We start from the raw sequence: 72,089 nt of genomic DNA on the forward strand, positions 1-72,089 counted from the left end.
GTTCCGCGGAGGACGACATCAAACTCCATCGGCATACATTTTCACAACTCTAACCAACCAGATGAAATTCGTGCAAACACGGACTGATTTCATATAAGCATGAAGGATTTCGTATAAAAAAGCCGGATCTTCATATAAACATGATGGATTTCATTACATTTACATGAACTAAGCGGTGCTAATCCGGCTCACTTGGTATAATTAATACTCCCTCCGTCCGGAAATACTTGTCCTAGAAATGGATGTATCTAGACTTATTTTAGTTATAGATACGTACAATTTATCCATTCTTAGAACAAATATTTCCCACCAGCTAGAGAGGGAGTACATAATCTAAATGGCCGCCCGCGGATCCCTTTGTCTTCCTCATGTCCGGCAGAAACTTGCAGGGTCGACGAAGGTTCTTGGAAGAGACAAAGCAACAAAGAAACCACCTGAATGCATAGTCGTCACCTCGGCGATGGCCTTCAGGGACCCAAGTGGTGGCGGCCTCCCGTGTTCTACTTCTCCTTGATGATGGTGGCGGACATGGAGAAGCTGGCCACTGACTCGTCGCTCTCCACGCACCCGGCTTCTGTCTCTGCCTGCATGGCGCTGCCACATGCACGGGAGGCATGACCGCAGTCACGGGAGGCGCGCCCACAGACACAGGAGGCGCAGCCACCGCAGACACTGGTGGCGTGGTACGACACGACAGTGACGACGCTCGTACCGGCGTGCTCGCGACCATGCCAGCGTGAAGCAACTCGCCACTCCTCATCGAGCTGAACTGGAGCGGCGAGTTGCTGAACCACGCGCCTGCTTGGGGAGGCAATTGGCTCCATCGGGCCAAGCGAGGTTGGTGAAGCACCGAGCCGCCCCGCCCGCATCCGGAGGTCTCGGCGGGCCACCTAGTCGGGTAGTATGTCGGAGAACGGCTCCTCAGAAGCCATCGGAGAGTGGAGAAAATGGTGAAGGAGGAGATGGCGGAGCAGCGGAGGGGTGCGATTCTTGCCCGCTGTCTGGCTGGCCTCGTTTAAATAGAGAGCGGACAGTAGTAGGAGCTTGGCCGGCGTCTGGCCTCGTTTAAACTGAGGGCGGACGGGAGGAGCTCGGTCGGTGTTGCGTTTAATTCCGGTCCGCTCATGAACGGACGTGTGGCCGAAGTAGGTTTCTCGGTTTGCATGCGGGTTTAACAGAGGGGTTTGATGGAGGTGAGGAGGCGTGTTCAGCCGGGCGTGCAGCAGGTGATGCAGTACTATTCGATTTGACAGCAGGCGGCGCGGTTCCCGATACGGCTTTAATGCAGACGAGGGAGGGAGTAGCGGTTCCCAAAATGTTGAACGACCAATGCGTCCTCCTTCAATTAATCTATGAGGGAAGTAATGGGAGGAGGACCGCTAAAAGAGGCTGCATGATGTGAATGCAATGCAGTTTGCCCTCATATAAAGGTGCCCCTCCATTCCAATGCATCTACCACATCGTACGCACCGAAGCATTTGCCTAAGCACCTACACTAAGCGCAAAAATGCTCACTCCAGACCCATGGCGGCGATGCACGCGAGCGACTAACGGCTATGCCAGATGGTCCACGATGTCGGCCTACGGCATGGCGCTGAGGACGTCTCCAGACGGTGTTGGAGACCAGCTGGTGGATGGCGGCCGTTGATGCCAACTACGACTCTCAATTGGACCAGATGATCATTGCCACCACCAACAAGTTCACCGTCCTCAAGAAGCTCGCGGACGACATCACCATTCTCCTCCAGCCCACATGCCTGGGCTTCTCATTGCCTACCACCCTAATCGGCCTCCATGGCCGGAACCTCTTTCAAGCACTGATGGCTCTGCGACTACCCGCCGATGCCACGAAGAATGTCCACCTGGAGGTCGCGCTCACCGCGAGGCGCCTCGCCCTACAAGAATTTGTCGACCTACACATCCATGTGTGAGAGCAAATGGTGTACATAGGTATCTACAAGGCCAGTGAGGACGCTACGACGTTGGCCTTCCTCAACCGGCTGGAAGCCTTGGATGACTTTGCTGAGAAGCACCTTGACCTCACCACAAAAGCCGTCGCTCCTTAGCCACCGGTCGGTGGCTCGACGCACTAAGTTGAGTAGGAGGAGGTCATACGTTGATGGATGCATCTTTCTTCTTGCCTCCTGTAACCACCACTACGATCGCATCATCGTTGCCTTAATTCTTATTGTGCTGTTGCATTCTCGTTCCAGTCAATACCGACATGTGCGATCACTTTGCTTAATTATATGCATCACTGTAAATAGTACTCCATCCATCAATTTATAAGTTGTGCTTACCTTTTCCATCAACTTCGTGCAACGTGCGGACATCTTGCTAGAAACACTAGAACATGTCGGACCGCATGTGACCAAACCGTTGATGCACCAACCTAGCTACTACGTACCCTGCTTATCTGGCGGAAATAGCCCCGCCCTAGCGTTTCCAATCGTCATTTCTATCTATAGATTATGCCAAGGAGCAGAACCAAATGTTACAATTTATACATGTTTCTCTACTACTTCTCCTATAAAAGACTCAGTTGGTGATGGTGGTGTGTCTGCCATCCATCGTTTCTGAACATTAGATCTGCATCTAACGGCTATGAGGTAAGTTGTGGAATTTTTGCAACGGTAGCCCACTTCTCTGCTCCAATTTGCAGAAAACCCCTTATTATCTTGAAAGCAACCACATCCCTCCCTCACCTCATCAAAACAGCCTGAGAAATATATTTTGAGTGAAAAGTAATATATTAGGAGAATATCAAAACAAGAGTGATTTCTTTCAGGTTTGTGAACAAGTACTACTATTCTACTATTTTGGATCCATCGCAATGCACGGGCACATTGCTAGTAAAAGGAAAAGGCCAGCCGCGTTCGCATTGCACCCCCACACGCCCGGTAATCGGGAGTACTCCACGGCCCGTCCGGCACGACACATAGCTTAGGGAAGGCGTGTTGCCTACCATTTTCACTTTCATGTGTTGAGCAAACTGACTATTGGCAAACCGCACCCCGCCTGCCGCCAAGTTGGAAAACAGAAACGAGGGGAAGATCTAGCTGTAGCACGGAAGCCAAGAAATTTGGTATCAGATGGGGCTCGTTGATAGAGTAGGAGCATTCCGTACTACTACTCCTACTAGTACCAAGTTTGTACTATACAACTAGTACTACCACTATACAACTAGGTATGTGCACGGCACAACATCGTAGGAACAAATAATGGGAAGATCTTGTTTTGGGTGATTTATCTTTTTTTCAGTCAACGTAGTATGAATAATATGATGTGGGGGCACCCATGAAGCTTATGTGGCTTGGTTGCATGGCTATGAAAGGTTAGAGAAAAATAAATAGATAATATGTTTAGAGTGTACTCCACTAAATAGATATACTTTGGATCCATTGCAACGCACGGGCCGGCACATCTATATCTATAGCCCCTATATAGTGTGTGAATAACTTTGAAAAGTGGTCGTTGGATGAAGCCAATCCGACGGTACAAAGATGGCAAATCCGAGCACTACTGGCCGTTGGATATCATCTACATTCCACCAGATACTGCCACATGTAGAATCCAGAAGACTCCATGGTTGAACTTAGGGTTTGTTTGGTTCATGACTAACTTTGCCACAACTAAGCTTAGGCAAAGTGTGTCTGCCACAAAAAATGTGGCTAACAAAATGGCCACCACAAGTGTGGCAAGATTTGGCAAGAAGTTGAGTCTATGACATGTGGACCATGTAGCTAGAAAAGTGTGGCAAGCCACAAGTGTAGCAATGAACCAAACACATGCCTAAGATACTGTGGCACGCCTAAGCTTAGGCGTGGCAACCTTAGGTTGCAAACCAAACATCTATACCCCTATATAGTGTGTGAATAACTTTGAAAGTTGGTGATTGGATGAAGCCAATCCGACGGTACAAAGATGTCAAATCCGAGCACTACTGGCCGTTGGATATCATCTACATTCCACCAGATTCTGCAACATGTAGAATCGAGAAGACTCCATGGTTGAACTTAGGGTCTGTTTGGTTCATGACTAACTTTGCCACAACTAAGCTTAGGCAAAGTGTGTCTGCCACAAAAAGTGTAGCTAACAAAATGGTCGGGGCTGTTTGTTTTGAGACTAGGGGTTGTTTGGTTCCTAGCCACACCTTGCCACACTTTGCCACACCTAACGTTAGGCAAGTTTGACAAAGCTAGGTAGGTGTTTGGTTCTAGCCGCACCTAAGGCAAGTATTTTTTTATGAGCAGTGAGCCCCACATGTCATAGACACAAAAAGTGTGGCAAGATTCCCTTAGGCAAGCCAATGTGTGGCTAACAATTTGAGCAACTCAACTAAGGCAAGTGTGGCAGGTGTGACAAAAATCATGTGGCAATATATGGCAAAGATAGTCACAATCCAAACAGTCCCTAAGTTTGCCAAAGCTTGCCACACCTATGGTTAGGCAAATTTGACCAACTTAGGTGTGTGTTTGGTTCAAGCCTCATCTTAGACAAGCCACACTATGGTCCCACATCACATACACACAACAAGTGTGGCAAGATTCCCTTAGGCTTGCCAACTTGTGGCTCTCATTTTGAAGAACTAACCTTAGGCAAGTTTGGCAACATTGTATGGCAAAGTGTGGCACTCCTAGGCCTAGAAAGGCTGTTTGCTTTGTGACTAAGGGACTGTTTGGTTTGCAGCCTAAGGTTGCCACGCCTAAGCTTAGGCGTGCCACAAAGTCTTAGGCCAGTGTTTGGTTCATTGCCACACTTGTGGCTTGCCACACTTTTCTAGCTACATGGTCCACATGTCATAGACTCAACTTCTTGCCAAATCTTGCCACACATGGGGGCTGTTTGGTTCTAGGCGTAGCATTGCCACACTTTGCCACACATTTTTGCCAAGCTTGCCTAAGGTTAGTTCATCAAAATGAAAGCCACAAGTTGGCAAGCCTAAGGGAATCTTGCCACATTTTTTGTGTGTATGCCATGTGGGGTCCAAGTGCGGCTTGCCTAAGGTGTGGCTTGAACCAAACACTCACTAACTTTGCCAAATGTTGCCACACCTAAAGTTAGGCAAGTTTGACTAACTTAAAGCATAATGCACAAACCACCAGAATCTCATCCGTGCAATGCATGTGTACCTTACTAGTTGGTAGTAGTAAGAAACAAATTCCGGGTTTGGCATGAGCTCGTACTGCGGGAGCACCACAAGGCTTGCCGTAGGAGTTACATTTCCCTCTCAGGGCCCATGGGACCGAGCTTCAGTGGCTTAGTGCACTGGCCTATGAGTCAATGACATGCGAACCTTAAATGCGGCTGGCCCACATGTCATTCTCATGGGGGTGGCGTGGTTCGCGACTCACTCGTTTGAGATGAACCGACCGGTGGTGGCGTGGCCGTGGCGAGGGTGCCACAACTGGGCGTCGGGGCGTTACGAGGCGTAGATGGCCACACCGGCCGGTACTACCTGTAGTACAGAAGTACTCCAGCTGAGGATTGATGCCCGGGAAGAAATGTGTCACAGTCGCTGGATGAAAATTCGATAGTGCGGGAGTACGGATTGGATCACAAAAGATGTCCAAGATAGTATATTTATATGTGAAAACCTCTCTTTGTTTTCCTATTAATTGCAACGACGACCAAAACTTTGTGTGTCAACTCTCAACAACTTTTATTCATGATACTCTTTATATGTGAAGTCCTTACTCTCCATAAGATCAAAATATGATCCTTTTATTTCTTTTTATTCTTTCTTTAATTCCCTCAAGATCATAGCAAGATAGCAAAGCCCTCGACTCAAAACTACTCTTTATTATATATAACTCACGAACTCGATTACATAGATAGAGATCAAAACAAAACTCAAAGCTAGATCATACTCAAACTTTATTCTACTAGATCAAGATATAACCACAAGGATCGAACTAAGAAAAAACGATAAAGATAGAAGTGTGATGGTGATACGATACTAGGATACCTCCCCCAAGCTTGGCAATTGCCAAGGGGAGTGCCCATACCCATGTATTTAGGTCTCTTTCTTCAGAGGTGGTGATGTGATATTCTTGGCAATGATGCCCCTTAGGATATGATTCTCGTCCTCGAGCTTATTAACTTGCTGCTTAAGATCCATTATTTCCTTACGGAGTTCACCCGTGACGGTTGAAGCTCCATTCACCCACGGATGTTTCATAGCTGTGGGAGAAAAGGCAACACTCCTTTTCATATTTTCATAAGAAAGAAATCTAGCATTGGGAGGGATGACCGAATTGGGAATTGCTGAGCTCTGAAGTTCCTCCAAGATGAATCTGGTTTGAAGACAAGAAGTAACTTCTTGATCCTCCTCCATGGCATCCACCCTTTTCAAGTCGGCCTCCATCTCCTCCTCCGTTGATGGCCCAAAGTGGTTAGCTTCGCTGTTTGCTCTTAGCCCCGTTGTTGGGTGAGATACCCAACTCTCCCCGACCGACTGTTGAGAAGACATCTTGCTCTAAATTTGCTCCAGAAACAGCTCAAAACAAACACAGAGGATTATTTCATGGTACGTTGGTCAAAACCTTCGGGAGATTATATAATGAATTTTTACCGACCAAAATAAGTATCGTGCAAGAAAATGGAGTACGGAGGGCACACGAGGTGGCCACCAGGTAGGGGGGTGCGCCCAGGGGGTAGGGCGCGCCCTCCACCCTCGTGGCTGCCTCGTGTCTCTTTTGGACTACTTTTAATTTTCCAAAATTTTCAAATATTCCAAAACAGAGAGAAATTGCTATTAGAATAGTTTTGGAGTTGGTTTACTTACCGTACCTCATACCTATTCCTTTTCAGAGTTTGAAACATTCTAGAAAGTGTCCCTTATGTACTCCTCCGGTGTTACGGTGTCAATTATATTTGTTTCAACATTTATGGGATTACCTAAGATATAATGTTTGATTCTTTTACCGTTTACCACCACTACTAGGGAAAAGCCTAGCAGCAGCGCAGGTTCTAGGTATATCAGTAGCACGTGACACGATGCTACTAATAAGGCACTACAGCTAACCGGTAGCAGCAGCGCGTGCGCGCCCGCGCTATTGATATATAAGTGTAGCAGCAGCATTCTTCCCGGGAGCTCGCTACTGCTAATAGCTATAGAGCGCTTCTCCTATGCGCGCTACTGCTACTGTCGTGCTGCTGCTAACTTTTCTCCACTCGCTACTGCTAATTTTAGTAGTTTTTGTTTTTTTTCTTGCATATTTGTTTTCTATTTGAACAAGCTTTATAGAAGAATCCTTAGCACATACAAATGTTATGATACACATACAAATGCCTGTGAGACCACAAATGTAATCATAGCATATACATACAAATAGTCTCATCATAATCATCATCCAACACAAAGTGGTATCTTGTCATCATCTCGAAAATAGCAATACATGCAAGTCTCGAATACTTGCAACTACAATGTAATCCATCTAAACAAAGGTATACGCGAGAAGAGCTATCACTATGAGTGAGAGCGGAACAATGCATTACATGAGGTGGCGGTTACGAGTCCTCTCTCACGCTAGCATGAACCTCAACTAACTAGCTTCTCCTTCTTGTCTGCTTTTGAAGCCTTTATGGCTGGTGCCCGAGAACCCATTCACTTGCGCCTGACACTCAGGCCACTTGTTGTACACCCACGAAACCTTCCCTTTGTACACGACATAGCACTGCCATCTCGCCATCAAGAAACTAGGTACCTGTTCGAGATGCATCTTAATGAAGAGGATGTACAATCATATGCAACAAAACATACTAGAGCAACACAAAAAAGAAAGGATTAGCAACTAGATGCAACATACAGTATGCAAACTAATTAACTAGAGGTACGCAGGTCATCGTACACAAACTAACAAAGTAGCGTTACGCAAGTTTGGCAGGGACCGTGGACATCACAAAGTTTAATCGCTACAAGAAGTATACAAGTTCAACCGACACATATCATCATCATCGGCATCGTAAATCACTAGAAGTTCCATCCTTCCATATCATCGAGGATTGACCCTAGCTTCTTGAACGGCGTGAGGTCTAGACGTTGCATGCCTATGCGAGTTCGGACGTCGGCTCGCGATATAGGGCCGTGGTGGAACATCCCCTTCTCATCGACGACTTCTTTCCTGATGATCGTTGCAATGTCCCTTTGGATGTGAAAGAAGTCATCTCTAAGTTTATAATCCGCTTCTCCATGAGATTCTAGCCACTTGTGGATATGATCATCATTTCTGCTTGTCATGCGAAGCTTTTGGTGATCCGTGTTGAACTCAATCATGAGACGGACGATGTAGAATCCATCCTTCTTGCTTGGTTTTGGGACTTGGATGCAGGAGAAGTTAGTTTTATGCGTGAAACCCATCTTCTTGTTCCTTTGTTTCCTGGTCTGCATGTGGCCACTTCTAATGCTGAAGCCTTGGAGAGCATCATCTAGAATATTCATTATGTGGGTGTAGTCCTTTTTCTTGTAGTCTCTAGAAGGGTAAAAATACACGGCGTGGGAGACTCGCGGGTAAAGAACAATAAGGACGGTGTGCCCATTGCTACGGGGAAAAGACACCTCAAATTATTGTCCATATGAGCGAGAAGGAATGATTGAAATGTACGAAAGGGTTGTCCGGGACTGACTTACTTTGGATGATAAGGCACGAGGACAATTTCCTGGTCCTTATTCTGTACCATGAAGTTTTGGAGGTAGACCCTAGCAGTTTCACGCTCAAAGTCGACGAGACTCAAGAAAAACTCGTGCATGTAGTACAGATCCGCCACACAGATTTGCGAGACTTCTTCACTCTTCATGACGGAGCTCATATGTAGTGCAAAAAGGCGGACGATTGTAAAATCGAGCCGCCTTGTCAGAAACATCTCAAAGATATGGTCAAACCGCAGGAAGAACACCTCCGTGAGCCGTGTGTCGACGTAGCACTTCCCCTCTGGCACACGAGCCACGTATGTCGGATATCCTGGATCCTTTGAGGCTAGTAGGCTTTTCTTAGTGGACAACACATGGTCGTGCAGTCTCCTGAGATCCCCTGATAGTGCCTCTAGAGGTTTCGGCGGTAGCATCGGCTCGCCCGTGGGATGGAACATGGCCGCACCTTTCACGGGTACACGCTCTTCAGAATCCATCATCTGGCTGCTATATGCTCTGGCTTGTTTGGAGGCAGTTATGTTCCCCAATCTCTTCCTCTCCTTTTTCTTGGGCACACCTTCGAGACCCTTCCTTAACCCCTTCCCCAGGGTTCCCGGGCTAAGCACTGTACGACCCCCGGCTAGTTGAGCCTGTGTTGAGGCGGCATCTTCAGGCGTGTCCTGTGAGGAATTCATGAAGAGAGACTTTTTGCAATCCTTCCAACGACCTTCCTGCCCGGGCATATCATCCATATCCTCATTAGCATGTTGATAGCCTGATTCGTCATATGGTTGACTCATCATATCTATGTCACAGTCATACGCGTTTGTACCGAGGAAACCCATAGGGTCGACCTCCGTCTCATCATCCATTCTCTGTTCTACAGGACAGATTACATCAGCCAGTACTATTGCACCCCCTTCATCACGTCGTCCGGCGCTCTCACCCGGCACTACAGGAGCTGGTAATTGCGTAGGTGGGGTGGTGGTCTCCGCACATGCTTGTTGCTGTGTGGTTATTGGTGTGCTCTTCGTCGGCTCCAGATGAATAAGATTCTTCGGCCATAGCAGCACCCAACCCTTGCAGCTTCCAATCCGCGGCGGGGTATCGTCGTCCTGCAAACCTTGCTTTGCAGTCAAATAGTCGAGGTACTCTTGTCCACCCTCATAATCCATCTCATCTGCATCTTGGTCAGAAGGCCCAGTTTCTTCGTTGTTCGACATGTTTCCTATGATTAAGTCTCCTCGTTTATTTCTAAAAGTATGAAAAAAATGAGAAATGACATAAAAAAGAAATATATGTGCCAGCACTCGGTATGCCTACTATCTAGCACAAATCATGCAAAAATTCACGGAAAATTTTGGCATGACCTTTACTAAAAAATGGACATATCGAGCGCCTGAATTTCACTGGAACGGAAATGAATCAACATTTCGGCGTAACATAGGCCACTCAGATCATTTACCAAAATTGAACCAAAACATCACATGTCCAAATGACATGTCCAAATTCCAAACATGACATGTCCACATATCACATGTCTAGTTCAAATTTGCATATAAATTCAGCCTACCTAAATTCAGCCTACCTAAATTTGCTTTAACAAGGGATGTTGATTTGGACAATTGCTTAAATGCTTCCTTTTCTTTTAACTACAATTTCTTAACCCTAAATTTCTGTCCTATTTTAAAACCTAGCTAAACTCATAACTAAATAGATAACCTTATTAACCTACTGCCCTAACTAAAACCTAAGTAAATTAACCGAAGAACCCTAGCTAGCAGAGAGAGTGGGGGTGGTTTACAGAGGGTGTAGGGGCGAGGAGGCAGGCCCGACGACGGCCGAGGTTGGGAGGGGAGGAAGCAGAGGAAGGAGGCGTGGCACGTCGTGGTCGGGGGCGAGCACCGGGGCGGGGGCTACCGCCGGGGTCGGGGGCGAGCGCCGGGGCGCGGCGGTGCAACGGGGGAAGAGAAAGTGGGGATTTGGGGGGAAAAAGGCGGGATTAAGCAGAGAGAGTGAGGATTTTGGGTTAAGTGGACGTAGCAGTAGCGCGTTTAGACCAAACGCGCTACTACTATTACAGGCAGCTATATCGGTTTTATACGGAAACTGCTACTGCTACCTTGACTAGCTATAGCTCTTTTTCAGTAAACCGCTACTACTATAACCAGTTTTCCTTTTTCTTTTCCTTTATTTTCTCTCACTTTTCCTTTTTTTCGAGAGCAGTGAACGAAGGGAAGGCGATATATATTGCATCATTTGACGGTTAAATATGTATACAAAATAGGAACATATATATATTACATCATTGGACCCACGCATTATAATGGCTAAGTATGTATACAAAATAGGAACATATATATATATATATATATATATATATATATATATATATATATATATATATATATATATATATATATATATTACATCATTTGACCGATAACATACGGTTCCTCAGCGTTGACGTTTTCGTTTTTGAGTCAGCTTCTTTCCCTTCTTGTTTATTGAAGAATAATTGAGCCCCTCATTGTGACTTTGCCTTTTCCATGGAGTACGATTTTTCTTAGGTAATGTAGTATTGATTCTTCTTTTGACGTATACTTCATCATCATCGTCATCTTCCATCATTGGGTTGTCGTACTGACCGTAGTCTTCCTTGTTGGCGACTCCATCCATTCCAATGATGTTCCTTTTGCCTCTCCTCACAACAACACGGCTGGGATTGCATGGGTCGGTTATGAAGAAGCATTGTGTCATGTGCTTAGCGTGTACCCATGGCTCGTTTTTGCGATAGCGTTCATGGTAGCGCTCTTGGCGTCGGGTATAGTCATGGTAGTGAAAATCTTGTTTTCTCTTTCGACATTCTTAGCCCATCTGACACACAACATCGTCGTGTTGTGCAGTCCAAAGTAGTCAAGCTCCGAGATCTCCTCGACCCTTCCATAAAATCGTTCAGTTGCGCCGTTGTCGCTGCCGGTCATGCATTCCATCGTCACCCCTGAGTTCTGATCATCACTGTCCATATCTTTGGCCTCCGTGTAGAACGTGTATCCGTTGATATCATATGCCTGATAGGTTACGAGGTTAGGCGAGGGGCCATGTGCTAAGGCGTATATGAGCAATCCGTCCTTAGAGCCCTCCTCTGGGGGATTAGCAATAATATGCTCTTTGAACCAATGCAGGAAAGTGGAGTTGTGCTCTCTAGTAACTTCGGCGTCCGTCCTGCATACCCCCCGCTCACGATACTTCTTTGCGATAATTTCTTTGTGCAGTGCCACGAAAGGATCTACCTCGTCTAGGTGTTGTAGCACTACCAAGTTTGCTCTGTCAAAGTCACTGCATCGATCTGAGTATGCCACGTGCAGTTCCCTGCAACCGTTGTAGTGACCTTCTCCTTCGAGCCTCCCATCATGCTTGTTAATGGGCAAACCAACACTAACACCAGGCGGCCGGTCTGCGCCATATAGAAAATTCTCGCAGAAAGAGATGCACTCTTGTGTCAGATAGCCCTGGACGATGCTCCCATCCGGACGGGACATGTTACAAATGAATCCTTTGATGATCCCATTCATCCTCTAAAATGGCATCATGTTGTGCAGGAATGACAGCCCCAAGTCTATTATGTCATCCACAATATGGACACACAGATGCACCATCACGTCAAAGAACGCGGGCAGGAAGTACATATTAAGCTCATTCAGTAGCACAACGATCTCTTCCTGTAGCCTTCGGAGCTGCTTCACACTGATCGACTTTTGAGAGATGACATCGAAAAAGTTGCAGAGACCAATAAGCGTGTCACGGACGTGCTTGTCCATTATCCCTCTAAGGGCAACAGGTATTATCTGCGTCATCATCACATGACAGTCATGGGACTTCATCCTGCTGAACCTTTTCTTGTCCGTTTCTAGATATCTGCTTATCTTGCCACAGTAACCGGAACTAACTTTGACTCCGGTAAGGCACTGATACGTCTCCAATGTATCTATAATTTTTGATTGCTCCATGCTACTTTATCTACTGTTTTGTACTATATTGGGCTTTATTTTCCACTTTTATATTACTTTTGGGACTAACCTATTAACCGGAGGCCTAGCCCAGAATTGCTGTTTTTTTGCCTATTTCAGTGTTTCGAAGAAATGGAATATCAAACGGAGTCCAAACGGAATGAAACCTTCGGGAACGTGATTTTCCAACCGAACGTGATCTAGGAGACTTGGACCCTACTCCAACAAGTGCCACAGGCGGTCACGAGGGTGGAGGGAGCGCCCCCCTGGGCGCGCCCCCTACCTCGTGGGCCCCCTGACGCTCCACCGACGTACTCCTTCCTCCTATATATACCTACGTATCCCCATACGATCAGAACAGGAGCCAAAAACCTAATTCCACCGCGCTACCTTCTGTACCCACGAGATCCCATCTTGGGGTTTGTTCCGGAGCTCCGCCGGAGGGGGCATCCACCACGGAGGGCTTCTACATCAACACCATAGCCCCTCCGATGAAGTGTGAGTAGTTTACTTCAGACCTTCGGGTCCATAGCTAGTAGCTAGATGGCTTCTTCTCTCTTTTTGGATCTCAACACAAAGTTCTCCCCCTCTCTCGTGGAGATTTATTTGATGTACTCTTCTTTTTGCGGTGTGTTTGTTGAGACCAATGAATTGTGGGTTTATGATCCAGTATTATCTATGGAAAATATTTGATTCTTCTCTGAATTATTTTATGTATGATTGAGTTATCTTTGCAAGTCTCTTCGAATTATCCTTTTTGGTTTGGCCAACTAGATTGGTAGTTCTTGCAATGGGAGAAGTGCTTAGATTTGGGTTCAATCTTGCGGTGTCCTTACCCAGTGACAGAAAGGGTTGCAAGGCACGTATTGTATTGTTGCCATCGAGGATAACAATATGGGGTTTTCATCAGATTGCATGAATTTATCCCTCTACATCATGTCATCTTGCTTAAGGCGTTACTCTGTTTTTTTACTTAATACTCTAGATGCATGCTGGATAGCGGTCGATGCATGGAGTAATAGTAGTAGATGCAGAATCATTTCGATCTACTTGTTTTGGATGTGATGCCTATATACATGATCATTGCCTAGATATACTCATAACTATGCTCAAGTCTGTCAATTACTCAACAGTAATTTGTTCACCCGCCGTAAAATACTTATCCTCTTGAGAGAAGCCACTAGTGAAACCTATGGCCCCCGGGTCTATTCTCATCATATCAATCTCTATCACTTTATTTACTTGCTTTGTTTTACTTTGCCTTTTACTTTTTATTTTGCATCTATCTATCAAAAATACCAAAAATATTATCTCTATCAGATCTCACTCTCGTAAGTGACTGTGAAGGGATTGACAACCCCTAAGCGTTGGTTGCGAGTTTCTATCATTTTGTGTAGGTACGAGGGACTTGTGCGTGGTCTCCTACTGGATTGATACCTTGGTTCTCAAAAACTGAGGGAAATACTTATGCTACTTTGCTGCATCATCCTCTCCTCTTCGAGGAAATCCAACACAGTGCTCAAGAGGTAGCAAGAAGAATTTCTGGCGCCGTTGCCGGGGAGGCTCACGCAAGCAAGTCAACTATACCAAGTACCCATCGCAATCCCTATCTCTCGCATTACATTATTTGCCATTTGCCTCTCGTTTTCCTCTCCCCCACTTCACCCTTGCCGTTTTATTCGCCCTCTCTTTCCCAATCTCCTCTCTTTTCCGTTCACCTTCTTCCCGTATGTATCCTTGTGCCTTCTATATGCTTGCATCTTCGCTTGCTAAAAATCTATTGATATGGATCCACCTAAAGTGTTCTACTTGGATCATCTTCGATCCTTATGTGCTCGTGCTGAAACCCCAACTAGCCTACTTGATGGGAAATCTTTAGATGAGCATGCTCATTTTGTGCGTCATCGTTTTTCTAAAAAGGGAAGACTCTTACGGTATCATATAAATAGTTTGCCATGCTATGCTTGGAATCTTTGTGAAATGTCTGATTTTACTTGTTGCTCTAAGAACCCTAAAAAACACCTTCCCTACCTATGTGAGTTCAATGATAATGAAATCTTATCTTCTTATGCAAGGGGTGTTTATAGTTACTATGATATCAAACAAATTGAAGAATTTGTCGTTTTTAAGGGTGCTCATGAAGTTGCTTCTTTAATTGAAAAGTTTGATTTTACTCTCAACAAATCTGAAAATTCCGTCATACTTAAATATTGCAATGAAAACCTTGCTCATAATGCCTATGTCCAAGAGTTTATTGAAAGAATGACCATTGATTTGGAAGAAAATAATGATATGCATGAATCTATAGATAATGATGATTCCGATGATTTGGTTGAAATGTCCCTTGATGAACGTGATGCTTGCTATTCTTGTGGCCATGATGCCAATATTTACGAAGATTAATTTGCTATAGTTCCTTATGTTAAACATGAGATCGTTGCTATTTCACCCATACTTGATAGTTCCTTTGATGAAAAGCATGATTGCAATGATTTTATTATAAATTCTCTTGATGTCAATTGTGCTAAAAATATGCAAAATCCTAAGCTGGGGGATGCTAGTTTTGCTATGTCTACTATTTGTTGTAATGATCACGATTGGGGTGATTTTTCTTATGATCTTGAAAATTTATTTAATCCCCATGATGAATATGAGATTGATAATATTGTTTGCAATGATATTAAAAGTGGGTTTGGAAGAGTGTCAACTTTAGATCCCACATATTTGGAGAATGTTCAATCTTATGAAATTTTTGATGAAAGTGGGTTTGGAGAGGTCATGACTTTAGTTAATGATAATCCCACTATTTTGGAAGAGTGTTGAGGGAGTCCCAGACTAGGGGGTGTCTGGATAGCCGAACTATCATCTTCGGCCGGACTCCTGGACTATTAAGATACAAGATTGAAGACTTCGTCTCGTGTCCGGATGGGACTTTCCTTGGCGTGGAAGGCAAGCTTGGCGATATGGATATGTAGATCTCCTACCATTGTAACCGACTCTCTGTAACCCTAACCCTCTTCGGTGCCTATATAAACTGGAGGGTTTTAGTCCATAGGACGAACAACAATCATACCATAGGCTAGCTTCTAGGGTTTAGCCTCTCTGATCGTGGTAGATCTACTCTTGTACTACCCATATCATCAATATCAATCAAGCAGGAGTAGGGTTTTACCTCCATCGAGAGGGCCCGAACCTGGGTAAAAACATCGTGTCCCTTGTCTCCTGTTACCATCCGCCTAGACGCACAGTTCGGGACCCCCTACCCGAGATCCGCCGGTTTTGACACCGACATTGGTGCTTTCATTGAGAGTTCCTCTGTGTCGTCATCTTTAGGCCCGATGGCTCCTTCGATCATCAACAACGATGATTGGGCGCCGATCATGGAGTTCACTGCTGCGAACGTCTTTCAGCACTCGCCCTTTGGCGACATCCTAAATTCAATAAAGTATCTCTCTCTATCAAGACAGTCCTGGCCGGACTATGGTCAGGAAGGTTGGGATGCGGACGACGAAGAAATTCGAAGCCCACCCACCACCCACTTCGTAGCCACTGTCGAAAGTTTAAACGACGTGCTCGACTTCGATTCCGAAGACATCGACGGTATGGACGACGATGTAGAAGACAAACATGAACCAGAACCTATAGGGCACTGGACAGCCACCTCATGTCACGATATATACATGGTGGACACACCTAAAGGAAGCAACGACGAGGAACAACCGGACGCCACGAGGGATTATTCCCTCGAAAAACAGTCAAAATGGCGATGTAAGCGCCGCTCAAAATCCCGCCTCGATACAGAACACAGCCATACAGACCCAGCCATAGAGCAGGGCGAACCGGTGGACGACGAACATGCTATCGAGCAACCGTCCGAACAGGACAATCTGGATAAACAACCCGTCCCCAGCGAAGATAACAGTCCGGACGATCTCACCCCGGACAAGTTACCGAAGCAGAAGAACCTCCACAAAAGTCTCGTCGCCACTGCACGTAGCCTGAAAAAGCAGAAGCGGAAGCTCAAAACAGCAGAAGATGCGCTCAGAATTCGATGGAGCAAAGTACTCAACACCGCAGACAAATACGGCGACGGTCGCCGAACAAAGAGCTAGCCGAAGCGAAAACTACTGCCCGAATTTGATGAGGAGGCCGTAGAGCCACCACAATCAAAGAACAAGTAGACCACCCGGTGGGATAGATGACCCCATGGCAAACATAGAGCGGCAAACGGCGCTGCACACAAGCCGGCACGCAATCCGCACATGGATTCGCATCAAAAAGATGGCCCAGTTAGATCCATATACGGGCCAAGAAAGCAAGCTCTAGTAAGCAACGCAACACGTCAAGTATCCGAATATTACAGTACACCTAAATATAGGGGTGCCGCACATCCCCTATGTTTCACCGATGAGGTTCTGGATCATGAATTTCCAGCGGGATTCAAGCCCGTAAACATAGAGGTATACGATGGAACAACAGACGCTGGAGTCTGGATTGAGGATTACATCCTCCACATACACATGGCTAGAGGAGATGAACTCCACGCCATAAAATACTTACCCCTCAAGCTCAAAGGGCCAGCCCGGCATTGGCTCAAAAGCCTCCCCGAAAACACCATTGGAAGTTGGGAAGAGCTCAAGGATGCTTTTCAGGCAAATTTTCAAGGGACCTATGTCCGACCTCCGGATGAAGATGATTTAAGTCACATAACTCAACAACCCGGAGAGTCAGCCCGAAAATTCTAGAATAGATTCCTTACTAAAAAGAACCAAATAGTCGACTGTCCGAACGCCGAAGCCTTAGCAGCTTTCAAACATAACGTCCGAGACGAATGGCTCGCCAGACACCTCGGCCAAGAAAAGCCAAGAACAATGGCCGCATTAACAAGCCTCATGACCCGCTTTTGCGCGGGAGAGGATAGCTGGCTGGCAAGATGTAGTACCAGCGACCCAAGTACATCCGAAGTTAGGGATGGAAACGAGAAACCGCGACGCAGCAAGGACCAGCGCCGGACCAAGGGCAACAGCCTGAAGAGCACGGCAGTCAACGCCGGATTCAAAAGCTCACAGCAGAATCGTAAAAAACTACCCCCTCAGGATAACAGGGACGAGCTAACTAACTTAAACAAAATCTTGGACAAGGTATGCCAAATCCATAGTACCCCCGGGAAGCCTGCAAATCATACGCACAGAGATTTTTGGGTCTTCAAGCAGTCCGGCAAACTCAACGCCGAACACAAGGGGCTCGACACACCAAGCGAGGACGATGACGAACCCCACAAGCAGAGCACCAGAAAACAAAAGAACTTCCCACAAGAAGTCAAAACAGTAAACTCACTTTACGTAACAAAAGGGAAAAATAGAACGGCACCCATAGAGATACGCGCCATACGGCCTATCCCAGAGGAGTCCCGCCACTGGTTGTCAAAACCAATCACCTTCGACCATCAGGATTACTCCAGAAGTATTGGGAACGCAGGATGGACTACCTTGATATTAGATCCGATAATCGACGGACTCCAATTTACACAAGTCCTAATGGACGGCGGCAGTGATCTAAACCTGCTATATCACGACACAAGACCGCAAAATGGGGATAGACCCAACCAAAATTCGCCATAGCAACACTTCCTTTCAAGGGGTAATGTCAGGCCGATATGCCCATTGTACGGGCTCTCTATTGCTAGAAGTTGTGTTCGGATCACCCGACAACTTCCGCCGCGAAAAGTTAACCTTCCACCTCGCCCCATTTACAAGTAGCTATCAAGCACTACTGGGGCGCGAAGCTTTCGCCCGCTTGAATGCAATACCGCATTATGAATCCCTCACGCTTAAAATGCCCGGTCCACGAGGCATCATCTCCTTAAGGGGAAATATCGAGTGTTTCTCGAGCACGGAAGATTGTGTGACTGCCTCGACATCCACACACTAAACCGGCTTCACTAATCCAAGCACCAAAATAGGTCGTTCAGACCCCGGACACGGTTAGACGAGTCCGGCGTAAACATACAGGGGCTTACCAGCTACACGCCGCCGCACAAGGGGCTCCGCGCATATACAACAAGAGACAATAAAGCTCAATTTTATTCATTTTTTGAAACGTACTTTGTTTATTTAATATAACGTACATTTTCGCACGATCTTTTTCAACTAAGTTCCTCTCTTTTACAGATGAACACCGTGCGACACCCGTCCAAGATAGGGCACAACGGAGACATAGGCGCAGACGTGCAGCAGGGACCCGTTGCAAGGATTCTTTTTAGATTAAGACCCTACGTAAACCTTTTTTACTGTCTCTTGCTAATACACATCCCCTGGTTTATTACTATAAGCGAGGAGGAGGCTGGCTTTTTGGCATAGGCCATGTCAGAATTTTGCGGGTACCTGGACACCAGGGGCTTATTACCAAGGGCGTTGTTCGGCCCGTTTTCATAAAGACCGAATACCTTAGGGAGTGTTCGGCGTCTCGAGTTAGGCCTTATATGCATCAGCTCTGAATCATGTCTTTGGTCAAATGTTGGGTTTGCCCGGCTCCTGTGTTTTGCTGCCTTACGTTCCGCTCTATCGGCTAACGCAGCACCAGGAGAACTACTGCGATTGTGCCCCGGTTCGTCCAGGCAAGCACCTCAGTAGAGAAAGCCGAAAACTGACTGTCATGATATAGCGTGAGACTGGTCAACCACTCGATGACCCGCCGGAATCTATAGGATTCCTCCGCATTGACGAAGGACCGTTTCTCGGTCAGGCACATACGCGCCCCGAATTCGGGTGAGCGCGGTGCCCCTAGGGGCTATATAGTAGCCCCATTGTCAAACTCCTATGGCTAAGTGAAAGTGATAAAGCATTATAGTTTGGTTGCCTAGTTTGCTACGCTACCACCTCCTTTATAGGACCAAGACATTGGATCAAGTGTGAAAATGCGCCTTTTGCAAACACCCCCGCATTATTTGCATGGGGGCTGAAGCCGAAGACTGCCATCTTTCAGGTTATATACACATATACATTAATGGCCGCACAGGAGGTATTTTAATTCTTGAAAGCACAAGTATAAAAAGCTTTTATATTTCATCGAAACATTGTTTCACAATAAATACATGTTATTCGAACATAATATCCTTCGAGCACTGCGTCTCTATTAAACGAGCCCCCTGCAGAACTTCCTGAAAATAGTGCTCGAGAGGTACTCGGCTTCCGTCCGAATCTTGGGATGCAACATCGGTAGCCTTCATCTCCGCCCAGTATGTCTTGACACGGGCAAGAGCCATCCGGGCACCCTCTATGCATGCCGACCTCCTCATTGCATTGATATGCGGCACCGCACAAAGGAACTATTGCACCAAGCCGAAATAACTCTTTGGCTCGGGCCTCTTCGGCCACAAAAGACTCATGACATCCTTCATGGCAAGTCCGGATAACCTATTCAGCTCCGCCCATTCGGCCAAGCGATCGGTTAATGGAAGTGGGCGCTCTGGATTATGGAACTGCGACCAAAAAACGTTTCCCGTCTCGTGAGCCTCTCGATCTCGGAAGTGTTCGGCCGCGTCTGCCGCACTTGCCGCCAAGTCCAGATAAGCATCTTTCGCACTCCACAGCTGGTCCAAGTGAGCATAATTAGGGTCCATGAATTTCCTCCGCAGCAGAAAGGGCTTTCCAACCGTGATATCTCCGGCCTGACGCAGCTCCTCCTTCATAGCTCTCATCACAGAGCGAGCATCCTTGGCTGGCCTTCTTCAGGTCCTCTCATACCACCCGATCTTCTTTTTCAAGAAGCTTGCAGCGATCGGCAGCATTCTTCAACTCCACGGCCATCTCGGCCATCTCCTTCTTGCTTCGGCAGTGAGCAGCCTGTTCGGCTTTTAGCTCTTCGGCCGCCTTTAAGGCAGCCGCGTCACTCTTTCTAGCCTGCTCCTTGGCTTGGGCGAGCTCCGCCCGCAGGTTCTCCAGGGCAGCGGCACCATCTGCGTCAAGCATACTTGTTGTAAGGCACGGGCATCAAGCTTCCTTACCAGGTGTCCGCGGGGAAATTGCATACCTTGTGACTCGTCAAGTAGCCTATTGACAAGCGCGATGTCGACATCCGCCACATCAAGTTGCCGCTTTAGTTCGGCAAATTCATCAGTCCGGCCAGCCACTGGACCCTTCGCCACCTGCATAGGAAGGGCGACACATTATACCTGGGATTATGATGCTCAGCGCACTGTCATTTTTGACAACACACCGAGCCTCAGGGGCTACTATCTACACAGGGCGCATTTTATATGCGGAACTGTCAGAAGGTACATCATTTCGCGTACCTCGAAACTTGTCGGTAAACTTCTAACGGCTCCATGCAATCCGCTCTCAGCGGATGAAATCCTTTCAATCACCGTACTCATTAATGCACGGTGATCTTCTGAGATAAACGCTCGGCCGAGCAGATCCTTCAGCTCCTCCGACCGTACACCATATGGTGTCGGACTCGTCCAATGGCCTTTTTCAAAGGCCGGACGCGGAGGGCTTCGAGGGGACATACGACTACCTTCCGGCCCCGCCGGACTCGGAGAAACCCTCCATGACGACACCTCAGGGTCGCCCGCCTCGTAAGACGGTACGGCAGGGGGAGGCATTTCGCTCTCTATCATCTCCGGATGAACATCCCCCGAAGATGAGCTCTGCTGAGAAGGGCTGAGATCCGAACTACAAGGTAAAATTTCGGTTATCAGAAATAGGGTAGGTATACCCTTTATTTTAAAAAGAACTCCCCTTTTTACTTACGGCTTGGTGGAGGGCTGATCCCCTTGGGGGCATAATGCGGCCGAGGCATCTCTCGGCGCAGGACCCTCTGACGAAGATTTCTTCCCCCGCTTTGAGAACATGGTCTTCGGGTCTTTAGAGGCGGTCCTCTTCTTCCCTTGGATGGAGGGATTCTCGATCCCTCCTTTCCTGGCAGCCTCCTTCGTGGAGGTGGTAGCTTCCTTGTCCCCCCCCCCTTCACCTTCTTCTGAAGGCACAACCTCCAGCATCCTGGTTAACACGGGATCCGGCGTGGTCTCAGGGAGGGGGGCCGGACACCTGATTAACTTTGCTTTCGCTATCCACTCCTGTTCTAGGGACAACTCTTTTAAAGGGCAAGTTTGTGACAAATATAGGATAGCGTGTCCGGGTACAGGGCTACCTACTTGAGTATCCGAGCGATTGCAGCTCAGAACTGCGTCCTTGGTCAAGTCCAGACACATCCCTTGTGATCCGAAGAAAAGCTTGTACATCTCCACGGGCGTCGCACCCATAAAATGTTGGAGAGCTCGTGGTCCCTCCGGGTTAAATTCCCACAGGCGGAGGGGGCGACGTCTGCAGGGCAGGATGCGATGAATCAACATGACCTGCGATACTAAGATCAAAGTGATCTCTCTCTCTAGGAGGTCTCGAATGCGGCCCTGCAGCAAGGGCACGCCCTTGGACGACCCCTAGTCAAGCCCTTTATTGACCCATGACGCCAGCCGCGGTGGAGGACCCGAGCGAAAGGCAGGTGGCGCCACCCATTTGGTGCCCCTGGGAGCTGTGATATAAAACCACTCTTGTTGCCATAAACTGGGCTCCTCTTGAAAAGAGCCCTCGGGCCACGGAGCATCAGCATTCTTGCTTATAACAGCCCCTCCGCACTCTGCCTGTTGCCCCTTGATCATCTTCGGCTCCACTTTGAAGGTCTTGAGCCACAATCCGAAGTGAGGGGTAATGCGGAGGAAGGCTTCGCACACGACGATGAACGATGAGACGTGGAGGATGGACTCCGGATCCAAGTCATGAAATTCCAGCCCGTAGTAAAACATGAGCCCCCTCACGAAGGGGTCCGTCGGGAAGCTTAGCCGCCGAAGGAAGTGAGATGCGAACATCATGCTTTCACCAGGCTTGGGAGTGGGGATAACCTGCCCTTGGGCAGGCTGCCTATGCGAAATTTCGCCGGTTAAATACCTGGCATCTCTTAGCTTTAGCACGTCTTCCTTCGTAACAGAGGATGGAATCCGCCGGCCTTGCAGGTCGGAGCCGGATATCATCGAAGGTCCGAAGCGCCTGAATCTGGAGCTTTGGGTGTTGGAACTCAAGGCGAGGGGCGGATTCGATTGAGATTGAAAGAAGGGAGTGGAACCTTGGTCTCTTTATAAAGAGGTTGAATACCAAGAGCCTCCCCCGTGACCGTTCGGGACTCGCCTTCGATAAAGGAGACGTGCCAATGGGCAGGGTTGGGTTACCCATGCCCGTATTGATGAGAATCCCGGAATAAGGGGACACGATCTCTGCTTTGACAAGACGTGCCAAGGAAACCGCCTCGCTAAACGCGCTGAGGTGGAACAATAAAAACGATTCGAATAAAGGCTTGGCCGTGGTGTGATGTCACGCCACGGAATACGTCAGCAGATTGAATTTGTGTAAATATTATTCTCTCTATGGTGGTATGTGGAACTTATTTTGCAGAGCCGGACACTATCCTTGTGTTCAAAATCTTCTATGAAGTATTCGGAGGAGGAACCCGCCTTGCAATGCCGAAGACAATATGCGCGCCAGACTCGTCGTCATTGAAGCCTGGTTCAGGGGCTACTGAGGGAGTCCCGGACTAGGGGGTGTCCGGATAGCCGAACTATCATCTTCGGTCGGACTCATGGACTATGAAGATACAAGATTGAAGACTTCGTCTCGTGTCCGGATGGGACTTTCCTTGGCGTGGAAGGCAAGCTTGGCGATATGGATATGTAGATCTCCTACCATTGTAACCGACTCTGTGTAACCCTAACCCTCTTCGGTGCCTATATAAACCGGAGGGTTTTAGTCCGTAGGACGAACAACAATCATACCATAGGCTAGCTTCTAGGGTTTAGCCTCTCTGATCTCGTGGTAGATCTACTCTTGTACTACCCATATCATCAATATCAATCAAGCAGGAGTAGGGTTTTACCTCCATCGAGAGGGCCCGAACCTGGGTAAAAACATCGTGTCCCTTGTCTCCTATTACCATCCACCTAGACGCACAGTTCGGGACCCCCTACCCGAGATCCGCCGGTTTTGACACCGACAAGTGTCAACTTCGCATGCATGTGGATCGTGTTGAGAATATGTTATGTGATAGCTATATTGTTGAATTTTCTTATGATCCTACATGTAACTATTATGAAAGAGGAAAATATGGTCGTAAAGTTTTTCATGATAATAAATTACCTCTCGTTATGTTGAGATTGCTATTGTTTCTTTCCGCTTCCTTGCATATGTTAGTTTTTGCTTGCTATGATAATTTGTTTGCTTATAAGATGCCTATGCATAGGAAGTATGTTAGACTTAGATGTGTTTGTCACGTGTTTCATGATGCTCTCTTTGTTCTTTAATTCTTGTCTTTGATGTGAGCATCGTTAAAATTATCAATGCCTAGCTAGGGGCGTTAAACGATAGCGCTTGTTGGGAGGCAACCCAATTTTATTTGTGTTTTTTGTTTTTGCTTCTGTTTAGGAATAAATAATCCATCTACCTTCTGTTTGGATGTGGTTTTATGTTTTAATTAGTGTTTGTGCCAAGTAGAACCTAAAGGATAACCTACGATGATAGTTGATTTGATTCTGCTGAAAAACAGAAACTTTGCACGCACGAATATAATTTTGTTAAATCACAGAAACGTGATTTTGCATTGATTCGTTCTGCTGATGTTCAATAAACAAAATTTCCAGGACTTCCTATTTTGGTAGAATTTTTAGAGTTACATAAGTTTGCGTTAGTTATAGATTGCTACAGACTGTTTTGTTTTTGATAGATTCTGTTTTGCGCGTGTTGTTTGCTTATTTTGATGAATCTATGGCTAGTAAAATAGTTTATAAACCATAGAGAAGTTGGAATACAGTAGGTTTAACACCAATATAAATAAAGAATGAGTTCATTACAGTACCTTGAAGTAGTCTTTTGTTTTCTTTCTCTAACAGAGCTCACGAGATTTCTGTTGAGTTTTGTGTTGTGAAGTTTTCAAGTTTTGGGTGAATTCTTTTGATGGATTATGGAACAAGGAGTGGCAAGAGCCTAAGCTTGGGGATTCCCATGGCACCCCAACATAATCCAAGGACACCAAAAAGTCAAAGCTGGGAGATGCCCCGGAAGGCATCCCCTCTTTCGTCCACTTCCATCGGTAATTTACTTGGAGCTATATTTTTATTCACCAACATGATATGTGTTTTGCTTGGAGAGTCTTGTTTTATTTGTGTCTTTGCTTGTTAGTCTACCACAATCATCCTTGCTGTACACACCTTTTGAGAGAGCCATACATGAATTGGAATTTGTTAGAATACTCTATGTGCATCACTTATATCTTTTGAGCTTGATAGTTTTGCTCATAGTACTTCACTTATATCTTTTGAGCGTGATAATTTTTGCTCTAGTGCTGCACTTATATCTTTTAGAGCACAGTGGTGGATTTATTTTAAAGAAACTATTGATCTCTCATGCTTCACTTAGATTATTTTGAGAGTCATTAATAGCATGGTAATTTGCTTAATGTTAATATACTTGGTGTTCAAGATATGTGAACCTTTCTTTTGAGTGCGTTGAATACTAAGATAAGTTTGATGCTTGATAATTGTTTTGAGATATGAAGATGGTGATATTAGAGTCATGCTAGTTGAGTAGTTATGAATTCAAAGAATACTTGTGTTGAAGTTTGTGATTCCCGTAGCATGCACGTATGGTGAACCGTTATGTGATGAACTCGGAGCATGATTTATTTATTGATTGTCTTCCTTATGAGTGGCGGTCGGGGACGAGCGATGGTCTTTTACTACCAATCTATCCCCCTAGGAGAATGCGCGTAATACTTTGCTTTGATAACTTCTAGATTTTTGCAACAAGTATATGAGTTCTTTATGACTAATGTTGAGTCCATGGATTATACGCACTTTTTCCCATCCTTCCACCTTTGCTAGCCTCTCTAATACCGCGAACTTTTCGCCGGTATCATACACCCACCATATACCTTCCTCAAAACAGCCACCATACCTACCTATCATGGCATTTCCATAGCCATTCCGAGATATATTGCCATGCAATTTTCCACCGTTCCATTTATTATGACACGCTCCATCATTGTCATATTGCTAGCATGATCATGTAGTTGACATCGTATTTGTGGCAAAGCCACCGTTCATAATTCTTTCATACATGTCACTCATGATTCATTGCATATCCCGGTACACCGCCGGAGGCATTCATATAGAGTCATACTCTGTTCTAAGTATCGAGTTGTAATTGTTGAGTTGTAAGAAAAATAAAAGTGTGATGATCATCATTATTAGAGCATTGTCCCAAGTGATGAAAGGATGATGGAGACTATGATTCCCCCATAAGTCGGGATGAGACTCCGGGCGAAAATAAAAAAAAGGAGAAAGAAAAGAGGCCATAAAAAAGGAGAAAGGCCCAAATAAAAAAATGAGAGAAAAAGAGAGAACAAACAATGCTACTATCCTTTTACCACACTTGTGCTTCAAAGTAGCACCAAGATCTTCATGATAGAGAGTCTCTCATTTTGTCACCTTCATATACTAGTGGGAAATTTTCATTTTAGAACTTGGCTTGTATATTCCAATGATGGGCTTCCTCAAAATACCCTAGGTCTTCGTGAGCAAGCGAGTTGGATGCACACCCACTTAGTTTCTTTTGAAGAGCTTTCATATACTTATAGCTCTAGTGCATCCGTTGCATGGCAATCCCTACTCACTCACATTGATATCTATTGATGGTCATCTCCATAGCCTGTTGATACGCCTAGTTGATGTGATACTATCTTCCCTCTTTTTGTCTTCTCCACAACCACCCTTCTATTCCACATAGTGCTATATCCATGGCTCACGCTCATGTATTGTGTGAAGATTGAAAAAGTTTTGAAAATGTTAAAGTATGAAACAATTGCTTGGCTTGTCATCGGGGTTGTGCATGATTTAAATATTTTGTGTGGGGAAGATGGAGCATAGCCAGACTATATGATTTTGTAGGGATAACTTTCTTTGGCCATGTTATTTTGAGAAGACATGATTGCTTTGATTAGTATGCTTGTAGTATTATCAATTTTTATGTCAATATGATCTTTTGTCTTGAATCTTTCGGATCTGAATATTCATATCACAATTAAGAAGATTTACATTGAAATTATGCCAAAGTATCACTCCGCATCAAAAATTCTTTTTTTATCATTTACCTAGTCGAGGACGAGCAGGAATTAAGCTTGGGGATGCCTGATACGTCTCCAACGTATCTATAATTTTTGATTGCTCCATGCTATTTTATCTACTGTTTTGGACTATATTGGGCTTTATTTTCCACTTTTATATTACTTTTGGGACCAACCTATTAACCGGAGGCCTAGCCCAGAATTGCTGTTTTTTTGGCCTATTTCAGTGTTTCGAAGAAACGGAATATCAAACGGAGTCCAAACGGAATGAAACCTTCGGGAACGTGATTTTCCAACCGAACGTGATCTAGGAGACTTGGACCCTACTCTAAGAAGTGCCAGAGGCGGTCACGAGGGTGGAGGGCGCGCCCCCCTGTCGGTGTCAAAACCGGTGGATCTCGGGTAGGGGGTCCCGAACTGTGCGTCCAGGCGGATGGTAACAGGAGACAAGGGACACGATGTTTTTACCCAGGTTTGGGCCCTCTCGATGGAGGTAAAAGCCTACTCCTGCTTGATTGATATTGATGATATGAGTACTACAAGAGTAGATCTACCACGAGATCAGAGAGGCTAAACCCTAGAAGCTAGCCTATGGTATGATTGTTGTTCGTCCTATGGACTAAAACCCTCCGTTTTATATAGGCACCGAAGAGGGTTAGGGTTACACAGAGTCGGTTACAACGGTAGGAGATCTACATATCCGTATCGCCAAGCTTGCCTTCCACGCCAAGGAAAGTCCCATCCGGACACGGGACGAAGTCTTAAATCTTGTATCTTCATAGTCCAGGATTCCGGCCAAAGGCTATAGTCCGGCCATCCGGACACCCCCTAATTCAGGACTCCCTCAGTAGCCCCTGAACCAGGCTTCAATGACGATGAGTCCGACGTGCATATTGTCTTCGGCATTGCAAGGCGGGTTCCTCCTCCGAATACTTCATAGAAGATTTTGAACACAAGGATAGTGTCCGGCTCTGCAAAATAAGTTCCACATACCACCGTAGAGAGAATAATATTTACACAAATTCAATCTGCTGACGTATTCCGTGGTGTGACATCACACCACGGCCAAGCCTTTATTCGAATTGTTTTTACTGTCCCTCCTCAGTGCGTTTAGCGAGGCGGTTTCCTTGGCACGTCTTGTCAAAGCAGAGATTGTGTCCCCTTATACCGGGATTCTCATCAATACGGGCGTGGGTAACCCAACCGCGCCATTGATTACGACACTTGGGAGATAAGCGAGTTTTACCAGGCTGGTGGGGACGCATAGCTTCGTCCGCCCATATAAGGGGATAAGGATCCACCTTTTTACCTACGCCTTCTTCCTCATTTGCTTATCCATTTCCGCGCACTCGAGCTCCAGCGCCCAAGTCCGTACATCTCGCCTCAACCTTCCCCCAGCCATGTCCGGAGCGGGAGGCAAATGGATGGCCTCCTCCATCACGGAGGGGCACATCAAGAGGCTGCGGAAGGCCGGACACTTGTCCAGCGACATCGCGCATCGGCTCCCTGACAAGGGGCAGCTCATCCCCACCCCCGGGCCCCATGAGAGGGTGGTGTTCCTCACCCACTTCCTCCGCGGACTAGGTTTTCCGCTTCACCCATTTGTCCGGGGGCTCATGTTCTACTATGGCCTGGATTTCCACGATCTGGCCCCAAATTTCGTCCTCAACATCTCGGCGTTCATCGTCGTGTGCGAGGCCTTCCTCTGCATCCAGCCCCACTTCGGCTTATGGCTGAAGACCTTCAATGTCAAGCCGAAGGTAGTGGGCGGCCGCCAAGTGGAGTGTGGAGGTGCCATGGTGGGCAAGATGCCCAATGTCTTATGGCTCGAGGGCTCCTTCGTGGAAACCATAAAGGGGTGGCAATCGGGGTGGTTCTACATCACCGAGCCGCGTGACCCTAAATGGGTGGCGGCCCCCGAATTCCGATCTGGCTTCCCTACACGGATCACCTCTTGGAAAGAGATGGGCCTGACATGGGGTAATTCGAAAGAGCTGACCGGACTCCAATCCTGCGTCAAAACCTTGGTGAACAAGAAGCTCAAGCTCGTCAACGTAGTCCAGGTCATGTTCATCCGCCGGATCCTCCCGTGCCAACAACGGGCCTTCAGCTTGTGGGAGTTTGATCCGGCACAGCACCAAACCTTGAGCAGGCTCTTCGACACTACGTACGAAGATGCCTGGAAGGTGTTGTTCAAGGGCGCCGAGGCTCCCGCATCCTCTACCGAAGATCGCGGATTCAGCTCGCAGTGTCAAGCCGGCGAGGTAAGCTATTTTACCCTTTACAGGACACTTATTTTCCATAGTTTGACTCTATGCGGGATCTAAACTCCCCTACCTTTCACAGGCCTGACAAAAGACGTCCGGGCAGGTTGACTGTCCGGCTCCCTTGCCAGAAGACCCAGCGGACGCTCGATTGACGGGGCTGCTGGTTCCGGCACCTCATGTGGTGTCGGAGAAGAAGGCCAAGAAGAAGGCCACGGGAACCCGAAAGAGTTCCCGGCGTTAGGTGTTATCGGACTCATCGTCCGATGACTCCAAGGCGGACTCCTCCCGCAAAGACGAGGAGGAGGAAAAAGAGGCCTCTCCCCCAGGGAGGGAAGAGAAGAAAAGGAAGGCCACCCCAACTGGGGAGGCCGGAGGGTCCAAGAAGGGACGGACCCTTCCTCCGAACTACTCCACCAACACCAACGACGGCGAAGAGGAGTGGCCACCGAGGGCTAAGCCCCTGGTGAAATCATAAGTGTCCGGATACCAGAATCACTCATGGCGTTTCGTTTGTCGCATAGAATCTCCTAACACCGACTATAACCCTGCAGCCCGCCCAAGGACGGGCTCGACACTTCAACGAGCGGCTCCCTGGCTTCGTCGGACGTGAATAGCACTTCACTTCCGACCGTCTCCTCTCCTCGCGCTGCGGATGACGCCAAGGTGGGGTCCCAAAAGGGGCCCAGCCAGGAGGAGGAGGTCCCGGAGGTGCCACAAGGCAACCTCCCGGACTTCGGGCACAAGGGGGATCAAACCTCGAAGGGTTCTGAGTCCGGTCCCGGGCCGGACTCCGTACCGGAACCTTCAGTGGTTGCGGAGTCTGGCAGGCGGCCCCTTCGTAAGAAGGGCGAGACTGCGACACCGGTGACCTCCGTCCAACCAGGGGCACCGGATAATTTTCTGGAGGCGCTTAACGGCGCCTCCATCGACGAGGAGCACTGCACTGTTATGAGTGTGGTGATCCAGAAAGTTCAGTCCGCCAAGAGCGGACTGACTGAAGCCTGTGGCAGCCTTCTAACAGGCTTTGAGGTATGTATTTAAGATATGTAAAAATATTACCGCATAGACAGTAGCCCCTGATGCTCAGTTTGTTGTTCGGAAAGAAAAGCCGAACTGAGGATCTAAAAAGATGTATGCAGGAGTCTAACATAAGTATGTCAATATGGGGAATGCAGGATGCACTGCTGACCTCTGCCGCACTGACTGCGGAGGTCAATGCATTGAAGCAGAGCCTCGAGCGGTCCGAGAACGAGCTCGGCCTTGCCAAGAAGCAGCTCGAGGACAAGGAAGGTAAGTAATCCTTATGGAAGTATATAAAAGATGTGGTTGCAAAAAATGACAGGAATAACGTGAGTATTGCAGGGGCCACGAACGAGGTGGCGACCCTGAAGGAAGCGGTGTCCAAGGCCGAAAGCAATGTGGCCACGGAGTGCACCGAGCAAGAGAAGCAGGAGGCGTGGGTGGCGGAGGTGCGGCAAGAGCTCCAGGCTCTCGTGCAAAAACATGAGGGTTTGGAGCGTGACTCAAAGACTCGAGAGTCCGAGCTTGCCTCAGCTCTTGAGAGCGCCATAGCCGCTAAGGCCGAAGCCCAGAAAGCCCTCCAGGAAATTGAGGCGATGAAGAAGATAGCGGCGGGTAAAGCATTCTTCATGCAAAGCAAGCACGTGAAAGTGAATTACTTGTTACTTACCCGAATCTGGAGCTCTCCAGGAGCATTCGCAGATCTGCCCCGCAATGTGTCCGACGCTGCCGCATTCTACCGGGCTGAGGAGGGGAGCTCGACGGAGAAGGTGTTCTGGTCTCAGTATGCTGAGGCCGGACACCGGGTGCCTTTGAGCGACTAGCTGAAGTAGCTTGTCGAGCTCCATAAGGTGGCCGAACAGGCCATGAAGGGCCTCATAGTTTGGCTGTGGCCTAAGGAAGCCATGCTTGGGAGCTACTTCGGGCTGGTGAGGCGGCTGGTGGACGCCTGTCCATGGATTGAAGTCATCAAGCGCTCCGTCTGTATTGAAGGTGCCCGTAGGTCCCTTGCCCGTGCTAAAGTGCACTGGGGCAAGATGGACGCTGAGAAGCTTGTGATGGACGCTCCACCGCCAGGCAGGGAGTATCACAAGCCCGAGATGTATTATGCGGGCATCCTGAAGGGTGCCCGCCTTATAGCGGGTGAATGCTCCAAAGATGTAATTTTTGAGCGAACTCGCATTTGTTATCATGTACGCTTGGAAACTTGTTCATATGCGCTAAGTAACGCTTGTGAATTTAAAATATTAACTTCTGTGCGGCCGTTTATTAAATTTGAGAGATGGAGAGTCATCGGCTTCTTCCCCCATGCCGCGAGTGCTGGGGTGTTCGGGATAAACTTGAGCGCTCTTTTTCCCATTCTGGGGTCCTTCGAGGGAGGCCCTCAATGCAATGAACGAGGCAACCGGACTATAATGCTTGAACGCTCTCACTGAGCCATAGATTTCTATAATTTTAAATTTCGGCGAAGCCCCTAGTATTCGGAAGACCGAGTTCGGGGCGCTATCCACGCCTGGGCCGGACAAAGCTGACTCCTCGCTCTAAGCGGCATAAGTCTTTAGGGACTCGAAAACCTCTCGAACAGCGACCGGCTCTCGCCCTATCATGACGGTCAGTTTTAGCTTTATCCACTGAGGTGCTTAACCCAGCTCAACCGGGGCACAACCGCATTGGTTCTCCCAACGCTACCTTAGCCGATATAACAGAACATAAGGTACCAAAACATGGGAGCCCGGCAAACCCAACTATTGACCCAAGACATGATTCGGAGTCGATGCATATAATGCTATAAGTTCGGGGTGCCGCACTTGTGAAAGTGTTCGGACTTATCACACCATATTTTGGGGTACTTAAGCCCCTGGTGTATTTGGCCATACCAAAGCATATGGATGCAACATGTCATAAGTGTACATATATAGATAAGAAAAAGGAATGCAACAATAGGCAAAAGTTGTGCATTGTTTATTAAAAAAAGCTGCGGTAAAAGTAGAACGATACAAATAGTGCGATAAGCAAGGGACGGGACTATTTGACATGTCCCCCTCCAGGAACGAGCTGCAGGATGATATGTAAAACAAGTATACTGCTCAGTATAGAGACAACCTGGATACTCGACGTAGCTGTTTGCTTCCCTGGCTGTTGCATCGTATGTTCGGTGATTCTACTGTCGGACAGGGCTTCTTGATAAATTAGTCCTGAAAATAAGAAAAAGGAATTGCAGAACCGGGAGGCCCTGGTGCGGTTGAGTCGCATTCTGTGCCAGCTGTGGTCGTGCCCCTCCCCCTATGCCCATGGTATTTCCAGAGCGTAATTATGTACGCCTAGTACTGGTTTCACAATTTGGTGAGGGCTAGGGTTGGGGCCGCAATGCTACGCGTGCTCGGGACGTGCCAGGCGGTCTTGTTGTAGGTTACTCTGGGCGCGCTTGACGGTGTCTGGACGTTTAATAGCCGGACTCGAGAATTGCCTTGAGAGGCTGCTTTGTATTTCCGCCGCGAGGGCCGCCGTATGCTCCTCCATTCGGAGAGAGCGTTCGGTGTTTCTGTTGACTGTAATGACTCCTTGAGGGCCTGGCATCTTGAGCTTGAGGTATGCGTAGTGCGGCACCGCATTGAACTTTGCAAATCCAGTTCGTCCGAGCAGTGCGTGATAGCTGCTGCGGAACGGGACTATGTCGAAGATTAACTCCTCGCTTTGGAAGTTATCCGGGGATCCGAAGACCACTTCAAGTGTAACTGAGCCTGTACAGTTGGCTTCTACACCTGGTATAACACCTTTAAAGGTCGTCTTTGTGGGTTTAATCCTTGAGGGGTCTATGCCCATTTTGCGCACTGTATCCTGATAAAGCAGGTTCAGGCTACTGCCGCCGTCCATCAGGACTCTAGTGAGGTGAAATCCGTCAACGATTGGGTCTAGAACCAATGCGGTGAATCCGCCATGGCGGATGCTAGTGGGGTGGTCCCTTTGATCAAAAGTGATCGGGCAGGAGGACCACGGATTGAACTTTGGGGCGACTGGCTCCATCGCATATACGTCCCTTAGTGCATGCTTCCGCTCCCTTTTGGGTATGTGGGTTGCGTATATCATGTTCACCGTCTGCACTTGTAGGGGGAAGCCCTTCTGTCCTCTATTGTTCGGCGGCCGAGGCTCCTCCTCGTCGTTGCTATGCAGCCCCTTGTCATTGTTTTCGGCATTTGACTTGCCTGCCTGCTTGAACACCCAACAATCCCTGTTGGTGTGGTTGGCTGGTTTTTCGGGGGTGCCGTGTATCTGGCACGAGCGGTCGAGTATTCGGTCCAAATTGGACGGGCCCGGAGTATTTCTTTTGAATTGCTTTTTCCGCTGACCGGGTTTAGAGCCTCTGAATCCGGCACTGAGTGCCGTATCCTCAGCATTATCGCCATTAATGCGGCGCTTGTGCTTGTTGCAACGCGACCTGGCGTTGCTGTCCTTCATATCCGAATTACCAGGGCTCTTGGTCATGTTGTTACTACGAGCTAGCCAGCTGTCCTCTCCCGCGCAAAAGCGGGTCATGAGTGTTGTGAGGGCTTCCATGGATTTTGGCTTTTCCTGTCCTAGGTGTCGGGCAAGCCACTCGTCGCGGATGTTATGTTTGAAAGCTGCAATGGCCTCTGCATCCGGACAGTCGACGATTTGATTTTTCTTGGTTAGGAACCGTGTCCAGAATTGTCTGGCTGATTCCTCTCGCTGCTGAATTATGTGGCTTAGGTCATCGGCGTCTGGTGGTCTCACGTAGGTGCCCTGGAAGTTGTCGAGGAATGCGGCTTCCAGGTCTTCCCAACAACCAATTGACTCCGCTGACAAGCTGTTAAGCCAATGCCGAGCTGGTCCTTTAAGCTTGAGTGGGAGGTATTTGATGGTGTGTAGGTCATCAACGTGGGCTATGTGGATATGAAGGAGATAGTCCTCGATCCAGACCGCAGGATCTGTTGTGCCATCGTATGATTCAATGTTTACGGGTTTGAAACCCTCAGGGATTTGATGATCCATCACTTCGTCTGTGAAGCATAGTGGGTGTGCGGAGCCTATGTATTGGGCTATATCACGACGTAGCTCAAATGAGCTTTGTCTACTGTGTTCGGCCCGGCCGGAATTGCCATATGCGGCATGACGGTTATCATCACGTATCATGCGGCGCCCGCACGATTCGTAGATCGATCTTGTTTGCCTTGCCTTGTCCTCCAGTATATCCCGCAGGTCTGACGCATTTTCCCACGCCTTGGTATTTTTTGAGCGGCGCCGGGGTGCGGCTTGAGTGGAGGGCCGAGAGGCCTCTCTGTGGCGGCCACGAGGTGGCCGGTTGGCCGTATCATGCGCTGGTGATGTAGGTTTAGGTGCTTCCTCCTCTAATCGGGGTAGCAGCCTGCGTTTTGGGTAGCTCTTGGAGGGGCTTTCGAGTTCATACTCTTCGGCCGCAAGGACTTCAGTCCATCTGTCGGCTAGCAAGTCTTGGTCAGCTCTAAGCTGTTGCTGCTTTTTCTTGAGGCTGCTTGCCATGGCCATAAGCCTGCATTTGAAACGCTCTTGTTCGACAGGATCCTCGGGCATGACAAATTCGTCGTCGTCGAGGCTTGCCTCGTCTTCGGAGGGAGGCATGTAATTATCATCCTCTACCTCTCTGCCTGCCGCTCTCTCATGAGGGCTGGCTTCTCCATCCTCCTGCACTGAATCTTGCTGGAGGGGGTTGTCTTCGACACTGTCTAGGGTGTTATTGTCTCCCGTGCCGGAATCACCATTTTTGTTGTGGCGGGATTTAGAGCGGCGCCGCTGACGCCGGCGCTTAGGCTGTTTCTTGGAGGGGTCATCCTCCGTTGTTCCATCGCCATTCCCATCTTTTGGGATGTCCACCATGTAAATGTCGTATGACGACGTGGCCTTCCAGTGCCCTGTAGGCACTGGTTCTTGGTCGTCTCCTGCATCGTCGTCCATACCGTTGATGTCTTCAGAGTCGAAGTCTAGCATGTCGATTAAATCATCGACAGTGGCTACGTAGTGGGTGGTGGGTGGGGTTTGAATTTCTTCGTCGTCCGCATCCCAACCTTCCTGACCATTGTCCGGCCAGGGCTCTCCTGATAAAGAGAGAGAGACTTTAGTGAATTCAGGATGTCGCCAAAGGGCGAGTGCTGAAAGATGTATGCGGCGGTGAATTCCATGACCGGCGCCCAATCGGATTCGATTGGCAGGGGCGCGGAAGGTTTTGAGTCCGGAGAGGAGTCCGGCACCTTGGAGTTACGAGCCTTGCAAAGGACAGGGATGGTGTTCAGCTCAATCGTCATAGAGATCGCAGCCCCCGAGGCGGTGTCCAGCCACCCGTCCTTGATCGGCGCAGTCGGATCCGAGCTAAGGGTCGGAGCGGACACTCGTGCGGCCTCCAGGGCACTGTTCGGCGGCAGAGCTAGATCATGCCCCTCGTGACAGTGCGGCGCGCTTGGCTGTGGCTCAAACCCGTCGAAGATCAAGTCTCCGCGGACGTCATCCGTGTAGTTCAAACTTCCAAATCTGACCTGATGGCCAGGGGCGTAGCTTTCAATCTGCTCCAGATGGCCAAGCGAATTGGCCCGCAGTGCAAAGCCGCCGAATACGAAGATCTGTCCGGGGAGAAAAGTCTCACCCTGGACCGCATCATTGTTGATGATCGGAGGAGCCATCGGGCCTAAAGATGATGACACAGAGGAACTCTCAATGAAAGCACCAATGTCGGTGTCAAAACCGGCGGATCTCGGGTAGGGGGTCCCGAACTGTGCGTCTAGGCGGATGGTAACAGGAGACGAGGGACATGATGTTTTTACCCAGGTTCGGGCCCTCTCAATGGAGGTAAAACCCTACTCCTACTTGATTGATATTCATGATATGGGTAGTACAAGAGTAGATCTACCACGAGATCAGAGAGGCTAAACCCTAGAAGCAAGCCTATTGTATGATTGTTGTTGGTCCTATGGACTAAGACCCTCCGGTTTATATAGGCACCTAAGAGGGTTAGGGTTACACAGAGTCGGTTACAATGGTAGGAGATCTACATATCCGTATTGCCAAGCTTGCCTTCCACGCCAAGGAAAGTCCCATCCGGAGACGGGACGAAGTCTTCAATCCTGTATCTTCATAGTCCAGGAGTCCGGCCAAAGGCTATAGTCCGGCCATCCGAACACCCCCTAATCCAGGACTCCCTCACCCCCCTGGGCGCGCCCCCCTACCTTGTGGCCCCCCTGATGCTCCACCGACGTACTCCTTCCTCCTATATATACCTACGTATCCCCATACGATCAGAACAGGAGCCAAAAACCTAATTCCACCGCCGCAACCTTCTGTACCCACGAGATCCCATCTTGGGGCCTGTTCCGGAGCTTCGCCGGAGGGGGCATCCACCATGGAGGGCTTCTACATCAACACCATAGCCCCTCCGATGAAGTGTGAGTAGTTTACTTCAGACCTTCGGGTCCATAGCTAGTAGCTAGATGGCTTCTTCTCTCTTTTTGGCTCTCAATACAAAGTTCTCCCCCTCTCTTGTGGAGATCTATTTGATGTAATCTTCTTTTTGCGGTGTGTTTGTTGAGACCGATGAATTGTGGGTTTATGATCCAGTATTATCTATGGAAAATATTTGATTCTTCTCTGAATTCTTTTATGTATGATTGACTTATCTTTGCAAGTCTCTTCGAATTATCCTTTTTGGTTTGGCCAACTAGATTGGTAGTTCTTGCAATGGGAGAAGTGCTTAGCTTTGGGTTCAATCTTGCGGTGTCCTTACCCAGACACAGAAAGGGTTGCAAGGCACGTATTGTATTGTTGCCATCGAGGATAACAAGATGGGGTTTTTATCATATTGCATGAATTTATCCCTCTACATCATGTCATCTTGCTTAAGGCATTACTCTATTTTTTTACTTAATACTCTAGATGCATGCTGGATAGCGGTCGTTGAGTGGAGTAATAGTAGTAGATGCAGAATCGTTTTGATCTACTTGTTTTGGACGTGATGCCTATATACATGATCATTGCCTAGATATACTCATAACTATGCTCAATTCTGTCAATTGCTCAACAGTAATTTGTTCACCCACCGTAAAATACTTTTGCTCTTGAGAGAAGCCACTAGTGAAACCTATGGCCCCCGGGTCTATTCTCATCATTACAATCTCTATCACTTTATTTACTTGCTTTGTTTTACTTTGCCTTTTACTTTTTACTTTGCATCTATCTATCAAAAATACCAAAAATATTATCTCTATCAGATCTCACTCTCGTAAGTGACCGTAAAGGGATTGACAACCCCTAAGCGTTGGTTGCGAGTTGCTATCGTTTTGTGTAGGTACGAGGGACTTGTGCGTGGTCTCCTACTGGATTGATACCTTGGTTCTCAAAAACTCAGGGAAATACTTATGCTACTTTGCTGCATCATCCTCTCCTCTTCGAGGAAATCCAACGCAGTGCTCAAGAGGTAGCAGACACTTAAAGAATTGATCGATCTCAGCCTGACTTAAGGTGAAGCAAGAAGGGGGGCAATAATCCTCTTTCTTTATTTTCTTGCCCTTCTTCTCCCATGCCTCTGTCTCCGTCTATGTCTCGTCTGACATTTTACTGGGCGGCATGTGCAGATCTTCCCTGATTTTCAAATCTTGCAAGTCTTTTCTTGCCTTCGGCCCATCCTTGGTCTTATCCGGCATGTTCATCAGTGTTGCGAGCAAGCTCTCAAGGATATTCTTACAGATATGCATTTGATCAAGGCAATGAGGAGTATCGAGTTTGTGCCAGTACTCCAAGTCCCAGAACACATACCTCGTCTTCCATACCTTCAACAACAGCTCTGGCGCCTTTCTCATCGTCTTTCCCAGTGCGGGGCACTGCTTCCAGTTTTTCAAGAACTCATCGATTTCAGCACCGCTCCGCTTACGTGGAGGTACTCGATGCTCAGCGTGACCATTGAATAGATCTCCATGGTTTCTCCACGGGTCATCCTGTTCGACCCATCTTCGATGCCCCATGTACACGATTTTCCCAGACCCACCATCTTTCCTTGACGTTAGTTGTTGAGACGTCGTATCATCCATGCACCACGTGCATCTGCAATATCCATGGCACACCTTGTTGGGGAACATAGTAATTTCAAAAAATTGCCTATGCACATGCAAGATCATGGTGATGCATAGCAACGAGAGGGGAGAGTGTTGTCCACATACCTCGTAGATCGAAAGCGGAAGCGTTAACACAACGCGGTTGATGTAGTCCTACTTCTTCACGATCCGACCGATCCAAGTACCGAACGTACGACACCTCCGAGTTCAGCACACGTTCAGCTCGATGACGTCCCACGAACTCCGATCCAGCAGAGCTTTGCGGGAGAGTTCTGTCAGCACGACGGCGTGATGACGGTGTTGATGATACTACCGATGCAGGGCTTCGCCTAAGCACCGCTACAATATTACTGAGGTGGAATATGGTGGAGGGGGCACCGCACACAGTTGTGAGAGATCAACAGATCAAATTGTTGTGTCTAGAGGTGCCCCCCTGCCCTGTTATATAAAGGAGCAAGGGGGAGGCGGCCGGCTAAGAGGTGGGCGCGCCAAGGGGGGAGTCCTACTCCCACTGGGAGTAGGACTCCTCCTTTCCTTGTAGGAGTAGGCGAGAAGGAAAGAGGGGGAGAGGGAGAAGGAAAAGGGGGCTGCACCCCTTGTCCAATTCGGACCAGGGGGGGCGCCTCCTTCCTTTTGGCCTCTCTCCTCTATTCCCGTATGGCCCAATAAGACCCATATACTCCCCGGCGAATTCCCGTAACTCTCCGGTACTCCGAAAAATAACCGAATCACTCGGAACCTTCACGATGTCCGAATATAGTCGTCCAATATATTGATCTTTACGTCTCGACCATTTCGAGACTGCTCGGCATATCCCCGATCTCATCCCTGACTCCGAACTACCTTCGGTACATTAAAACACATAACTCATCATATAAATCGTCACCGAACGTTAAGCGTGCGGACCCTACGGGTTCGAGAACTATGTAGACACGACCGAGACACATCTCCGGTCAATAACAAATAGCGGAACCCGGATGCTCATATTGGCTCCTACATATTCTACGAAGATCTTTATCGGTCAAACCGCATGACAACATACGTTGTTCCCTTTATCATCGGTATGCTACTTGCCCGAGATTCGATCATCAGTATCTCAATACCTAGTTCAATCTCGTTACCGGCAAGTCTCTTTACTCGTTATGTAATGCATCATCCTGCAACTAACTCATTAGTCACATTGCTTGCAAGGCTTATAGTGATGTGCATTACCGAGAGGGCCCAGAGATACCTCTCAGACAATTAGAGTGACAAATCCTAATCTCAAAATACGCCAACTCAACATGTACCTTCGGAGACACTTGTAGAGCTCCTTTATAATCACCCAGTTACGTTGTGATGTTTAGTAGCACACAAAGTGTTCCTCCGGTAAACTGGAGTTGCATAATCTCATAGTTCTAGGAACATGTATAAGTCATGAAGAAAGCAATAGCAACATACTAAACGATCAAGTGCTAAGCTAACGGAATGGGTTAAGTCAATCACATCATTCTCCTAATGATGTGATCTCATTAATAAAATGAAAAACTAATGTCTATGGCTAGGAAACACAACCATCTTTGATTCAATGAGCTAGTCAAGTAGAGGCATACTAGTGAAATTATGTTTGTCTATGTATTCACACATGTATCAAGTTTCCGGTTAATACAATTCTAGCATGAATAAGAAACATTTATCATGAAATAAGGAAATAAATAATAACTTTATTATTGCCTCTAGGGCATATTTCCTTCAGTCTCCCACTTGCACTAGAGTCAATAATCTAGTTCGCATCATCATGTGATTTAACACCAATATTCACATCTGTATGTGATTAACATCCATAGTTCATATCGTCGTGTGATCAACACCCAAAGGGTTTACTAGAGTCAATAATCTAGTTCACATCGCTATGTGATTAACACCCAAAGAGTACTAAGGTATGATCATGTTTTTCTCGTGAGAGAAGTTTAGTCAATGGGTCTGTCATATTCAGAGCTGTATGTATTTTGCAAATATTCTATGTCTACAATGCTCTTGGATGGAGCAACTCTAGCTAATTGCTCCCACTTTCAATATGTATCCAGATTGAGACTTAGAGACATCTGGATCGGTGTAAAAACTGGCACCAATGTAACTCTTTACAATGAACTCTCTTATCACCACCATAATTGAGAAACATTTCCTTAGTCCTCACTAAGGATATTCTTGACCGCTGTCCAATGATCTACTCCTAGATCAAAATTGTACTCCCTTGCCAAACTCAGAGCAAGGTATACAATAGGTCTGGTACACAGCATAGCATACTTTATAGAACCTATGACTAAGGCATAGGGAATCACTTTTCATTCTCTTTCTATTTTCTGCCATGGTCGGGTTTTTGAGTCTTACTCAACTTTACACCTTGTAATACAGACAAGAATTCCTTCTTTGACTGATTCATTTTGAACTATTTCAAAACTTGCCAAGATATAAACTCATTGGAAAATCTTATCAAGTGTCTTGATCTATCTTATAGATCTTGATGCCCAATATGTAAGCAGCTTCACCGAGGTCTTTCATTGAAAAACTTTTATTCAAGTATCCTTCTATGCTATTCAGAAATTCTATATCATTTCGAATCAACAATATGTCGTCTACATATAATATCGGAAATGCTACAGAGCTCCCACTCACTTTCTTGTAAATACAGGCTTATCCAAAAGTATGTATAAAACCATATGCTTTGATCACACTATCAAAGCATTTATTCCAACTCTGAGAGGCTTGCACCAGTCCATAAATGGATCGCTGGAGCTTGCACACTTTGTTAGCACCTTTTGGATCGACAAAACCTTCTGGTTGCATCATATACAACTCTTCTTCTAGAAATCCATTTAGGAATGCAGTTTCGACATCCATTTGCCATATTTCATAATCATAAAATGCAGCAATTGCTAACATGATTTGGCCAGACTTAAGCATCGCTACGGGTGAGAAAGTCTCATCGTAGTCAACCTCTTGAACTTGTTGAAAACCTTTCGCAACAAGTTGAGCTTGGTAGACAGTAACATTACCATTAGCGTCAGTCTTTTTCTTGAAAATCCATTTATTCTCGATGGCTTGCCGATCATCGGGCAAGTCAACCAAAGTCCATACTTTGTTCTCATACATGAATCCCATCTCAGATTTCATAGCCTCAAGCCATTTTGCGGAATCTGGGCTCTTCATCGCTTCCTCATAGTTCGTAGGTTCGCCATGGTCAAGTAACATGACCTCCAGAATAGGATTACCGTACCACTTTGGTGCGGATCTTACTCTGGTTGACCTACGAGGTTCGGTAGTAACTTGATCTGAAGTTTCATGATCATTATCATTAGCCCTCCTCACTAATTAGTGTAGTCGTCACAGGAACCGTTTTCTATGATGAACTACTTTCCAATAAGGGAGTAGGTATAGTTACCTCATCAAGTTCTACTTTCCTCCCACTCATTTCTTTCGAGAGACTCCTTCTCTAGAAAGGATATATCTTAGCAACAAATATTTTGCCTTCGGATCTGTGATAGAAGGTGTACCCAACAGTTTCCTTTGGGTATTCTATGAAGACGCACTTCTCCAATTTGGGTTCGAGCTTATCAGGTTGAAACTATTTCAGATAAGCATCACAGCCCCAAACTTTAAGAAACGACAACTTTGGTTTATTGCTAATCCACAGTTCATAAGGCGTCGTCTCAATGGATTTTGATGGTGCCCTATTTAATGTGAATGCAGTTGTCTTTAATGCATAACCCCAAAACGATAGTGGTAAATCAGTAAGAAACATCATAGATCGCACCATATCTAGTAAAGTACGATTACGACGTTCAGACACACCATTACATTGTGGTGTTCCAGGTGGCGTGAGTTGCGAAACTATTTCACATTGTTTCAAATGAAGACGAAACTCTTAACTCAAATATTTGTCTCCACGATCAGATCGTAGAAACTTTGTCTTTCTTGTTACGATGATTTTCCACTTCACTCTGAAATTTGAACTTTTCAAATGTTTCAAACTTATGTTTCATCAAGTAGATATACCCATATCTGCTCAAATCATCTGTGAAGGTCAGAAAATAACGATACCCGCCGCGAGCCTTAACACTCATCGGATCGCATACATCGGTATGTATTATTTCCAATAAGTCAGTTGCTCGCTCCATTGTTCCAGAGAACGGAGTCTTAGTCATCTTGCCCATAAGGCATGGTTCGCAAGCATCAAGTGAGTCATAATCAAGTGATTCCAAAATCCCATCAGCATGGAGTTTCTTCATGCGCTTTACACCAATATGACCTAAACGGCAGTGCCACAAATAAGTTGCACTATCATTATTAAATATGCGTCTTTTGGCTTCAATATTATGAATATGTGTATCACTACGATCGAGATCCAACAAACCATTTTCATTGGGTGTATGACCATAGACGGTATTATTCATGTAAACAGAACAACAATTATTATCTAACTTAAATGAATAACCTTATTGCAATAAACATGATCAAATCATATTCATGCTCAACGCAAACACCAAATAACACTTATTTACATTCAACACTAATCCCGAAAGTATAGGGAGTGTGCGATGATGATCATATCAATCTTGGAACCACTTCCAACACACATCGTTACTTCACCCTTAACTAGTCTATGTTCATTCTGCAACTCCCGTTTCGAGTTACTACTCTTAGCAACTGAACTAGTATCATATACCGAGGGGTTACTATGAACACTAGTAAAGTACACATCAATAATCTGTATATCAAATATACCTTTGTTTACTTTGCCATCCTTCTTACCCGCCAAATGTTTGGGGTATTTCCGCTTCCAGTGACCATTCCCTTTGCAGTAGAAGCACTCAGTTCCATACTTGGGTCTAGCTTTGGGCTTCTTCATTGGAGCAGCAACTTGCTTGCTATTCTTCTTGAAGTTCCCCTTCTTCCCTTTGCCCTTTTCTTGAAACTAGTGATCTTGTCAACCATCAACACTTGATGCTCTTTCTTGATTTCTACCTTCATTGATTTCAACATCACGAAGAGCTCAGGAATTGTTTTCGTCATCCCTTGCATACTATAGTTCATCACGAAGTTCTAGTAACTTGGTGATGGTGACTAGAGAACTCTGTCAATCTATATTATCTGGAAGATTAACTCCCACTTGATTCAAGCGATTGTAGTAACCAGACAATCTGAGCACATGCTCACTAGTTGAGCGATTCTCCTCCGTCTTTTAGCTATAGAACTTGTTGGAGACTTCATATCTCTCAACTCGGGTATTTGCTTGAAATATTAACTTAAACTCCTGGAACATCTCATATGGTCCATGACATTCAAAACGTCTTTGAAGTCCCGATTCTAAGCCGTTAAGCATGGTGCACTAAACTATCAAGTAGTCATCATATTGAGCTAGCCAAACGCTCATAACGTGTGCATCTGCTCCTGTAATAGGTCTGTCACCTAGTGGTGCATCAAGGACATAATTCTTCTGTGCAGCAATGAGGATAAACCTCAGATCACGGACCCAGTCCGCATCATTGCTACTATCATTTTCAACTTAGTTTTCTCTAGGAACACATATAAAACATAGGGAAGCAACAATGCGAGCTATTGATCTACAAAATTATTTGCAAAATAATATCAGGACTAAGTTCATGATAAATTAAAGTTCAATTAATCATATTACTTAAGAACTCCCACTTAGATAGACATCACTCTAATCATCTAAGTCATCACGTGATCCAAATCAACTAAACCATGTCTGATCATCACGTGAGATGGAGTAGTTTTGAATGGTGAACATCTCTATGTTGATCATATCTACTATATGATTCACGCTCAACCTTTCGGTCTCCAGTGTTCTGAGGCCATATCTGTATATGCTAGGCTTGTCAAGTTTAACCTGAATATTCCGTGTGTGCAACTGTTTTGCACCCGTTGTATTTGAACGTAGAGCCTATCACACCCGATCATCACGTGGTGTCTCAGCACGAAGAACATTCGCAACGGTGCATACTCGGGGAGAACACTTATACCTTGAAATTTAGTGAGAGATCATCTTATAAAGCTACCGTCGAACTAAGCAAAATAAGATGTATAAAAGATAAACATCATATGCAATCAAAATATGTGACATGATATGGCCATGATCATCTTGCTCCTTTGATCTGCATCTCCAAAGTACTGTCATGATCTCCATCGTCACTGGCATGACACCATGATCTCCATAATCTTGATCTATATCAATGTGTCGTCACATGGTTGTCTCGCCAACTATTGGTCTTGCAACTATTGGTATCGCATACTGATAAAGTAAAGCAATTATTTGGTGCTTGCATCTTATGCAATAAAGAGACAACCATAAGGTTTCTGCCAGTTGTCGATAACTTCAACAAAACATGATCATCTCATAATAAAAAATTAGGATCATGTCTCGACCATATCACATCACAACATGCCCTGCAAAAACAAGTTAGACGTCCTCTACTTTGTTGTTGCATGTTTTACGTGGCTGCTACGGGCTGAGCAAGAACCGTTCTTACCTACGCATCAAAACCACAACGATAGTTCATCATGTTAGTACTGTTTTAACCTTCTTAAGGACCGGGCGTAGCCACACTCGATTCAACTAAAGTTGGAGATACTGACACCCGACAGCCACCTATGTGCAAAGCACGTCAGTAGAACTAGTCTCGTGTAAGCGTACGCATAATGTCTGTCCGGGACGCTTCATCCAACAATACCGCCGAACCAAAGTATGACATGTTGGTAAGCAGTATGACTTGTATCGCCCACGACTCACTTGTGTTCTACTCGTGCATATAACATCTACGCATAAAACCAGGCTCGGATGCCACTTATGGGGAACGTAGTAATTTCAAAAAAAAATCTTACGCACACGCAAGATCATGGTGATGCATAGCAACGAGAGGGGAGAGTGTTGTCCATGTACCCTCGTAGACCGAAAGCGGAAGCGTTAACACAACATGGTTGATGTAGTCGTACGTCTTCACGGTCCGATCGATCCAAGTACCGTACGTACGACACCTCCGAGTTCAGCACACGTTCAGCTCGATGATGTCCCACAAACTCCGATCCAGCAGATCTTTGCGGGAGAGTTCCGTCAGCATGACGGCGTGATGACGGTGTTGATGATGCTACCGACACAGGGCTTCGCCCAAGCACCACTACGATATTACCAAGGTGGAATATGGTGGAGGGGGGCACCGCACACGGTTGGGAGAGATCAACAGATCAACTTGTTGTGTCTAGAGGTGCCCCCTGCCGCCGTATATAAAGGAGCAAGGGGGAAGGCGGCCGGCCAAGAGGTGGGCGCGCCAAGGGGGCAGTCCTACTCCCACCGGGAGTAGGACTCCTCCTTTCCTTGTAGCAGTAGGATAGAAGGAAAGAGGGGGAGAGGGAGAAGGAAAAGGGGGCTGCACCCCTTGTCCAATTCGGACTAGAGGGGGGGGGGGGCGCCTTCTTCCTTTTGGCCTCTCTCCTCTATTCCCGTATGGCCCAATAAAGTCCATATACTCCCGCGCGAATTCCCGTAACTCTCCGGTACTCCGAAAAATACCTGAATCACGCGGAACCTTTCCGATGTCCAAATATAGTCGTCCAATATATCGATCTTTCCGTCTCGACCATTTAGAGACTCCTCGTCATATCCCCGATCTCATCCGGGACTCCAAACTACCTTCGGTACATTAAAACACATAACTCATAATATAAATTGTCACCGAACGTTAAGCGTGCAGACCCTACGGGTTCGAGAACTATGTAGACATGACCGAGACACATCTACGGTCAATAACCAATAGTGGAACCTAGATGCTCATACTGGCTCCTGCATATTCTATGAAGATCTTTATCGGTCAAACCGCATAACAACATATGTTGTTCCCTTTGTTATCGGTATGTTACTTGCCCGAGATTCAATCGTCGTTATCTCAATACCTAGTTCAATCTCGTTATCGGCAAGTCTCTTTACTCGTTATGTAATGCATCATCCCACAACAAACTCATTAGTCACATTGCTTGCAAGGCTTATAGTGATGTGCATTACCGAGGGGGCCCAGAGATACCTCTCCGACTATTGGAGTGACAAATCCTAATCTCAAAATACGCCAACTCAATATGTACCTTCGGAGACACCTGTAGAGCTCCTTTATAATCACCCAGTTACATTGTGACATTTGGTAGCACACAAAGTGTTCCTCCGGTAAACGGGAGTTGCATAATCTCATAGTTGTAGGAACATGTATAAGTCATGAAGAAAGCAATAGCAACATACTAAACAATCAAGTGCTAAGCTAACGGAATGGGTCAAGTCAATCACATCATTCTCCTAATGATGTGATCCCGTTAATCAAATGACAACTCATGTCTATGGCTAGGCAACACAACCATCTTTAATTCAATGAGCTAGTCAAGTAGAGGCATACTAGTGACATTATGTTTGTCTATGTATTCACACATGTATCAAGTTTCCGGTTAATACAATTCTAGCATGAATAATAAACAATTATCATGAAATAAGGAAATAAATAATAACTTTATTATTGCCTCTAGGGCATATTTCCTTCACACCTGTCCTGCGACATATCTGTAACCGAGATAATCGTGCACCGTCGTGATCAGCACGGCTCTCATGTAGAAATACTCGCCTTTGCTCGCATCCCATGTCTTGGCCGGTGTTTTCCATAACGTGTCTAACTCCTCTTGAAGTAGCACCAGATACAAATTAATATTATTTCCTGGTTGTTTCGGCCCTTGAATAAGCATGCTCATGTGAATGTGCTTCGACTTCATGCACAACCAGGGGGAGGTTGTACATCCATACAAACAAGGGCCATGTGCTATGGTTGGTGTTCTGGTTGCTAAATGGATTCATTCCATCGGTACACGCGCTGAGCATGATGTTCCTTGCATCACATTCAAAATACCGATAGAAGTTGTTCAACGTGCTCCACTGGCTTCCATCTTTGACGTGTCTCAGCTTCGGATCATCTCCATCGTCAGGATTCTTCCTCACCGCGTGCCAGCGCATTAGCTTTGCTTCCTTGGGATCTACAAAATACCGCCGGAGATGGGGAGTGATTGGTAAGTACCATACAACTTTCTGGGGACATTTCTTCCCGGCCTTCTTGTATCGAGAAGCATTGCACACCGGACAACTTGTTTTTTCTGTGTGCTCCTTTCGATAAATTATGCATTCATTGATGCATGCATGGTATCTAACGTGTGGCAGATCAAGAGGGCACACGATCTTCTTGGCCTCATCAACACTAGTAGGACATAGATTCCCCGCGGGAAGAACATCCTTTAGGTACTTGTGGTGCTCATCGAGGCTAGTGTCGGTCCATTTGTTTTTAGCTTCGTCGTCAGGAGTTGGAGCATGAAACTCAAGCAGGTCACCTCAGGATTACAACCATCATACAATGGAGTGTTCGAGTCTACCACCAGTTGCTCCAGCTTAGCCTCCTCTCTAGAAGTAGCTCTCTCAGTACTCGTCGCCTTGCGAAGCAATGCTTGAACATGAGGGTCCCGCACAATTGAACTTAGTACCGACGAACTCTGCTGTATGGAGTCCACGTCATTCTCTCCACCGCCATGTCCGGCCCCTTCTCCTCCGCCATGTCCGGCCACTTCTCCGCCGCCATGTCTGGCCTCTTCCCCGCCGTCATTATCGATCATCTCTTCATCTTGCCCCGTGTCATCATTGCCTGCCCCATCGCCGTCCTCAACATCGTCATCCTCATCTTCAATTATCCACCGAGTATAGCCATCCATGAAACCAGTCATGAGCAGGTGCGCTTCGACACGACCATCGTCATGGGGGTCGAGCCAAATTATTCCTTTGCATTTTCGACACGGACATAAAACCTCTGTCCGGTTATTTTCTTTCATGTCCTGCACCGCCGACCGCAACCACCTGTCCACCATTGTTCCACTGACCATCGTGAACGTCTGCACGGTAATAATAAAAAAATTGATTATAAAAATGCGTGCATGCATCAAAGTCATACAAAAATTCGGCATGACCTTCCCTAGAAATATATAGATCTAGAGTTTGCCCGGAATTTGCCGAAACGGAAATAAATCGACATTTCGGCAAAACATAGGCAACTCAAAAGCACGATTTGGCGTCAACTCATGCCACACACACAATTTCCATCATATCTCCCAATTATCATATCACACACACACAAACATATTTCCATTTTGCAAAAGCATGAAATTTTAATCACCTCTATCTCGAGATCAAGCACACGATGGAGATGATGATGGAGGGAGATCAAAAGTGCACAAAGCTCTTCTTGACAAAGATAGATCTAGTTAGGGGGAAAATAGGTCACTTAACTAAATGCTACATCTACCTAGCTAGCTAATTTGGGAGGAGACAACTTCAACTAGTGGAGGGGGAAGGAAAAATAGAAAGGAGATGCATTAATGGAGGTGGTGTAGTTAGCTAGGAGTAATGAAGAGAGAGAAAGGTAGGTAGAAGAGGGAGAGTAATGGGGGAGAATTATTGAGAAAGAAGAAGAGTGAGAGGGAGGATGTGGGAGGTAGGGGAAAGGGAAGAGAGGAGATAGGGGAGGGGAGGACGGGTGGGGAAAGGTGGTGGGTTGGTGCGGCTTAGCAGTAGCGCGGGACGTAAAACGCGCTGCTGATAAGAAAGTAGGAGCAGCCCGCTTTCCACACACGCGCTACTGCTAATCGGGTCCAACAGTGTGCCCAATTTGAAAATTAGCAGCAGCGACCTTAGAAAAAGCGTGCTACTACTACAGCTTCAGCAGTAGCGCGTGTCGTGACAACGCGCCGCTGCTAAATGTAGGTTGGTGGACATTGTCGGTCGATATTTGTAGCAGTGCGGGTTGTTCCAAGCGCGCTACTGCTAACGCTGTGTTAGTAGCGAGTTTTGCATGCACGCGCTACTGCTAATTAGCAGTAGCGCTTCTTTTTGAGCCGCCCTGCTGTTGCGATTCTGTGTATAAGGTTTTCCCTAGTAGTGCACCTTCGGATTCATTCCTTCAGCGTTGTTGATTTTGATGGCACCGGAACGATAGACCTCATCGATAATGTAAGAACCTTCCCATTTAGATAGAAGTTTTCCTGCAAAAAATCTTAAATGAGAGTTGTATAGCAAAACATAATCACCTACATTAAACTCATGCTTTTGTATCCTTTTGTCATGCCATCTTTTAACTTTTTCTTTAAACAACTTGGCATTCTCATAGGCTTGGGTTCTCTATTCATCAAGCAAGCTAATGTCAAACAACTTCTTCTCACCGGCAAGTTTGAAATCATAATTGAGCTCTTTAATAGCCCAATATGCCTTATGTTCTAGTTCGAGAGGTAAATGACATGCTTTTCCATAGACCATTTTATACGTAGACATACCCATAGGATTTTTATAAGCAGTTCTATAAGCCCATAATGCATCATCAAGTTTCTTGGACCAATTCTTTCTAGATCTATTAGCAGTCTTTTGCAAAATAAGTTTAATCTCTCTAGTACTTAATTCTACTTGACCACTTGACCGAGGATGATATGGGGATGCAATTCTATGATTAACATCATACTTAGCAAGCATTTTACGAAAATCACCATGAATAAAATGCGAACCACCATCAGTCATTAAACATATAGGGACTCCAAACCTTGGAAAAATAACTTCTTTAAGCATCTTAATAGAAGTGTTATGATCAGCACTACTAGTTGGAATAGCTTCTATCACTTAGTAACATAATCAACAACAACTAAAATATGTGTATACCCATTGGAGGAACGAAAGGGTCCCATATAATCAAAGCCCCAGACATCAAATGGTTCAATAACAAGTGAATGATTCATAGCCATTTCCTGACATCTACTAATATTACCAATTCTTTGGCATTCATCACAAGACAAGACAAACTTACGAGCATCTTTGAAAAGAGTAGGCCAATAAAAACCAGATTGCAATACCTTATGTGCAGTTCTATCACCAGCGTGGTGTGCTCCATAAGCCTTGGAGTGACACTTGCGTAGGATCTGTTCCTGTTCATGCTCAGGTACACAACGTCTAATAACACCATCTATTCCTTTATAAATGTGTGGGTCATCCCAAAAGAAATGTCTTAAATCATAGAAAAACTTTTTCTTTTGCTGGTATGTGAAACTAGGTGGTATAAGTTTAGCAACAATGTAATTAGCATAATCAGCATACCATGGAGCAGTACGAGAAGCATTTATGACAGCTAATTGTTCATCAGGGAAGCTATCATCAATAGGCAGTGGGTCATCAAGAACATTTTCTAAGCTAGACAAGTTGTCTGCAACGGGGTTCTCAGCTCCCTTTCTATCAATAATATGCAAATCAAATTTTTGTAGCAAGAGACCCCATCTAATAAGTCTAGGTTTAGCATCTTTCTTGTCCATAAGATATTTAATAGCAACATGATTAGTGTGAACAGTAACTTTGGAATAAACAATATAAGGTCTAAACTTATCACAAGCAAATACAACTGCTAAAAATTCTTTTTCAGTAGTGGCATAATTTCTTTCGAAACTGTCTAGAGTTTTACTAGCATATTGGATAACATTTAATATCTTATCAACTCTTTGTCCTAGAACAGCACCAACAGCATAATCACTAGCATGGCACATAATTTCAAAGGGTAAATTCCAATCAGGTGACTGAACAATAGGTGCAGAAATCAAGGCCTCTTAAGTATTTCAAATGCTTCTACACAATCATCATCAAAAACAAAAGGAAACTATTTTTGCAAGAGATTAGTGAGAGGCCAATTCAAGACAAGATTAGTTTCTTCGCATCTCTACAAAACTCGATCAATGTTGCTTAATCAGTCATCAAAAGAAGTTCCGTAAATAGAGAAATCATCCATGAAAACCTCAACAATCTTTTCACAAAAATCAGAGAATATAGCAGTCATACATCTTTGAAAGGTAGTAGGTGCATTGCATAAACCAAAATGCATACGTATATAAGCAAAGGTATGGAAAGGGAAAGTAAAAGTGGTCCTTTCCTGATCCTCTTTTGACACATGTATTTGTGAGAAGCCAGAATAACCATCTAGGAAGCAAAAATGTGTATGTTTGGATAGTCTTTCTAGCATTTTATCAATAAAAGGTAGAGGATAATGATCTTTTGTAGTAGCTTTATTTAATCTGTGAAAATTAATTACCATTCTATAACCTGTAACAATTCTTTGTGGGATTAATTGGTTCTTACCATTAGGAACAACAATAATACCTCCCTTCTTAGGGACACAACGAACGAAACTTACCCATTGACTATCAGCAATAGGATAAATTATACGTGCCTCCAGAAGCTTCAATATTTCATTTCTTACCACTTCTTTCATCTTAGGATTTAACCGTCTTTGGTGATTAACAACTAGTTTAGCATCCTTCTCCAGTTTTATTTTGTGCTGGCATAAAGTGGGACTAATGACCTTAAGATCATCAAGAGTATATCCAATAGCAGCACATTGCTTCTTTAGAGTTTTCAATAATTTATCTTCTTCATGCTCTGAAAGGTTAGCACTAATAATAATAGGATATATCTTCTTTTCATCAAGATAAGCATATTTCAAAGTATCAGGTAATTGTTTAAGCTCAAACATGGGATCACCCTTGGGTGGAGGAGGATCTCCGAGAATTTCAACAGGCAAATTGTGTTTCAAAATAGGTCCTTGCTTAAAGAATACTTCATCTATTCCCTTCTTTCATTCATAAACATATCATTTTCATGGTCTAGCAAATATTGTTCTAAAGGATCATTAGGAGGCATGGCAATAGAGGCAAGACCAATAATTTCATCGTTACTAGGAAATTCTTTATCATGGGGTTGTCTACAGAATTTTGAGAAATTAAAATCATGAGACATATCCCCTAAACCAATAGTAACAATATCCTTTTTGCAGTCTATCTTAGCATTAACAGTATTCAAGAAGGGTCTACCAAATATAGTGGGACAAAAATCATCTTGTGGGGAAGCGAGAACAAGAAAATCAGTCGGGTATTTTATTTTCCCACACAAAACTTCAACATCTCTAACAATCCCAACCGGTGAAATAGTATCTCTATTGGCAAGCTTAATAGTAGCATCAATACCTTCTATCTCAGCAGGTGCAATATCATGCATAATTTCTTTATATAAGGTATAAGGTATTGCACTCACACTAGCACCCATATCATATAAGACATGATAACAATGATCTCCTATTTTCACAGAAACAACGGGCATGCCAACAACAGGTCTATGTTTACCTTTAGTATTAGGTTTAGCTATTCTAGCAGCTTCATCACAGAAATAAATAACATGCCCCTCAATATTATCGACCAAGAGATCTTTAACCATAGCACTATTTGGTTCAATTTTAATTTGCTCAAGGGGGTGTAGGTGTTCTAGTATTACTCTTACGAACCACAGTTGAAGCTTTAGCATGATCCTTTATTCTAACAGGGAAAGGTGGTTTCTCGATATAAGCAGTAGGAACAATAGGATCAACATTATAAGTAATAGTTTCTTCTTCAACTTTAATAGGTTCTACTACTTTAACTTCAATGGGAGGATGATATTTAAACCACTTCTCCTTAGGGAGATCAACATGAGTACCAAATGATTCATGGAAATAAACTACTATCTCAGAGTCAAGTCCATATTAAGTGCCAAATTCACGAAAAACATCGGCATCCATAAAAGATTTAACACAATCAAACCCAGGGGTTATACCTGACTCCTTACCTTCATCGAGTTCCCAATCTTCAGAGTTGCGTTTAATTCTTTCCAATAAATCCCATTTGAATTCAATAGTCTTGATCATGAAAGAACCTATACAACAAGTACCGAGCATGGAGCGATCATTATGGGAAAGCCAAGCATAAATTTTTTGAATAATAATTTCTCTTGAGAGCTCATGATTGGGGCATGAATATAACATTGACTTAAGCCTCCCCCAAGCTTGAGCCATAGTTTCTCCTTCACAAGGCCAAAAATTATATATAAAATTCCGATCATGATGAACTAGATGCATAGGATAAAACTTTTGATGAAATTCCAATTTCAATTGGTTGTAGTTCCATGATCCAATATCATCACATAGCATATACCATGTCAATGCATTTCCCTTCGAAGATAAAGGGAAGACCTTCTTCTTGATAACATCGTCGTGCATTCCTGCAAGCTTAAATAATCCACAAACTTCATCCACATAGATTAGGTGCATATCGGGATGTAATGTTCCATCTCCTGTATAGGGATTAGCTAGCAGTTTCTCTACCATACCCAAAGGAATTTCAAAGTAAATATTTTCAGTAGGTTTAGTAGGTTGAGGAGCAACTCTTTGCTCTTCTGGTCGAGGTGAAGATACCCCGAACAAGCCCCTCAAAGGATTATTTTCCATAGTAACAATTGACAGTAAATTTCAGCACACTATATAAATGTTTCCTTACCAGAGGCGCTTCACTCCCGACAACGGTGCATGAAAAGAGTCTTGATGACTCACAAGTATAGGGGATCTATCATAGTCCTTTCGATAAGTAAGAGTGTCGAACCCAATGAGGAGCAGAAGGAAATGACAAGCGGTTTTCAACAAGGTATTCTCTGCAAGCACTGAAATTATCGGTAATAGATAGTTTTGTGATCAGGTAATTCGTAACGGGTGACAAGTAAAAAAAGTAAACAAGGTGCAGCAAGGTGGCCCAATCCTTTTTGTAGCAAAGGACAAGCATGCACACACTCTTATATGAAGCATAGCGCTCCCGAGGACACATGGGAATTATTGCCAAGCTAGTTTTCATCATGCTCATATGATTCGTGTTCGTTACTCTGATAATTTGATATGTGGGTGGACCCATGCTTGGGTGTTCTCCTTCCTTGGACAAGCCTCCCACTTATGATTAACCCCTCTCACAAGCATCCGCAACTACGAAAGAAGAATTAAGGTAAACCTAACCATAGCATGAAACATATGGATCCAAATCAGCTCCTTACGAAGCAACACATATACTAGGATTTAAGCTTCTGTCACTCTAGCAACCCATCATATACTTATTACTTCCCAATGCCTTCCCCTAGGCCCAAGTCATGGTGAAGTGTCATGTAGTCGACGTTCACATAACACCACTAAAGGAGAGACAACATACATCTCATCAAAATATCGAACGAATAGCAAATTCACATGATTACTTATAACAAGACTTCTCCCATGTCCTCAGGAACAAACGTAACTACTCACAAAGCATATTCATGTTCATAATGAGAGGAGTATTAATAAACATTAAGGATCTGAACATGTGATCTTCCACCGAATAAACCAACTAGCATCAACTACAAGGAGTAATCGACACTACTAGCAACCCACAGGTACCAATCTGAGGTTTTGAGACAAAGAGCGGATATAAGAGATGAACTAGGGTTTAAGAGGAGATGGTGCTAGTGAAGATGTTGATGGAGATTGACCCCCTATCGATGAGAGGATCGATGGTGATGACGATGGCGGTGATTTCCCCCTCCCGGAGGGATGTTTCCCCGGTAGAACAGCTCCGCGAGAGCCCTAAATTGGTCGTACCCAGGTTCCACCTCAAGACGGTGGTGCTTCGTCCCAAAAGCTTCTCTGTGATTTTTTCCAGGGCAAAAGACACCATATAGAAGAAGATGGGAGTCGGGGGCCTGCCAAGGGGCCCACAAGGTAGGAGGGCGCTCCTAGGGGGTAGGGCGCGCCCTCCACCCTCGTGGCTGACTGGTAGCCCACTCTAGTGCTTTCTTAGCCCAATATTTTTTATATATTCCAAAACTGATCTCCGTGAAGTTTCAGGACTTTTGGAGTTGTGTAGAATAGGTCTCTAATATTTGCTCCTTTTCTAGTCCAGAATTCCAGCTGCCGGCATTCTTCCTCTTCATGTAAACCTTATAAAATAAGAGAGAAAAGGCATAAGTATTGTGATATAACATGTAATAACAGCCCATAATGCAATAAATATTGATATAAAATCATGATGCAAAATGGACGTATCAGTAGGCGGGGCAGTTCCTCCTAGTCGGTTCGACAGAGAGGCGAGAAAATGAGGGAGTAGGCTACTGCAAACGTAGGGATGTGATTTGACGGTTCATGGTGGAGCCCTGTGATTTGACTTGCCATTATCATTATTACTGCGCCGCTATAAAATGAGTTCACCACAGTAACTAAGTGGTGATTTCATTTTCTTATACTAACAGAGCTTACGAGTTTTCTGTTGAGTTTTATGTTGTGAAGTTTTCAAGTTTTGGGTAAAGATTCGATGGACTATGGAATAAGGAGTGGAAAGAGCCTAAGCTTGGGGATTCCCAAGGCACCCCAAGGTAATATTCAAGGACAACCAAGAGCCTAAGCTTGGGGATGCCCCGGATGGCATCCCCTCTTTCGTCTTCATTCATCGGTAACTTTACTTGGAGCTATATTTTTATTCGCCACATGATATGTGTTTTGCTTGGAGCGTCATTCTGTTTTATTTTGTTTTGCTTGCTGTTTTAATAAATTCATTAAGATCTGAAATTCTTAAATGAGAGAGAGTCTTCATATAGCTACTTAATTATTTAACTACTCATTGATCTTCACTTATATCTTTTTGGAGTAGTTTGTCATTTGCTCGTGTGCTTCACTTATATCCTATGAGTAAATGGTTGAATGATTTGAATATCATAAATCTGAAATTATACACGTTTCATATGCTTATCCCATGGGGAATAATGACTTCACTTATAAGAAATAGAGGTGGTAAAATTATTGGTCATTTGAACAATTCATGAAAGAATATTGAAGGAAGAGAGATTTCACATATGAATATACTATCCTAGACATCTTCTATGATTGTGAGCCCCATTAATTATTTTCAAACCTGAGCAAATTAGTTGAAATTGGACAAGGAAGACAACGTAATGAGTTATGCTTGGGTATATTTGTGTAGAAGTTATATTGTTATAGATCCTCCAACATGTGGTGCTTGCTATTTAGAATCCTTTGCTAGACAAAATATCTGTACTAAGCGGGAACACTACTTGTGCATCCGAATCCCTTGAACCAAGTTTCTTCCATGAGTGTCCACCATACCTAACTATATCGGTATTTACCTGCCATTGCAAGTAAATTTGCATGTGCCAAACTCTAAATCTTCAAATAATAATTTGTTTTGTATGCCCGAATCGCTCATGTAGCGACTAGGAGCTGTCAGTATCTTCCATGCTAGGTGGGTTATTCTCACGATGAGTGGACTCCGCTCATCATTCACGAGAAAATGGCTGGTAATTGGGATGCCCGGTCCTATGATCCAAAGATCAAAAATCAAATCAAAATAATTGCAAACAAAACTCCCCCAGGATTGTTGTTAGTTGGAGGAACCCGTTGTTTCGGGCAAGCCATGGATTGATGATTGTTGGTGGAGGGGGAAGAAAAACTTTACCATTCTGTTTGGCAACCGCCTATAATGTATCTAGTATGGAAGAAACTAGGAACCCCTAGTTGTTATGTTGACAGTGAAAGTATACCTCTCAAAATTATTTTCATCTCTGTTTAAAAGCTTCGAGCTCTGGCACCTCTACAAATCCCTGCTTCCCTCTACGAAGGGCCTATCTTTTACTTTTATGCAAGAGTCAGTAGTATTCCTTCTCATTCCAACCTACTCTTTAGTTGGCAAGCATCGTGTTATGGGGTAAGATCTAAGCATATATGGCCATTCAAATATATTTGATCATGAATTATTATTGTTGACAATTATCTATATGTAAGTAAGTTGGGAGGCGAAACATTAAGCCCCTATCTTCTCTGTGTTCGGTCAATGCTATTTGTTTAAAAAATATGCTTTGAGTGGTAGCAATCATGGAAGACTATATGATAGTTGAGTATGTGGGATTTGCTAAATCAAAGCTCTTACATAGACCCTTCCTGGGAATAAGATGAATTGCAATTGTTTGATGACTGAGAACATAGTTTGCTAGTTTTCAAGAAAGTTTATGGTCTATGCTTTAACATTTGAATAGCTTGTCACTTGTTCATGAGAAGTTTTATGAGATGAGCTACTGTTTTGACATATAATGATGCTAGAAAAGGTGATTGAAATTACCATTGATCAAACTTATGCACCTGCTAGCATTCACACTACATAAATTATTTCTTTTATCATTTACCTTCTCGAGGATGAGCAGGAATTAAGCTTGGGGATGCTGATACGTCTCTAACGTATCTATAATTTATGAAGCATTCGTGCTATTATATTATCTATTTTGGATGTTTATGGGCTTTATTATACACTTTTATATTATTTTTGGGACTAACCTATTAACCGAAGGCCCAGCCCAAATTGTTGTTTTCTTGCCTATTTCAGTGTTTCAAAGAAAAGGAATATCAAACGGAGTCCAAACGGAATGAAACTTTCGGGAGAGTTATTTTTGGAACGGAAGCAATTTAGGAGACTTGGAGTATACGTAAGGGAAGCAACGAGGAAGCCACGAGGCAGGGATGCATGCCCTACCCCCCTGGGCGCACCCCCAACCCTCGTGGCCCCCTGACCGACTTCTTTCGCCTATATATGTCCATATACCCTAAAAACTTCGTAGAACACAACAGATCGGGAGTTCCGCTGCTGCAAGCCTCTGTAGCCAACAAAAACCTCTCGAGAGCTCGTTTCAGCACCCTGCCGGAGGGGGGATCCCTCGCTGGTGGCCATCTTCATCATCTCGGTGCTCTCCATGACAAGGAGGGAGTTGTTCACCCTCAGGGCTGAGGGTATGTACCAGTAGCTATGTGTTTGATCAATCTCTCTCTCTCTCTCTCTCGTGTTCTTGAGGTGTTGCGATCTTGATGTATCGCAAGCGTTGCTATTATAGTTGGATCTTATGATGTTTTCCCCCCTCTACTCTCTTGTGATGAATTGAGTTTTCCCCTTGAAGTTGTCTTTTCGGATTGAGTCGTTAAGGATTTGAGAACACTTGATGTATGTATTTTTGTGCTTATCTATGGTGACAATGGGATATTCACGTGATCTACTTGACGTATGTTTTGGTGATCAACTTGTGGGTTCAATGAACTTATGCATAGGGGTTGGCACACGTTTTCGTCTTGACTCTCCGGTAGAAACTTTGGGGCACTCTTTGAAGTTCTTTGTATTGGTTGAATAGATGAATCTGAGATTGTGTGATGCATATCGTATAATCATGCCCACGGATACTTGAGGTGACAATGGAGTATCTAGGTGACATTACGGTTTTGGTTGATTTGTGTCTTAAGGTGTTATTCTAGTACGAACTCTATGACAGATTGAACGGAAAGAATAGCTTCGTGTTATTTTACTACGGACTGTTGAATAGATTGATCAGAAAGGATAACTTTGAGTTGGTTTCGTACCCTACAATAATCTCTTCGTTTGTTCTCCACTATTAGTGACTTTGGAGTGACTCTTTGTTGCATGTTGAGGGATAGTTATATGATCCAATTATGTTATTATTGTTGAGAGAACTTGTACAAGTTAATGTATGAACCCTAGGCCTTGTTTCCTAGCATTACAATACCGTTTACACTCACTTTTATCGCTTCCTACCTATCTCTTTTTATATTTTTAGATTACAAATACTTATATCTACCATCCATATTGCACTTGTATCACCATCTCTTCGCCGAACTAGTGCACCTATACAATTTACCATTGTACTGGGTGTGTTGGGGACACAAGAGACTCTTTGTTATTTGGTTGCAGGGTTGTTTGAGAGAGACCATCTTCATCCTACGCCTCCCACGGATTGATAAACCTTAGGTCATCCACTTGAGGGAAATTTGCTACTGTCCTACAAACCTCTACACTTGGAGGCCCAACAACATCTACAAGAAGAAGGTTGTGTAGTAGACATCAAAGAACTAAATGATGAGCTGAGCATGTAGCTGATGGTGGCAACCTTCAACAACTACCAGGAGTTGGTAGATAGAGCTCTCATGATTGAAGGGAAGCAACAATAGATTGACAACCGCAAGAGGAAGTATGGACAAGGGAAGTACAGTTCAGGAGCTCAACAGAGGCCCCATTTTACCCCAAACTCGGGAGGACACATTCACCATAACCATGGAGGCCATAATCCCAATGGAGGGAGTTCGCATAACCATAGTGGCCTCAAGAATGGGAATGGGAATGGAGGAAGCAACGTTCAGAACCGTTCCAACCCAGCATCGCCCGCCAAGAAGGATCTAAGTCACATTACTTGTTTCAAGTGAAGGAAGAATGGACATTACGCCACGGAGTGTTCTGAAGCAAAGAATGGAAATGGCAATGGAAGCTCTGGGAAGAAGACCAACCCTTTAAGCAGGGGACAAGTGAACCACGTTAGCATGGAGGAGGTTGAAGCACAACCCGATGCAGTTATAGGTAAGTTTTTGGTTAAGTCATTTACCGCTATCGTTCTTTTTTATACTGGTGCATCACATTCATACATATCAAGGGGATTTGTGGACAAGTATAACCTGCCAACCCAAGCCCTTAGGTCACCCATGTTAGTAACCTCGCCAGGAGCAGAGTATATGGCTAGCCTATGGTGTGATCGGTTACCATTAAGGATTGGTAACTACGTGTTCCCCTTAGACCTAATAGTATTGGAGTCACGAGGGTTGGATGTAATATTAAGCATGGATTGGTTTTCAAAGTATGGAGGGTTTATTGACTGTGCTAGTAAGTCGATTCTGCTCACCACCCCAGAAGGAAGAAGGATTAAGTATGTACAGGAGGAAGTGCCAGTGGTGAAGGATTTCCCTGATGTTTTTCCAGAGGAGTTGCCAGGCATGCCACCAGATAGAGACATTGAGTTTTTGATTGTGCTTTTTCCAGGCACGTGGTCAATATCTAAGAGACCGTATTGGATGCCCGCAAAGGATTTGGAAGAAATTAAGAAGCAGATTAAGGAGTTACTGGATAAAGGCTATATTCACCCAAGTTCGTCACCTTGGGGATCACCAGTGCTTCTAGTGGAGAAGAAGGATGGACCGATGAGGATGGTTGTTGATTATCGTGGATTGAACGAAGTGACGATCAAGAATAAGTACCCACTGCCGATGATCAATGATTTTTTGACCATTTGCAAGGAGCTAAAGTATTTTCCAAGATCGATCTGCGATCAGGATACCATCAGCTAAAGATTAAAGAGCAGGATATACCTAAGACGGCTTTTACCACAAGGTATAGGCTATATGAATACACCGTTATGTCATTTGATCTGACTAACGCGCCTGCCTATTTCATGAACATGATGAACAAGGTGTTTATGGAGTTTTTGGATAAGTTTGTCGTAGTGTTCATCGATGATATTCTGGTCTACTCGAAGAATGAAGAGGAGCGTAAGGAGCATTTGTGTTTGGTACTTGGGAAGCTTGGAGAACATCAGTTATACGCCAAGTTCAGCAAGTGTGAGCTTTGGTTGAAGGAAGTTGGATTCCTTGGACATGTTATATCCGAAGAAGGAATAGCAGTAGACCCTACCAAGGTTGTCACTGTGATAAATTGGGAATCACCCACGTTAGTTGGAGAGATCCAGAGTTTTCTTGGACTCGCAGGATACTATAGGAGGTTCATTGAGAATTTCTCTAAGATTGCAAAGCCCATGGCGAAGTTGTTGAAGAAGGACACCAAGTTCAAATGGACCGAGGAATGTGAGGCCAGTTTTTAGGAGTTGAAGAAACGTTTGGTTACAGCCCTAGTGTTGATTCTTCTAGATCAACACAAGGATTATCAAGTGTACTGCAATGCTTCTCATCGAGGACTTGGAGCAGTGCTAATGCAGGAGGAAAGAGTTGTTTCATATGCCTCACGACAGCTTAAACATCATGAGTTGAATTATGCTACACATGATTTGGAGTTAGCAGCAGTAGTGCATGCATTGAAGACATGGAGACATTTTCTCATTGGAAACCATTGTGAGGTGTACATGGATCACAAGAGTTTGAAGTACATCTTCACGCAGAAGGAGTTGAATCTCGGGCAGAGGAAATGGTTGGAGCTCATCAAGGATTATGGTATGAAGTTGCACTATCATCCCGGAAAGGCTAACGTAGTAGCCGATGCGTTGAGTCGCAAGAGTCATGTCAATACACTCATGACCGGAGTATTGCCCAAGGAGTTAGCAGAGGATCTTTGCGAACTATCTTTGGAAATATTTCCGAGAGGTTATGTAGCAGCGTTGGAAATTCAGTCTACCTTGATGGATAATATCAAGGAAGCTCAAAAGACGGACAAAGAGATTGCCGAGATAAAGGAAAGGCTAAAGGATTTTGTGAGGATGAGCACGATACCTTATGGTTTGAGGACCGCGTATATGTGCCTAATGACCCCGAGATCAGGAAGTTGATTCTGCAGGAGGCCCATGATTCACCATATTTGATTCACCCAGGAAATACCAAGATGTATCTGGATTTGAAGGACAGTTTCTGGTGGACCCGAATGAAGAAGGATATTGCGGAGTATGTGGCAGTATGTGATGTCAGAGAGTAAAGGTAGAGCATCAGAAGCCAGCAGGATTGCTACAGCCATTGCCGATAACCGAATGGAAGTGGGACAAGCTAGGCATGGATTTTATCACAGGATTGCCCAGGACTCATTCAGGCTATGACTCGATATGGGTTGTAGTAGATCGTTTGATGAAGGTAGCTCATTTCATCCCAGTGAAGACCACTTACACCAGTGCTAAGTTGGCAAAGATATACATGACTAGGATAGTATGTCTGCATGGAGTTCTGAGGACCATTGTATCAGATAGAGGAACCCAGTTTACCTCAAAGTTCTGGAATCAGTTGCATGAGACTTCGGGTACCAGGCTAGAGTTTACTACAGCCTTTCATCCACAGACAGATGGACAGACCGAGAGAGTCAATCAGATTCTAGAGGACATGTTGAGAGCTTGTGGGCTAGATTATGGATCTAGTTGGGACGACAATTTGCCATATGCAGAGTTCTCTTATAATAATAGTTATCAAGCCAGTTTGAAGATGGCCCCTTTCGAAGCCTTGTACAGAAGGAGGTGCAGGACACCGTTGTTATGGGATGAAGTTGGGTACCGTCAGTTGTTTGGACCAGATTTGATTAAGGAGTCTGAAGAGAAGGTAAAGTTGATTCGCGATAGACTCAAGGTAGCCCTGTCCAGGCAGAAGAGCTATGCGGATTCTAAACGCAAGGAGACAGTTTACAAAGTCGGAGATAGAGTGTATCTTCGTGTGTCTCCACTTCGAGGAGTTAAGCGTTTTGGAGTTAAGGGAAAGTTAGCACCACGTTTTGTGGGACCATACAAAGTTTTGGAGTGTATGGTAGAAGTTGCTTATAAGTTGGAATTGCTAGAAGGATTTTTAGGAGTTCATGATGTGTTCCACGTTTCCTAGTTGAAGAAGTGCCACGCAGAGATGGCGGATATTCCTCTGAGGGATACAGTGCCACTGGAAGCGATTCAGTTGGATAACGATTTGACCTACAAGGAGAAACCCATGAAGATTCTCGAGTTTGCCAGCCGAGTCACACGCAACAAGGTTATCAAGTTTTGCAAAGTTCAGTGGAGCCACCATACCAAGGATGAAGCCACCTGGGAACGAGAGGAAGATCTATGGAAGGACCACCCACACCTATTTTCTAGCCAATCCGAATCTCGAGGGCGAGATTGATCTTAAGGGCGGGTAGGTTTGTAACATCCCAAATTTTCAATTTGGAATGTTATACATTAAATCATCATTGCATATCATATTTTATTGCATTTTGGTCGATCTTAGAAATTCTAAGCAACTCAAGGACCCACGGAGAGAGTTGGGATTTCGTTATTTTCATATTTGAGTTTCTCAAATTTTGAAAAGAGGATCATTCGGATTTAATTATTTTTCTCTTCGAATATTTCTAATAGGAAAAATAAAAGAGATAGGACAAAATAAAAAAATATTGGAGGGAAAATAGTAAAATCAAATAAGAATTTTATTCAGAGTTTTACTGCTATTTTATTTGAATTAGGAAAAAATATGTGTTTTTCAAAATTGCATTAGAGGCACAAATAAATGTTCACTTTGTCCGCAATATTATTAGAGGACCATGAAAACTTATTTCGGGATTTTTGGAGTCCGTTTAGTATTTCTTTTATTACTTTTTCTGTGTCAGGATTTTTTAAAAAAATATAAAAAAAGTCAACCGACCTAACCGGGCTGTGTCCGCCCAGGACTCCAGCCCGGCCGGCCCATTTAAAGGCCGAGGCCCCGAGCCGCCTCAGCCCGTCCCGCTGCAACGCCCCTGCAAACCCTAGCGTCGTCGCCGCCGCCTCTCGTCATCGCCGCAGCGCGGAGCGCCGCCGTCCCCCGCCGCCAACGCCGCCGTCCGCCGCCGCCCCGTCCCGCCACCCTGCTGACCGCCCGTCGCCGCCGAAGGAGGCGCCGCCGATCCTTCCTGCCGCCGCTGACCTCGCCAGAGGTATAACCGCCACGGCCGCCGCCGGTTTATCCGAGAAAACTGCTCGGTTTTCTTTGAAAACCCTAAATTCATCTTTTTATTTAGATAAGTTTTTATTTTTTTTGGTTTACTTAAATAGCGGATGTTCGTCCGTACGTTCATTTTAACGAACTTTGTTTTGTCCGTTAGCCGTAGAGATTGAACGTTCGTTCGTTAGCCTGTTCGTCAGTTTTTCTTTTTCCAAGGTTTTCCGCGATTATTTTCGATCGCGATTTCTGCCCTGATCTTCGTTTTAGTTTATCTTTTCGCTCGTTTATTAGAATCAGGTTATTCAAGCGCCTAGATCTCTGTCTCGAAGCCCTATTTCTGTTTAAACAACTAGAACAAGATTTTGGTTCTGTAAAATTTGACTTTAGTTCAGATTAGTAAACATATCTTGTTTCTTTCGTAGTTTGAGTTTCGTTGCTCCGTTTGATTTGATTCTTTTTGCAAACCGGAGTTCTTTAGTTGAACTTTCTGGTTAGATCTCTTATTTTAGTTTTACCTGTGCTTCTAGTTGAGTGCTTATTGTATGCTATTGTTTGTTTGCGATAGAGTACCCGGAGTGTGAAGCGTGCTACTACGAGCCTCTAGGTTTTGCGGATCATCAGCAAGGCAAGTAACACTTTGATCATACCTCTTTACTACCCAGTTTTATTGCATTAGATCAACCCTCAAACATTGCATGGTTAGGATCTGATTAACATGTGGGTTCTGGGAAGTAGATGATGAGGTAGAACCTATTGCCCTGTTTATTATCAAACCTTTGGGAGTTACTTTTACGTTATGCTTATATTGCTATGCTATGCTCGTAGACATGGTTTGGGTGAGTGTATCCATGACAGATGTGAGTATTGTTAATTAATGGTTAACTTAAGGTGGCTACTTAAATATACATCTAGGTGGATTGCTTGAGGCACCCTGGAGTACCCAGTGGTTGTCAGGGCACCTGGAGAATCCAGTGTTGTCCTAGGATATCCCGGAGTACCCGTGTGATCATCCTACGGTTCGCCACCTAGGCTCAAAGGGATCATAAGATTATTCATGCTAGAAACTTCCGTGTGCAGCCACAAGCCAATATGGGCTCTGGCATAGTTGAGTAAGTTGCGTGAAGCTCTTGAAGTGGTAGACTAGCAAATGTAGGTGGGTTGTAGGTGGTACTGTCTACCCAGAGTAGAGAGTTAATGATTCAGAAAGACTGTGTCTCAAATCTCCGACCATGGATGTGTTCGAGTCTTGTGGGGAAAAGTGCGCAAACCTCTACAGAGTGTACAAACTAATCATGGTTAGCCGTGTCCCCGGTTATGGACATCTGGAGTATCTGGTTCTTGGATTATCATGTTGATCTCATCACTCTAAATTAATTTGATTGGGTTTAATGACGATGCTTAATTGGGATTGAGTTGGAGGAACCTTCTCAATGTTTAACAACCACCATGATAGTGAAATAAAATTTATTCCTTTCTTGTAGGGAAAAATTGGCTTTATGCAAAATTGTAACCGTAGAGCTTTCCACCAGCCATATATGCATGTAGTGATAACATTCATTTTGTCATTACTCTATGTGTTACATTGCCAGCATATTCCATGTGCTGACCCATTTCGGGCTGCAACGTTTCATGTTGCAGACTTTTCAGACAACGAGTAAGGTGCCATAGGTTGTTGTCGTTCACTCAGCTATGCCGTTGGAGTTGATGGACTCGCTTTATCTTCCAAGCCTTCCGTTGTTATCATTTTCAGATGGCCTTAAGACATATTATTGTAATAAGTTCTCTTTTGAGACATTCCATGTAATAAGTGTGTGATTGAAACTCTGTTATAAATCCTCAAGTACTGTGCGTGTCAATATTACCGATCTAGTGATGACACTGATGCAAAAAGACAAGACTATTTGATGTCTGGTCGCTACACTTTTAGATTCGGCCGCATGAGGCACTTTTATGGAAATCACTTTAGGAGAAGCTACTAAACTCCTAGATAATATTATGGTTAATTATTCTCAATGGCACACCAAAAGATCTACTAGTAAAAAGGTTCATGCGATAGAAGAGATTAATGTTTTGAGTGGAAAGATGGATGAACTTATGAAATTGTTTGCTAATAAGTGCTCCTATTGATCCTAATGATATGCCTTTGTCTACTTTGATTGAGAATAATAATGAATCTATGGATGTGAATTTTGTTGGTAGGAATAATGTTGGTAACAATGCTTATAGAGGAAACTTTAATCCTAGGCCGTTCCCTAGCAATTCCTCTAATAATTATTGTAATTCCTACAACAACTCGTATGGAAATTTGAATAAGATGCCCTCTGATTTTGAGATTAGTGTTAAAGAATTTATGATCTCTCAAAAGAATTTCAATGCTTTGCTTGAAGAAAAATTGCCTAAGATTTATGAATTGGCTAGGAACGTGGATAGAATATCTCTTGATGTTGATTCTTTGAAACTTAGATCTATTTCACCTAAGCATGATATCAATGAGTCTCTCAAAGCCATGAGAATTTCCATTTATGAGTGTAAAGAAAGAACCGCTAGGATGCGTGCTAAGAAAGATTGCTTTATAAAAGCGTGTTCTTCTAGTTTTCATGATAATAATGATGAAGATCTAAAAGTGATTGATGTTGCTCCTATTAAATCTTTGTTTTGCAATATGAATCTTGATAATGATGGTACTGTAGATGAGTCAACTTTAGTTAAAATGCGTCCCAATGATTCAGAGTTATTAGATCTTGATGCAAAAATTGGTAAAAGTGGGATTGAAGAGGTCAAAACTTTACATAGCACTGAACCCACTATTTTGGATTTCAAGGAATTTAATTATGATAATTGTTCTTTAATAGATTATATTTCCTTGTTGCAATCTTGTTAAATTCTCCTCATGCTTATAGTCAAAATAAAGCTTTTACTAAACATATCGTTGATGCTTTATTGCAATCTTATGAAGAAGAACTTGAATTGGAAGTTTCTATCCCTATAAAACTTTATGATTAGTGGGAGCCTACTATTAAAAGTAAAATTAAAGATCATGAATGCTATGCTTTGTGTGATTTTGGTGCTAGTGTTTCCACGATTCCAAAAACTTTATGTGATGTGCTAGGTTTCTGTGAATTTGATGATTGCTCTTTAAACTTGCACCTTGCGGATTCCACCATTAAGAAACCTACGGGAAGTATTAATGATGTTCTTATTGTTGCAAATAGGAATTATGTGCTCGTAGATTTTATTGTTCTTGATATATATTGCAATCTTTCATGTCCTATTATTCTTTGTAGGCCCTTCCTTAGAACGATTGGTGCAATTATTGATATGAAAGAAGGAAATATTAGATTCCAATTTCCATTAAGGAAATGCATGGAACACTTTCCTAGGAAGAAAATCAAATTACCTTATGAATGTATTATGAGAGACACTTATGAATTGAATACCAAAGATGGCCATACCTAGATCTATTCTCGCTTTTATGCCTAGCTAGGGGCGTTAAACGATAGCGCTTGTTGGGAGGCAACCCAATTTTATTTTTGTTCTTTACTTTTTGCTCCTGTTTAGTATTAGATAATTCATCTAGCTTCTGTTTAGATGTGGTTTTATGTTTTAATTAGTGTTTGTTCCAAGTAGAACCTATAGGATCATCTTGGGTGATAGTTAATTTGATCTTGTTGAAAAACAGAAACTTTTACGCGCACGAGAATAATTTTAATAAATCACAGAAACGTGATTTTTAGTTGATTATTTTTGCATAAGATTAATAGAAAAATTTCCTGGACTTCCTATTTTTGTAGAATTTTTAAGGTTCCAGAAGTATTCGAAAGTTACAGATTGCTACAGATTGTTCTGTTTCTGACAAATTCTGTTTTTCGTGTGTTGTTTGCTTATTTTGATGAATATATGGCTAGTATCGGGGGGTATGAACCATAGATAAGTTGGAAAACAGTAGGTTTAACACTAATATAAATAAAGAATGAGTTCATTACAGTACCTTAAAGTGGTGGTTTGCTTTCTCGCACTAACGGAGCTCATGAGATTTTCTGTTGAGTTTTTTGTTGTGAAGTTTTCAAGTTTTGGGTAAAGATTTGATGGATTATGGAATAAGGAGTGGAAAGAGCCTAAGCTTAGGGATGCCCAAGGCACCCCAAGGTAAAATTCAAGGACAACCAAAAGCCTAAGCTTGGGTATGCCCGAGAAGGCATCCCCTCTTTCGTCTTCGTCCATCGGTAACTTTACTTGGAGCTATATTTTTATTGACCACATTATATGTGTTTTTCTTGGGGCGTCTTGTATGATATGAGTCTTTGCCGTTAGTTTACCACAATCATCCTTGATGCACACACCTTTTGGGAGAGACACACATGAATCGGAATTTATTAGAATACTCTATGTGCTTCACTTATATCTTTTGAGCTAGACAATTTTGCTCTAGTGCTTCACTTATATCTTTTTAGAGCACGATGGTGGTTTAATTTTGTAGAAATTATTGATCTCTCATGCTTCACTCATATTATTTTGAGAGTCTTTTAGAACATCTTGGTATTTTCTTTGGTTATAAAATTAGTCCTAATATGATGGGCATCCAAGTTGGGTATAATAAAAACTATCATAGAAAGTGAATTGAATACTATGAGAAATTTGATACTTGATAATTGTTTTGAGATATAAAGGTGGTTGTTAGAGTCATGCTAGTTGGGTAATTATGAAATTGAGAAATACTTGTGTTAAAGTTGGCAAGTCCCATAGCATGCACATATGGTAAAAAGTTGTGTGACAAATTTGTAGCATGGGGTTTTCTTTGACTGCCTTCCTTATGAGTGGAGGTCAGGATCACGCGATGGTTAACTCCTACCAACCCTTCCCCTAGGAGCATGCGTAGTAGTACTTTGCTTCGAGGCTAATAAACTTTTGCAATAATTATATGAGCTCTTTTTGACTAATGTGAGTCCATGGATTATACACACTCTTACCCTTCCATCATTGCTAGCATCTACGGTACCGTGCATTGCCCTTTCTCACCATGAGAGTTGGTGCAAACTTCACCGGTGCATCCAAACCCCGTGATACGATACGCTCTATCACACATAAACCTCCTTATATCTTCCTCAAAACAGCCACCATACCTACCTATTATGGCATTTCCATAGCCATTCCGAGATATATTGTCATGCAACTTTCCACCGTTCTGTTTATTGTGACACACTCCATCATTGTCATATTGCTTTTGCATGATCATGTAGTTGACATCGTATTTGTGGCAAGGACACCTTTATAATTTTTTCATACATGTCTCTCTTGATTCATTGCATATCCTGGTACACCATCGGAGGCATCACATAGGGTCATATTTTGTTCTAAGTATTGAGTTGTAATTCTTGAGTTGTAAATCAATAAAAGTGTGATGATCTTCATTATTAGAGCATTGTCCCAAGTGAGGAAAGGATGATGGAGACTATGATTCCCCCATAAGTCGGGATGAGACTTCGGACTTTATGAAAAATAAAAGAGGCCAAAGAAGCCCAAATAAAAAACGAGGCCAAATAAGCCCACCAAAATAAAAAAAGAAAAAAATGAGAGAAAAAGAGAGAAGGGACAATGTTACTATCCTTTTTTCCACACTTGTGCTTCAAAGTAGCACCATGATCTTCATGATAGAGAGTCTCCTATGTTGTCACTTTCATATACTAGTGGGAATTCTTCATTATAGAACTTGGCTTGTATATTCCAATGATGGGCTTCCTCAAAATGCCCTAGGTCTTCGTGAGCAAGCGAGTTGGATGCACACCTACTTAGTTTCTTTTGTTGAACTTTCATACATTTATAGCTCTAGTGCATCCGTTGCATGGCAATACCTACTCCTCGCATTGACATCAATTGATTGGCATCTTCATAGCCCGTTGATTAGCCGCGTCAATGTGAGACTTTCTCCCTTTTTGTCTTCTCCACACAACCTCCATCATCATATTCTATACCACCCATAGTGCTATATCCACGGCTTACGCTCATGTATTGCGTGAGGGTTGAAAAAGCTGAAGCGCGTTAAAAAGTATGAACCAACTGCTTGGCTGAAACGGATTGTGCATGATGGGAGTATTTTGTATGACGAAAATGAAGCATGGCCTAACTATATGATTTTGTAGGGATAAGCTTTCTTTGGCTATGTTATTTTGATAAGACGTGATTACTTTGTTAGTATGCTTGAAGTATTACTATTTTTATGTTAATATTAAACTTTTGTCTTGAATCATTTGGATCTGAACATTCATGCCACAATAAAGAAAATTACATTGAGAAATATGCTAGGTAGCATTCCACATCAAAAATTCTGTTTTTATCATTTACCTAATCGAGGACGAGCAGGAATTAAGCTTCGGGATGCTTGATAAATCTCCAACGTATCTATAGTCTTTGATTGGTCCATGCTATTATATTACCCGTTTTGGATGTTTATGGGCTTTACTCTACACTTCTATATTATTTTTGGGACTAACCTATTAACCGGAGGCCCAGCCCAAATTACTGTTTTTTTTGCCTATTTCAGTGTTCCGAATAAAAGGAATATCAAACGGAGTCCAAACAGGAAGAAACCTTCAGAAGAGTTATTTTTGGAACAAACGCAATCCAGGAGACTTGGAGTGGACATCAAGAAGCAAACAAGGAAGCCACGAGGCAGGGAGGCGCGCCCCAGGGGGGTGGGCGCGCCCCCCCCCTCCTGGGCCCCTCATGGCTCCCCTGACTGACTTCCTTCGCCTATATATATCTACATACCCTGAAAACATCCAGGAGCACCAAGAAAACCTATTTCCACCGCCGCAACCTTCTATACCCATGAGATCCCATCTTGGGGCCTTTTCCGGCGCTCCGCCGGAGGGGGAATCGATCACGGAGGGCTTCTACATCAACACCATAGCCTCTCCAATGAAGTGTGAGTAGTTTACCACAGACCTTCGGGTCCATAGTTATTAGCTAGATGGCTTCTTCTCTCTCTTTGAATCTCAATACAAAGTTCTCCTCGATCTTCTTGGAGATCTATTTGATGTAACTCTTTTTGCGGTATGTTTGTCGAGATCCGATGAATTGTGGGTTTATGATCAACTTTATCTATGAGAAATATTTGAATCTCCTCTGAATTCTTTTATGTATGATTGGTTATCTTTACAAGTCTCTTCGAATTATCAGTTTGGTTTGGCCTACTAAATTGATCTTTCTTGCAATGGGAGAAGTGCTTAGCTTTGGGTTCAATCTTGCGGTGTCCTTTCCTAGTGACAGCAGGGCAGCAAGGCACGTATTGTATTGTTGCCATCGAGGATAAAAACATGGGGTTTATATCATATTGCTTGATTTTATCCATCTACATCATGTCATCTTGCCTAATGCGTTACTCTGTTCTTATCAACTTAATACTCTAGTTGCATGCTGGGTAGCGGTCGATGTGTGGAGTAATAGTAGTAGATGCAGAATCGTTTCGATCTACTTGTCACGGACGTGATGCCTATATACATGATCATGCATAGATATTCTCATAACTATGCACTTTTCTATCAATTGCTCGACAGTAATTAGTTCACCCACCGTAATACATATGCTATTTTGAGAGAAGCCACTAGTGAAACCTATGGCCCCCGGGTCTATTTTCCATCATATAAGTTTCCGATCTATTTTATTTTGCAATATTTACTTTCCAATCGATATCATAAAAATACCAAGAATATTTATCTTATTATTATCTCTATCGGATCTCACTTTTGCAAGTGGTCCTGAAGGGATTGACAACCCCTTTATCGCGTTGGTTGCGAGGTTCTTATTTGTTTGTGTAGGTACGAGGGATTTGCATGTAGCCTCCTACTGGATTGATACCTTGGTTCTCAAAACTGAGGGAAATACTTATGCTACTTTGATGCATCACCCTTTCCTCTTCAAGGGAAAACCAACGCAGTGCTCAAGAGGTAGCAGTATATTTGCCTCAGTAACTTGTGTTATGGATATTGCAAGCAATCCCTCTGCTCTCATGCCTTTGAAGACATGTTCTAATGTCTTTGTTCACTCATTTATGTGCGTATATGTAGTCCTATATGGAGCATAATATCAAAAATCATCTTATATTTCTGAACGGAAGTAGTAATAAAATATGGTTTCTATTTGAATTAGAACCAGGTCCGCGGTGGAGATGAAGTTCTCAAAGTCATGCCGTGTGAACTGGTAGACCTGAGGATGACTTCTACTGCTAAACTATCCAGCTGCTGTGTCCTTGTCGCCACGTGTCCTGAACTAGTGTTTTCTTGTAGCATTGTTGTCAAGCGTGTTCTCGAGGCTGTACTTGACCACAACAATTTCCTAGTTGTGCCTTCAATTACGAAGGGTGTGGTTCTTGTAAAGCTTCCCAACAAATCTGATGCGGCATGTTTTCATCATCACGCTTATGAGTGGGAAGACCACTCTGTTAGGTTCTCCAAGGT

The sequence above is a fragment of the Triticum dicoccoides genome, chromosome 6B, assembly GCF_002162155.2.
Source record: "Triticum dicoccoides isolate Atlit2015 ecotype Zavitan chromosome 6B, WEW_v2.0, whole genome shotgun sequence".
In the NCBI taxonomy this organism is placed as follows: Eukaryota; Viridiplantae; Streptophyta; class Magnoliopsida; order Poales; family Poaceae; genus Triticum; species Triticum dicoccoides.